General features: G+C 50.7%; 2 protein-coding genes and 1 long non-coding RNA gene across 4 annotated transcripts in view; 2 read left to right on the top strand and 1 right to left on the bottom strand.

The window, feature by feature from the left end:
• The window catches only part of MEOX1 (mesenchyme homeobox 1), a 21,671-nt gene extending 9,212 nt beyond the window's left edge, over window positions 1-12,459 (bottom strand). For both annotated transcript variants that reach the window (XM_005584368.4, XM_065531627.2), the window contains exon 1: window positions 11,598-12,459. In XM_005584368.4, the coding sequence (XP_005584425.2) occupies window positions 11,598-12,066 (469 nt within the window). In that variant the 5' untranslated portion in view covers window positions 12,067-12,459. The remainder of the gene's footprint in view (window positions 1-11,597) is intronic.
• Window positions 12,460-29,910: 17,451 nt separating this feature from the next.
• Window positions 29,911-58,009, top strand: LOC135967880 (uncharacterized). Its single transcript, XR_010582185.1, has 3 exons — window positions 29,911-30,284; window positions 31,155-31,268; window positions 56,671-58,009. It is a non-coding gene; the product is annotated as an uncharacterized lncRNA (long non-coding RNA).
• A 10,934-nt stretch (window positions 58,010-68,943) lies between these two features.
• Window positions 68,944-69,347, top strand: LOC102130413 (large ribosomal subunit protein eL42-like). The gene has a single exon (XM_005584370.5). It carries the CDS (start codon window positions 68,981-68,983, stop codon window positions 69,299-69,301), a length of 321 nt encoding a protein of 106 aa, XP_005584427.1. The 5' UTR covers window positions 68,944-68,980; the 3' UTR covers window positions 69,302-69,347.
• The last annotated feature ends 772 nt before the right edge of the window (window positions 69,348-70,119 follow it).

Raw genomic sequence — 70,119 nt, forward strand, 5'->3', positions numbered from 1 at the left:
ACGAGAACCATCAGAAGGAGTTCTACTGGAGATTATATCTGAGATGACTCATGGGCAGAGTTAGAGCACTATGCTCCTTAAGGCACCACATCTCCAGACCTGTGTGAAAGGGTTATCTTTTAAATGTCTGGCCTTTCAGCTGCTGCTGCTTCTTCTTCCTTCTTTTCTTTTCTTCTTCCTTCTTCTTCTTCTTCTTTTCTTTTCTTCTTCCTTCTTCTTCTTTCTTCTTTCTTCTTTCGCTGAGTCTCACTCTGGTCACCCAGGCTGGAGTACAATGGCCTGATCTCGGCTCACCACCACAACTTCTACCTCTTGGGTTCAAGCGATTCTCCTGCCTCAGCCTCCAGAGTAGCTGGGATTATGGGCGCCTGCCACCATGCCAGGGTAATTTTTGTATTTTTAGTAGAGATGGAGTTTCGCCATGTTGGCCAGGCTGGTCTTGAACTCTTGACCTCAGGTGATCCACCCGCCTCAGCCTCCCAGAGTGCTGAGATGACAGGCATGAGCCACTGCACCCAGCCTAGGCCACTATTGCTGCAGCCTTCGGAGTCCCATGATTCCAGGCACAACACCTAGATGTGTCACATGGCAATTCACATCACTCCTCCCGCACTGCTTCTCTCTTGGGGGCCACAGCTGCCTCTTCCAGGATTACGGAGGGAGGATGCTGGCCCTCAGTGGGCTGCCTCTGTGGTTAGGGAGGAATTGCCCTGCCCCAGCCCCTGCATGACCCTCACCCTCTGCTGGAGCAGGGCTGTGAGGGAACAGTCAACTGCCCAGAGAAATGCAAACAGCGTATGTGTGATTGAGGTTTCCACCATGAGCTTCCACACCATCCAGGGCAAATTATTTCATACGTAGCTGCCACATTTGGCAGGCCTTCCTAAAGTGAGCAGACAGCTTTATCAGAGCTACGGGGAGGTTCAGACAGACCCAGTGGAACATGCCTTTCTGGAGTTCTGTACTCTACAGTCCAACTCTGAGGGCACCAATTTACATAAATTCATATCCAAACCAGACAGGAGGCCAAATGCCTCATATTCAAATAGCACTGTGCAGTTGACAAGGGATTTCTTTCCTCCAAAGAGAACTTCTTTTAGGCTTTCACAGATACTACAGAATCATAGAAAGTAGAGGTGGGAGGGACTTAGAGATGATCAATGTCACCTTTTCATTTTATAGGTGAGCCTAGAGAAGGTAAGGAACTCATGTAAGGATACACAGCAAGTTAGGGGCAGAATTGGGCCTAGAACTCAGATTTTCTTGATAGGAAGCTGTTTCCACCCTATTGGGCTGTCTCCTATCGTATCCTCTTAATTATTCCATTAGGTAGGTAAGGTACACATTAGCCCATTGAACATACGAGCAATTAAGACTCAGAGACTAAATGACTTGCCCAAGGCCCCTGAGACCAGTCTAGGGCTATAGCCTCGTGTCACACTGCCCTCGGGAGAGGATGAGTATGGAAGCTGTGCCTATCCTAGGGGCATTGTCTGGGTCTGGGTTCAGATCTGTCTCCCTGGGACTCCCCAGAGAGGGAAGAAGAAGGGAATATTTGAAGCATGACATCAGTAGGTGAAACCTTGGCAAATCCTCTGAAAATGGTGTCTGTAGCTTCCTGCACTGTCACAGCATGGACACTTTGATGTCCTCGTAAGCTCTCCTACTTTCAACCTCAGAAGGAGCAGTCAAAGCCCATGGAAATAGACAAGACTTGGATGGAGCCAGCCCAAGACTGGTTGGATGTTCACATCCAGGATCTCCCTGGCTTCCTGGGGTTGGCCTGACTCTCTCACTGAGCCCTGCCCCACCCCCGTGTCCAGGCCCTTTTCCTCTCCTGTAGGTGCCTAAAGAGACATGGGCAGGGCTCCCAGCCTCTCTGAGGAGCCCAGGAGTGGGGCCAGGGAATTCAGGGGATGTTTCATGGGAGAAAGGCAGGTTCTTCTGGAATGAAAATGCCTAATGCTGGCTGGGTGCGGTGGCTCACGCCTGTAATCCCAGCACTTCGGGAGGCTGAGGCGGATGGATTATGAAGTCAGGAGTCGAGACCATCCTGGCTAATATGGTGAAACCCTGTCTCCACAAAAAATACAAAAAATTCGCCGGGCATGGTGGTGGGCGCCTGTAGTCCCAGCTACTTGGGAGGGTGAGGTAGGAGAATGGCATGAACCCAGGAGGCAGAGCTTGTAGTGAGCCAAGATCGCGCCACTGCACTCCAGCCTGGGTGACAGAGCGAGACTCCGTCAAAAAAAGGAAAAAAAAAGCAAAAAAACCCTGGTGCTATAGTCTTTGCTGAGAGTCCCAGGTGGGGTGGGTTGGTGAGGGTTTCAAGAGGGGATGGGGAGGTTTCAAGAGGGGATGGGGAGAGGCATCGGTAGTTCTGGGTTTTGTTTATGTTTATAAGTTCCATATGTCACCCTCAGCTGTCACCAAAGGAAGTGTGGGCTTGAGACCCAGGCCCACTGCTCACACTGTTCCTCTACCTTTGCATGCAAAAAAAAAAAAAAAAACCTGAAAAGGATGGGGGTGGCTCCTGGCCAGAGGCCAGCGAACCAAACTGGGTGAGAAGCCCAAGTTATGGGCAGAGAGGGAGTTGGGGAAAAGGTCCAGTTCTGGAGGTCTGCAGGGGCTGTGAGTCCTGCCTCTCAGGCAGAAAGGATTCTGAATTATCCCCCCTCCCTGGGCCCAAGTGCCGCTGATTTATTCAAGCCAGAGAAATAGGTGAGTGGGCAGGACTCCTGAGTCCCTAGCATGGGAGAGTGGCGGAGCAGAGCTGAGGCAATTCCTGGGCTGACCTTCTTACAGCTCACGGGCTCACTGGACCTTTCCCTCTTCGATGTTGGTCAGGATTCTGCTGCCTCAACAGAAATGGACTTTCTCCAGAGCTTCCGACTGTACCTGATCAGGGGCCTGAGCAAGCCCAGGCATGGGATTTGTGCTGGAGCCTCTGAGTTCAGATGGTGGCCAAGGCCTGAGTCCTGCTTTGGGCTCTGAGCTTTCTTTGCTTGTCAGAAGAGGAGGTTAGGGGAGCTCTAACCAGGAGGCCGGGGATGCCTAGAGGGATACTGGCCGAGTGTGGAATTGCTGTCTCCCCTCCCACGCTGGCCACTCTGGACCATAAGACTTCTTCCTCACTGGGGGTTCTGGATATGGACTCGGGACAAGAGGGGCTGCTGCAGCTGTGCACCCCTCAAACCACACCCCACCCAGCACTGCCACAACCCTAGGCCAGTAGCATCATCAGTATCAGGCAGGACCGGCTGATGGCAGGGGGCAAAGACTCCAGCAGAGCTCAGGACACTCTGGCCTGTCTTTGAACGTGGGAAACCTGGTGTAGCCAGCTAGCATCAGGGGAGGACTTTAAAGAGAGAGGAGTGCTCATTTGCAGGTTTGGGAAAACTGGACCTAGGGGTTACCAAGTGTTGGCTGTGGACTCTGTATCTCTGATGTCATTTAGTCCCACAGCCACCTACCTTATGAAGTAGGTACTGCTATCCTCATTCCTCAGAGGAGACTGGGACTCAGGGAGGGTTAGGATTTACCCACGTCCACACAGCCAGGAAGTTGTGGATCAGGAACCTGAACCAGGGCTACCTGGTTAATGCACTTGACCTTAGTCTCTGACCACCCTTCCTCCTATTACTGTGCTGTGTGGCCCAGCAAGGGGGTGAGCGTGGGCATGAGGTCACTTGTATGGGACTTGGCATCACTCTGGTGACCCAGGTGACACTTATTGGGGTTGTTCATTTATTTCATTCTCATCTCTACCATTGCATTCTTTTCTTTTCTTTTCTTTTCTTTTTTTTTTTTGAGACAGAGTCTCACTCTGTCGCCCAGGCTGGAGTGCAGAAGTGTGATCTCGGCTCACTGCAAGCTCCGCCTCCCAGGTTTACTCCATTCTCCTGCCTCAGCCTCCTGAGTAGCTGGGACTACAGGTGTGAGCCACCATGCCCGGCTAATTTTTGTATTTTCAGTAGAGACAGGGTTTCACCATGTTGGCCAGGCAGGTCTCAAACTCCTGAACCTCAAGTGATCCACCCACCTCAGCCTCCCAAAGAGCCGGGATTACAGGCGTGAGCCACCACACCCGGCCCCATTTGCCTCTTTTCTCCCTTGCTCTGTCAAACAGCCCCCTTCTTTAGAGATTCACTCCTAAAACTGCCTCCAAGTTTTTTTTCTTTTTTCTTTTTTTTTTTTTTGAGACGGAGTCTCGCTCTGTAGCCCAGGCTGGAGTGCAGTGGCCGGATCTCAGCTCACTGCAAGCTCCGCCTCCCGGGTTCACGCCATTCTCCGGCCTCAGCCTCCCGAGTAGCTGGGACTACAGGCGCCCGCCATCCTGCCCGGCTAGTTTTTTGTATTTCTTAGTAGAGACGGGGTTTCACCGTGTTAGCCAGGATGGTCTCGATCTCCTGACCTCGTGATCCACCCGTCTCGGCCTCCCAAAGTGCTGGGATTACAGGCTTGCAAGTTTTTTTTCTTTTTTGAGATGGAGTCTGGCTCTGTCACCCAGGCTGGAGTGCAATGGCGCGATCCCGGCTCACTGCAACCTCCACCTCCCAGGTTCAAGTGATTCTCCTGCCTCAGCCTCCCAAGTAGCTGGGACTACAGGCACATGCCACCACGACCAGCTAATTTTTGTATTTTTAGTAGAGACAGGGTTTCACCATTTTGGCCAGGATGGTTTTGATCTCTTGAGCTCGTGATCCTTCCACCTCGGCCTCCCAAAGTGCTGGGATTACAGGTGTGAGCCACCGTGCCTGGCCAACTGCCTCCACTTTTTATGTCTGTTCTTGGTGTAAGATAGGAATTCAGGGATCTGCTTGTGGCTAGAAACAACTTCCTGTCTCAGTGGAAAATCTCTACCAGCCGACAGGACCCTGAGCTAGGAAAGCTCTGGGGTTGGGCACACATCTGAGGTACTGCTTTCACTAAGGGGGTTTTCAACTGAAAGGTCTGTGCCACAGCTTGAACCTTGTCCCTTGTTCCTGTCCCCATACAGTCCCTGTATGGACTGAATTGTGCTTCCCTCCCCAATTCCTATGTTGAAGCCCTAACCCCAGTACCTTAGAGTGTGTCTGTATTTGGACATAGGGCCTTTAAAGAGGGGATTAAGTTAAAATGAAGCTGTTGGGGTGGGTCCCAATCCAATCTGCCTGATGTCCTTATAAGAAGAGGAGATTAGGGGCCCATACCTGTAATCCCAGCACTTTGGGAGGCCAAGGTGGGCAGATCTCCTGAGGTCAGGAGTTTGAGACCAGCCTGGCCAACATGGTAAAACCCCTCTCTACTAAAAATACAAAAATTAGCCAGGCATGGTGGTGCACGCCTGTAATCCCAGCTGCTTGGGAGGCTGTGGCAAGAGAATCACTTGAACCCAGGAGGCAGACGTTGCAGTGAGCCGTGATTGTGCGCCATTGCACTCTAGCTGGAGCGACAGCAAGACTCCGTCTCAAAAAAAAGAAAGGCCGGGCGCAGTGGCTCACGCCTGTAATCCCAGCACTTTGGGAGGCTGAGGTCAGTGGATCATGAGGTCAGGAGATTAAGACCATCCTGGGTAACACGGTGAAACCTCGTCTCTACTAAAAATACAAAAAATTAGCCAGACGTGGTGGCAGGCGCCTATAGTCCCAGCTACCCAGGAGGCTGAGGCAGGAGAATCACTTGAACACGGGAGGCGGAGGTTGCAGTGAGCTGAGATCACGCCACTGCACTCCAGCCTGGGCAATAGCGTGAGACTCGGTCTCAAAAAAAGAAAGAGAAAGAAAGTACACTCTCCAGGAGGTATTTGCACACTCATGTTCATTGCAGCATTATTCACAATTGCCAAGAGGTGGAAGCAGCCTAAATGTTCATCAACAGATGAATGGATAAAGAAATTATCCATTTGAAACAGAGTGAGACTCCGTTTCAAAAAGAAGAAAGAAAGAAAGAAGGAAAGAAGGAAGAAATTTGGTATATCCATACAATGGAATGTTATTGTCTTCAGAAAGGAGGAGGTCAGGCGTGGTGGCTCACACCTATAATTCCAACACTTTGGGAGGCCATGGTGGGAGGATTGCTAGAAGCCCAGAGTTGATCACCTGCCTGGGCAGCATAGCAAGGCCCCATCTTTCTAAAAAAAAAAGAAGAAGAAGAAGAAAATCCTGTCACTTGCTACAACCTGGATGAAACTTGAGGACATTATGCCAAGTGAAATCAGCCAGTCACAAAAATGACAAATATTGCATGATTTCACTTATATAAGGTATCTGAAATAGTCAAATGCTTAGAAACAGAAAGTAGAATGGTGATTGCTAGGGGGTGGGGGAAGGGAAAAGGGGCGTTGTTTAATGGATATAGAGTTTCAGTTTTACAAGATTAAAAGTTCTAGAAATTGATTGCACAACTACTGTACTGTGTCACTTAAAAACTGTTAAGACGGTAACTTTTATGTTATGTATATTTGACCACGATTTTTTAAAAAGGAGATTTCAGGCCGGGCGCGGTGGCTCAAGCCTGTAATCCCAGCACTTTGGGAGGCCGAGGCGGGCGGATCACAAGGTCAGGAGATCGAGACCACAGTGAAACCCCGTCTCTACTAAAAATACAAAAAATTAGCCGGGCGCGGTGGCGGGCGCCTGTAGTCCCAGCTACTCAGGAGGCTGAAGCAGGAGAATGGCGGGAACACGGGAGGCGGAGCTTGCAGTGAGCCGAGATCGCGCCACTGCACTCCAGCCTGGGAGACAGCGTGAGACTCCGTCTCAAAAAAAAAAAAAAAAAAAAAAAAAAAGGAGATTTCAAATATAAGATGTCCCCGGTAAGAAACCTCAGAAGAGTTGCTTTATGAAACAACTGCAAGCTAAAGTGAGAAAATCAACACAGACTGTAGCAGATACTAGACTTTGAAACTTCTTAACTGTAGCTTTCTTTGATACCATGTTATATACAAGTGTGGCTATAAATATTTGAAAAAGAAGGATAAAAATATTATTGTAAGGGGTTGTTTTTGAGCTGGTGATTTTTAAGTAGGATTTCAACAGGCAGAAGTATGGGGAAGGGGAGGGTACTCTAAGCAAGGAGAAACCACCAGAGCACAGTCAGAGACAGGGAAGAAAATGCAGGATGTGTTTGCAAGGTCAGTCCCCTGGTGTGGCTTCGTGGCAGGGGTAGTGGAGGGGAACTGGGGTGGGGAGGTGGCCTGTAAAGCGGCATCAGGAGGGAAGAGGAGAGAGAGGCCTATTTGTGGAGTTTTATACCTTAGGCAAATTTGTGGTTGGGCAGGGGCAGGCAGAGAGCAGGTCTTGCAAAGAGAAATTGGGGCAGGACAGCTCTGGGAACACACGTGTTGGAGCTGAAGAAGGATGAGACAAATCACGTCTGATTAAAGGCACGTCTCAGCAGAGTGAGGACATGAGAGCAAGAGGGAGCAGTGCTGAGTTCTAGCACCACAGCTTTCCCAGGCGGGCGATCGGATTCACCTGCAGCCACTCTAATCACATGCAACCTTCCCTTGAACCCCATCAGGAAACCACCGCAAAATCCCTCATTCCCATAAATTAAAGACAACCACAGTAGCAAGGACAGTTTGGGGGAAAACAACAGTGGCCTCACAGCTGTCCCTGCCAGCAGGGGTCTTTAACCCCCATTGGCCTAGGGCTGGGAGTGGTTTGGGTAAGATAACACCATGCTTGTCTCCAGGGTGGGGAAGTGCCAAGGGCCAGGGACCCTGCTTTCTTTCTTTCTTTTTTTTTTTTGAGATGGAGTCCCGCTCTGTCACCCAAGCTGAATGAAGTGCAGTGGCATGATCTCTGCTCATTGCAACCTCCACCTCCTGAGTTCAAGCTATTCTCCTGCCTCAGCCTCCCAAGTAGCTGGGATTACAGGTGCCTGCCACCACGCCTGGCTAATTTTTTCTTTTCTTTTTTTTTTTTTTTGTATTTTTAGTAGGAACGGGGTTTCACCATGTTGGCCAGGCCGGTCTTGAACTCCTGGCCTCAGGTGATCCGCCCAGCTCAGCCTCCCAAAGTGCTGGGATTTAAGGCGTGAGCCGCTGTGCCGGGCCAACCCTTGCTTTCTTGATAATTTCTTTGAGTAGATCAGCTCCAGATTCCACTGGGAGTGAGCAGGGAGCAGTTGAAGGAGATGGCAGAGGAGGAAGGAAGAGCAGAGAACATTCCTTTTGCAACAAACTTTCCATTTCTGGGGGCTTCTCAGCCTCTCAATACGGGGTGCATTTGCCAGGCCCAACTCACCCCACAACCTCTCCAGCAGGTCTCTGAGCTCCTGATGACAACTGGACCAAAATGATTGCCAGAAGTTCCCTAGACTCAGGAATTTCTGAGACAGCACAATTGAAATATTCAATTCCACCATCCCCATAAATATAGAAATATTTGTCAGACCTTATCTTCTGAAGGCTGGTTCAGGAAATATGGGCCTAATACCATTCATAGCTGCTATTTATTGAACTCTCACTATGTGCCAGGCACAGAGTTAATCTCATGGATCACTGCATCTAACCTTCACAGAGAGACTCTCTATGGAAGGTGCCACTGCTATATTCCCATTTTACAGCTAGGGAAACAAAGGCTGGAAGAAGTTAAGAACTTTTCCAAAGTCATGCAGCCAAAAGTTGCCGTGATGACACTGTAGCCTGTCTGTCTGGCCAGGAGGAACTATGGAAAACACGTTTCTGATCAATGATAGTTAACCTTCCAGGGACCACTCAGCCTGGACTTGGGGAGGCCCAAATGCAAGGGCACTCCCAAACCCTCTGTAATCAAGAACAATAATATTTTAAGGCAGGCTGGGCTCGGTAGCTCATGCCTGTAATCCCAGCACTTTAAGAGGCTGAGGCGGGCTGATCACGAGGTCAGGAGTTGAAGACCATCCTGATCAACATGGTGAAACCCCGACTCTACTAAAAATGCAAAAATTAGCCGGGAGTGGTGGCACACGCCTGTAATCCCAGCTACTCAGGAGGCTGAGGCAGGAGAATCGCTTGAACCCAGGAGGCAGAGGTTGCAATGAGCTGAGATTATACCACTACACTCCAGCCTGGGAGTTAGATGGAGACTCCATCTCAACAACAACAACAAAATGTATTTTAAGGCAATATTTGTAAAAATCAAAATTAATGCCAAAAATTGATAATGAACAAAATATCACAATTTTAGAGATAGGATCCGATTACAGACTCAGGATTGGTAGGGTTGGGTGGGGAGCTCTCTGTGGGTTTGCCTTTTCTGAGCTAAATTCCAAATTCCTGGAGTAGGTTGTGAGCCTTGGGTCGCTTTCCCCCTTCTTTGGGCTCTTATGAAGCTGATATTTCTTGCCTCCTTCCTCCCCTTCAGTTAAATTCCAAAGGAGGACTCAAGCATCTGAGCAATAAAGATTTCCATGCTGAACAGCGAGTTTGTCTGGAATCACAGAGGGATGAGTGAGAGTCAGCTTTCTGGGCCCTGCCTCACCTGCTACTGGTGCTCCCGAGGGGACCCTTAGGGAAGCCCAGGGCCTCTGCGGATGGGAACCTCCCTCCACCAAAGTCTGACTCTGAAGTGTGCAGGCCGTTCAGCAGAGGGTGTCCCTGTACTCCTGGGTGGCCAGCTGCTTAGCGTGAATGCTCTCTCTGCATTGCAGGGCCATCGGTCACTTGCCAAAAAGAGAGCTGGTGCATTTGGGTTTTGCTGAGACTCGGAATGCTGGAAGATTCTGCCTGAGCCCAGCAGGCTCTTGGCTTTGCTATCCCTTTTCAATGCCCTTGGCTCTCAGTTCCCTGGAAAGTGGCAGAGAGGAAGGAGCCACGGTGCCGGGTGCCGCCACCAAGGGGAAAGCTCTTCAACCCAGCTCAGAGTCAAGTCGCTGAGAGTCCCTTCTCATCCTTAGCACATTTCCTACCTGGGGTAGGATGAGTTAGTTTGCGGGATGGGGATCTAACTGGCTGGAGGTTTAAAGGGCCCTTCTATTTAGCAGCCGCAAGGGCTGCTAGGGTTCCTATTACTCATTGTGAGCTCACTGAGGGGCTTCTTCAAGCAGGGAAACCAAACATCATTTCAAAATGAGGATTGCGTTGGAAATCTACTGAAGGGTGTGACATCGGGGGCCTGAAGCCTGGGGTTTGAGCTCACTTCTAGAGTGACCAATTCTCCTGTTTGCCTGGGACCATGGGGTTTCCCAGGACACAGGATTTTCAGTGCTAAAACTGGAAAAGTCCTGGGCAAATGGAGATGAGCTGCTCACTCTATTTTGACCCCATTCTTTCTGTGTTCTCACAAACTTTCAGTCTTTCATTTTGCAGATTGAGAGAATCGAGATACTAATAAAACCTGCTGTCCCTATCTCCCAAACCCGTGGGACTCAAAAGAGCTGACGTCGGTATCCCATGGCACCGTAAGCCTCTCCATCAGGGCACATCCCACTGCTGACACACCTCTGCCGGCCTCTTCTTCCTCTCAGCTTGAGCTTTTCTGGGTAAGACCCCTTTACTCACCCAGAGCATTCCTGGGCTTGGCTAAGAGCAGAAACTCGGGAAAGCTGTGCTGATAAAGCAAAGCACAAAGCATTCCCACCTGTTCATTGGTGCCCTTCTTTTCTGGCCTGTCCTTCTTAGCCCCATGGGAAGGTCGTCTACAGGCTCCGACAGACAGGCGTGCCCCTGAGGGCAGCTGTCAGGAGGAAAACAGGGCAGTGCGGGCAGGAGGCTTGGGCACTGCCCTGTTCCGAACAAGGCCGGGACGAGGAACCAGACAAAAGATGAACAGGCAGTGTGAGAAACCAGGGAGGGCCTGGTGGGGAGGTGAGGAAACAGCAGGTCCCCACCCTGGGGAAGAGAAGGGTTTCAGCTGGAATCTTAACAAATAGGCCAACCTCATCCTCCAGCCTCTGGGACTCCAGCACGGACTCCCTTGGCTGCCTGACTCTCCTGGAGGCTGCCCATCCCTCACAGTTCCTTGCGGGGCTGCCTTCCCAGGGGCTCAGCCAGATCTCAGCATGCTAAGTTGTCCCCTTGGCCTGGACATGGCCCAGCTCCACAGGGTGATACCCCAAACCTCAGTCCTCCATCTCCCCCTCACCCCTGGACTCTCCTATCCAGCTGCAGGCCTGCTTCTCTGCCTCTAGGCTCCTGGACACATAGGGTCTTGGCTGTGGGTGGCCACCCAGGGTCCCAGCTTCAGTCTTAGCTCTCAGAGCCTTAATCTCAGCTGACTTCCCTGGTAAACGAGCCCTGTGGCTCTAGCACCACTTGGGGCTGGCCAAAGCATGGTGGGGAGGAGCATGACTCAATGGCAGCCTGATGCAGGAAAGCCTCTCACCAGCCCTCGCCAGTCTGCACCCAGAGGATCCATTTCACGTGTCCAAATCCTTGCGGATCCTGTTTCATTCTCTCGCTGGGACACCCTTCCTGGGGCCCAGGAGTGCTGGGACACAGACACGGTCCCCATCACCAGAGAATCCTAGAACTCTCAGTGGAAGAAACCCCAAAGGTAACTGGTCCAGTCTCCTGCATTTGGATAGGCTAGACAGAAATTCATGGACAGAGCACCTAGGCACAGAGAGGGTGAGTAACTTCCCCAAGGTCACACAGTAAAGGAATGATCAGCTGCTCCTGAGCCACCTACCTGAACTCTCCTTTCTCCGCCTGGATGATTTCTTCTCTGTCTCATTGGCAGTGCTCCCAAACACCCCGTAGTCCTCGCCTGGGCCTCCTGTGGTGTCCACCAGGCCCAGGCTGCTGGTCCCCATTTCCTTGGAACCCCCTGCCAGGCCTGAGTTGGGCCTGCGCCGGGCCTCTGAGACAGGGAAGTGCCAGTTGGGGGACTGTGGGAAAGCAGGGTGCTGCTCAGTGAAGATGCGCTCCTCCTGAGGCAGGCTGTGTGGGGTGGCCGCCAGGCAGGAGGCTGAGAAGTCGGGGTACGCTGCCGTCGCTGTCGCCGGGAAGTCTGGTTTCTGGTGGAAGGAGAACGGGGTGGGCGGGTAGTGGGGTAGCCCTGAGGCCCCATTGCCTTCTGAGTGGGGGTTTCGAAGGCAGCCCCAGACAGGGGCTGGGGGCTGGAGGCTCCTCATGCAGCTGCTGGCCGGGGGATCCATCTGCTGTCCGCTGCACGCCTCAGTCCTTTCAAAGATTTGATTCTTTATACTTTTTATGTTCAAATTTTTAAAAATGCAAAAGAAAAAAAATTAAATAGGAGGGAAAAATATTCAACAGAAAATTTACCCCAGGAACCAAAAAAAAAAAAAACAAAACAAAAAAACTAAAGTCTCTCCTTAAAGTACACACACATGTGGCCAGCTACTCCTATGTGTGTGCACACACCTATATTGGGCTTGCTCCTGCCCCTCCAATGCACCAGCCTGCCTACTGGGGTCCCCTGTACGTGTATTTGTCGCCAGTGACACTAAACATTTTCACTGTCCCAACCCAGAAGCACCAGCTGAGGAGGAGCTCGTCCTGGAGCCCAGAGCAAATGCCTGCAGAGGGCTGGACCAGGGCTGCTGGGACACACTTTAAATCCTGCGGTGGGGAGAGAGTGACAAATTTCTGAAGTGAAATGTGAGAGAGGAGAGGGAGGGGTTAACCCGCACACACAAGATCCCCTCCAACCAAAACCCTAGCAGGCAACTATTAATCATCAGAAACCTTATATGCACATCTAATGGGATTTGCAGATGGAGACTTTTAAAGAAACATTGTCTGTATTTTTTTTTTATTTTAAAGAAAGCAGCACTCACGCGCGCGCGCGCGCGCGCACACACACACACACACACACACACACACCGTCTTTAATGTGCCTCCTGTAACACTATGAAGTTATTTTTATTGCACTGTTAACAAAATTCCCCAAGTCTTGGATTTAGAAAAAGCCTTAAGTCAGATCCAGAATCCGTCAAATGCCAAATTCCAGGGAGTGAAGTGAGGAATAAAAGCAAGAGACAAGCTTGGTGATTGCATTTGATTTAAAGGCCCTTCTACTGCTGCCTGTGAAAAAGGAAGGTGGATTAAAAGAAATCTTTTTTGCAAGTCTCAGCGGCCCACTATGGTCTGTAGTATAAAGAAAGGCACACTCTAGAAAAAAAGAATTTCTCTCTGCCCAGAGTGACATTCTCACTTTCTCAGTAACTTAAAAAAACAATCAGATTCTTCCTTCCGCTCTTTAACCTCCAACTTACATGCCAATTAGCCACAGTCTTCTCTAGAGAGGTTTCAAGTCATTTTTCTTCACAGCAATGGCAAGGCTCTTAAATAAGGTCCTTGAAGTTTCTTCGGGTCTCCTCCCACCTGCTCCCTGCCCCCTTCACCTCCACCCACCTGCTTCCCTTTCTCAACCCTTAGAGGCGGAGGCTTCCGAGGAATTTGGGGCAGGGAAATAGGAATCAGGGGCTCCTCATTCCCCAGAGGAGCCTCTTTGGCAAGCAGGCACGTGGGTCTCCGGGCTGGTGCACATCACAGGGCAGCCAGCCCAAGTGCCATCTCGATGCCCAATCAGTCTTCCTCATGGCTGCGCCCTGCTGGTCTCTCAGAGGGTTAATGCAATTTCTTGGAGGACAACATTCCTAACACCCAGGGGCCAGAACTCCTTCCCCACTGGTTATTGCCACAACCCAGGGCAGCAGGATTGGAGCAGAAACAGGCATGGGCCTTAACAGCAGCGTCTCTGCTGGCTGCTTCCGAAGACGGCCAGGGTTCCCTGAGGAGGGGCCCCTGGGTCTTAGCTCTGCAGCCTGGAGGTGGGGCCCTGGGGGGTGGGTGCAGGAGATGCTCCTAGGAAGAGTGGAAGGGCACCCAGGGATGTGGAATGAAGCCACGACTTGCCTTTAATATAGAAACTCCAGTCAGATACACATCCCGGGAGCAGGAACAGCTGTAAAAGATGGGGAGGGGTGTGCATATGAAAAGATGTGCCATCTTCTGAAACAAGTGATCAGGTTGTTGTAGTCCAGTAAAGGGGATGGGGTCATAGCTGCCAACCAGACTCATCTCTCTGCTTTGCCCAGGGCTTAGCTGTGGCACACACAATTCTCTGAGCCTTACAACTTTCCTAGGATGGGTAAGATCCATTTGGCAGATGACAAAACTGAGTTTCAGATGGATGACTGGGCTGCCCAGACTCTCACAGCTAAGAAATGGTGGAATCAGCATTTGGCCTCAGGTGTCCTGCTGTTCAGTCTGGAGCAGGCCAGATGCAGAGGAAGAGACATGGGGTTTGAGGTGAGACAGGTCTGAGTTCAAACCCCAGGTCTGCCACTTCCTGGCTGTGTGCCCTGGAACAAGTCACCTTAGCTCTCTGGTTTGTTTTTTTTTTTTGAGACGGAGTCTCACTCTGTCGCCCAGGCTAGAGTGCAGGGGCATGATCTGGGCTCACTGCAAGCTCCGCCTCCCGGGTTTACGCCATTCTCCTGCCTCAGCCTCCCGAGTAACTGGGACTACAGGCGCCCGCCACCACGCCCGGCTAATTTTTTGTATTTTTAAGTAGAGACGGGGTTTCACCGTGTTAGCCAGGATAGTCTCAATCTCCTGACCTCGTGATCCACCTGCCCTGGCCTCCCAAAGTGCTGGGATTCCAAGAGTGAGCCACTGCACCCGGCCATCTCTCTGAATTTCTGTTTCCTCATCTGAGATGACAGTCAGAGTGGGATCTGTGTAAAGCACTTTGCACCTTACACATTTTTACCCCCATGGATTCCCACAAAAGCCTTCTGAGGCAAGAGTCATTCTCATCAGTTCGGTTTTTCAGAAGACTCCAGTGCACAGAGAGACTGTGTAACCTGCCCAAGGTCACACAGCAGGGAAGCAGAGGACCCAGGATTCAAATCCAGGCAGCCCAGCCCACAGACATTTGTTAATTTTCAATGAAATCCTTTTTTTTTTTTTTTTTTTTTTTTTTTTTGAGACGGAGTCTCTCTCTGTCGCCCAGGCTGGAGTGCAGTGGCCGGATCTCAGCTCACTGCAAGCTCCGCCTCCCGGGTTCACGCCATTCTCCTGCCTCAGCCTCCCGAGTAGCTGGGACTACAGGCGCCCACCACCGCGCCCGGCTAGTTTTTTGTATTTTTTAGTAGAGACAGGGTTTCACCGTGTTAGCCAGGATGGTCTCGATCTCCTGACCTCGTGATCCGCCCGTCTCGGCCTCCCAAAGTGGTGGGATTACAGGCGTGAGCCACCGCGCCCGGCAATGAAATCTTTTATGTAGGCCAGGTGCAGTGGCTCAGGCCTTTAACCCCAGCACTTTGGGAGGCTGAGGCGGCCAGATCGTTTGAGGTCAGGAGTTCAAGACCAGCCTGGCCAACGTAGTGAAACCCTGTCTCTAATAGAAATACAAAAATTAGTCGGGTGTGGTGGCACACGCCTGTAATCCCAGCTACCCGGGAGGCTGAGGGCAGGAGAATTGCTTGAGCCTGGGAAGCGGAGGTTGTGGTAAGCCGAGATTGCACAACTGCACTCCAGCCTGGGCGACAGAGTGAGATGCTGTCTCAAAAAAAAAAAGAAAAAGAAAAGAAAAAAAGAAAGAAATCCTTTATGCAAAAGGCAGAGTAAGTAATGGACAAATGTGGCTCCCTTCCTGGCACATCTATTTCTGGTTAACCTCCATGATCCCAAAGGGTGAACCTGGGAATGGGGAGTTCTAAGGAAATTCTACAGAAACAGCCTTGTGAGGTCCTTGGGTGGGGGGGCACTCTGTGCTGTGGGGGTTCTGGAAGGAATCCGTGGGAGGCTGGGAGGAAGATCTGGCTTGTCAGCTTCCCTAGGAAAACCTTCCCCTGGGCCGGCCGCAGGCTGTAACCGGATTCCTGCTCCGCCTCTGCATCTGGCCCAGGGACCTCATGGCAAGGAGGCCCAGTGCCTGGCCCTTTGCCCCGGATGGGGTGGGCCCTGGGTCATGGCGGGGTGGGCGGGGTGGGCGGGGAGGTCAGGAGGGCCATGGGGAGGGGACGCGGTGGGGTGCTTTGCCCTGAGAACATAGGCCCCTGGCACCCCGGAGCCCCCGGCAGCTGCTGGCGTCTGTCAGCCACCTCGAGGGCGCGGCCGGGGGCCTGCTGGCCGCTACATCTTCCTGACAGGCCCCTCTTCTGAGGCCAGGAAAAAACAACAACAGTTCCTCCCCCTCACGGCAACCCATTTGTTAGATGAAGGCCGGGCACCAGCACCTTTAACCTCCTCAAAGTCAGCATTTCCCTGTCAAGGCCCCGCAGGGCCAGAGACAGAGATGGATGGAAGGAGCTGTGTGTGGAAAAAGCCCTGTGGCCTCGCGAGGAGAGCCCTGTTTTCAGGAAGGGAGGGGACCCCGGTTTCTGATTGTTGTGGGGGAGAATAAGGGGAGGAAGAGGAAAGGTGTGAGTCACGAGGAGGTCCCCCAGGAGCGTGGGGGCGCCCAGGAGGGCTTTCAGCCTGGCCACACCTGAGCCATCACTCGGAACTTGTGGAATGTCCCCCATTGTGTGTGGCAGGCAGGCGTGTACTTGGAGGGACAGGGCTGCTTCTGTTCGTGGCCACCCCACCCACCTGTGCTTGGAGAGGCAGGGGGTCCGGGAAGGGCCCTGGACCTGGAGGCAGAAGACATGGGTTCAAGGTGTGACCTTGGCCGGGCGCGGTGGCTCAAGCCTGTAATCCCAGCACTTTGGGAGGCCGAGACGGGTGGATCACGAGGTCAGGAGATCGAGACCATCCTGGCTAACACGATGAAACCCCGTATCTACTAAAAAATACAAAAAACTAGCCGGGTGAGGTGGTGGGCGCCTGTAGTCCCAGCTACTTGGGAGGCTGAGGCAGGAGAATGGCGTAAACTCGGGAGGCGGAGCTTGCAGTGAGCTGAGATCCGGCCACTGCACTCCAGCCTGGGCGACAGAGCGACACTCCGTCTCAAAAAAAAAAAAAAAAAGGTGTGACCTTGCCTGATACCGGCTGTGTGTGGTCTCAGGCAAATCACACCCCTTCTCTGAGCCTCATTTTTCTCACTGGCGAAATGGAGTTGACAGTTCTGGCCTCACCTGGTGGTTAGGAGGATAAATGAACTACATCTGAGAACAGAGCTGGCTGACTATAAAGGGTGATGCACGTGAGAAATAGCTGCTGCTGTCCTTAACTATGCTGAACCACTGGGCAGGACACACTGCAATGTAGGTGAAGATGGCTCATCCCAGCCCCCAGATACCTTCTTCTATGGCAACATAACACAGGGGTCCAAATCATGGCCTTGGGAATTAGGGGCCTGTGGGTTCGAATCTCAGCTCTGTTTTTTTGTTTTTTGTGTTCAGATGGAGTCTCACTCTGTTGCCCAGGCTGGAGTGCAGTGGTGTGATCTCAGCTCACTGCAACCTCTGCCTCCCAGGTTCAAGCGATTCTCCTGCCTCAGCGTCCCAAGTAGCTGGGACTACAGGTGCCTGGCACCATGCCTAGCTAATTTTTGTATTTTTAGTAGAGATGAGGTCTTGCCATGTTGGCCAGACTGGTTTCCAACTTCCCACCTCAGGTGATCTGCCCGCCTTGGTCTCTCAAATTACTGGGATTACGGGCATGAGCCACTGTGCCTGACCTCAGCTCTGTTATTAATAAGCTAAATGGCTTCAAGCGACTTACTTTATCACTTGAGCCTTAGTTTCCTCATCTGTAAAATGGGGATAAACTTCTTCCTTCCGCATGGGGATGCTGAGGGACGTGAGTGAGGTGGTCTATGAAAGCTCTTGTCATAGCATGGCATGCAGGGGTAACATCTGGATGATGAGAGTGATGATACCTGAGATTTTTGCCTTACAGATAACTCCAGAAGAGCCCTGTGAAATATTCATATGCCACCGGACAGGGAACAAGATGAAGCCATTAGCCTGCGCTTACATAATAGAATGTGTGAATCAGATGAGATGCCTGGTCTCTAGCAAGACCTTAAGGGATAGAAAAAAGACAGGCAGATTTTGGATACGGTGTACATGGCTGTGGGCTAGCGTGTTTACTGCTGGGCCTGGGATTTATTTGGAATGTACACGTGTGTCCTTTGCTTCTCAGAAGACTTTGAGGCAGCAGAGTTACTACTGCCTGCCAGCCTGCCTGACAGGGTTTCTTTTTTCTTTGTTTTTGAGATGGAGTTTCACTCTTGTTGCCCAGGCTAGAGTGTAATGGTGTGATCTTGGCTCATCACAACCTCCATCCCCCAGGTTCAAGCGATTCTCCTGCCTCAGCCACCCGAGTAGCTGGGATTACAGGTGCATGCCACTATGCCCGGCTAATATTTTTTATTTTTATTTTTATTTATTTTTTTGAGATGGAGTCTCGCTCTGTCACCAGGCTGGAGTGCAGTGGCGCAATCTCGGCTCACTGCAACCTCCGCCTCCCGAGTTCAAGCGATTCTCTTGCCTCAGCCTCCCAAGTAGCCGGGACTATAGGCACGCACCACCATGCCCAGCCAATTTTTAATATTTTTAATAGAGACGAGGTTTCACCATATTGGCCAGGCTGGTCTTGAACTCCTGACCTCAGGTGATCTGCCCGCCTTAACCTCCCAAAGTGCTGGGATTACAGGCATGAGCCACCACGCCCGGCCCTGACAGGGCTTTTGTAATGCTCAAATAATATGATCCAAGGGTCAGAGTTGAGTAAACTACAGAACACAGTCCTTGCATTCCACCCCAGGGGCCCAATAACGAGGTCTTTCTCTAAATCTCAGAAAACACTAAGCTAAGGGAGGTAAGTTCTGCAGATGGGTTTTCTCTTGTGTGTGTGTGTGTGTGTGTGTGTGTGTGTGTGTGTGTATACACACATATATATATATATTTAAACCTTTGGTGCTCTACTTGTCTGCTACCAAGATTGTAGGCAGATGACTGAAAAATGTAATACACAGAATGACCTGCATAGAAACCTGGCTTTTGGAGGTCACATGACTCAGTTTCCTCAACTGTAAAGTGGTGGCTCACTGTACAGACACTCAGTAAGCACCCAGCAAATGAACACCTTCCAGGGGTTCTGGATTGGAGTCAGCTGTATAGAATGAAGACAAATGACAAAAGGGGAAACACAGAGTTTATTATTCTCTCCCATAAAAAAGGCCGGAGGTGACAGTCCAAGCTGCGATGGCCTCTCCTCCAGGCACTGTCTCTCTACTTTGCCCCCCTGCGGCACCTTGTTCAACTGGCATGTCAGCATTCCAAGTAGCATGAAGGAGGAAGGACAAATGGACTCTCCCCATCTCCCTGCCCCCCACCCCCCCCACCACCGTTTAAAAAATAGACATATAGGCCAGGCACGGTGGCTCACGCCTGTAATCCTAGCACTTTGGGAGGCCAAGACAGGCAGATCACGAGGTCAGGAGTTTGAGGCCAGCCTGGCCAGCGTGGTAAAACTCCGTCTCTCCTAAAAATATAAAAATTAGCTGGGCATGGTGGCGCGCGGCTGTAGTCCCAGCTACTCAGGAGGCTGAGGCAGGAGAATCACTTGAACCCGGGAGGCGGAGGCTGCAGTGAGTCGAGATCATACCACTGCACTCCAGCTTGAGTGACAGAGTGAGACTCCGTCTCAAAAAAAAAAAAAAGAAAAAAGATATGGGGTCTTGCTATGTTGCCCAGGCTGGCCTCAAACTCCTTTCCTTGAGCGATCCTCCCACCTTGGCTTCCCAAAGTGCTGGGATTTATAGGAGTGAAACACAGTGCCCAGCCTCTCTACGTTTTTTTATTTGTTTGTTTGTTTGTTTGTTTTTTGAGACAGAATCTCACTCAGTCCCTCAGGCTGAAGTGCAGTGGCGTGATCTCAGCTCACTGCAATCTCCACCTCCCAGGTTCAATTGATTCTGCCTCAGCCTCCCAAGTAGCTGGGACTATAGGTGCATGTCACCCGCCTGTCTAATTTTTGAATTTTTAGTAGAGACAAGGTTTCGTCATGTTGGCCAGGCTGGTCTCAAACTCCTGACCTCAAATGATCCACCCGCCTCAGCCTCCTAAAGTGCTGGCATTACAGGTATGAGCCATTGTGCCCAACCCTCCCTGCCCTGTTTTAAGGAGGGTCCTGTTCAACAATTACTCTATAGACCAATTGCCCAGAACTATATACTTGGCAGTGAGAAACTGCTGGGGAGGCTGGGAGATTCAGGCTATAGGCACCTTGGTGGCCCTGATAACTCTTTTATCTTCTTCTTCCCCATTGGAACCTGTTCTCATGGAAAAGAGCTAAGGTAGGGCTGCCAGATAAAATGCAGGGTGCCCAGGTAAGTCTGTTCCAGGAAATATTTGGGACATAGACTAAAATGTTGTTTGTTTATCTGAAACTCAAATTTAACTGAGTGTCTTTTTTCCCCCTAAATCTGGCAATCCTAATCCAAGGCTAAACTCATTTTCAGGACACAGAAGGCTCTGGCCTTACCTTTTGAGTCAGGACGTTGCACTTTGACAGAAGGCTCTGGAAGGAAACTTTAAAGGGAGACTTCCAGAGGGAAATGTGGTGTTGGGTAGGTCTGCCTTTGGTTATGGGCTTTCTGGCTGCTAGAGGAGCCCAGGGTCCCTCAGGAAAGCCTTCTGTGGAGGTCTTTTGAGAGAGACAAAGCAGAGGGGTGGAGGAAGGGCGGCCCAGGTGGAAGGAGTGAGGACAAAGGTGAGTGCCCCTGGGCAGGAAGTGCTGAAAGAGAGAAGGAGGGAGGCTACCAGGCCTGGGCCTGGAGCCAGCCTGGGAGACTCCCAGCCGCCCACTTCTCGGGGCCTCCCTTTTCCAGCCCCTTGCTTTCGAGGCAGCAGTGCCATTATTTGGGGAAACCAGCTAACCAGATAGGACAGCAAACCGGGGATTTATGTGGTGTGGGAACAGCTCAGGTTTCCCTCGCTGTTTACCCAGCAGTATTTTTTAAAACAGAAATCAGCGTGCGGGTAACCGCAGCTGTGAGTTACTAGCTCTGGCTGGGAGGGCTGAGGTGGGGGGAGTCTCTTCAGAGCCTTCTGCCCACTGACCTGGGAGCTGCTGAAGGAATGTGCCTTTCCCCAACCCAAGCCAGGTGGAGAAGGTGGCCCTGGGGAAGGTCCCAGATCACTGCCCACCTTGCCCTTCCCCTCGCAATGAAGGCCAGCATCTCTGGGGCAGGTGTGATGATGGTTCAAGGTCTAAAGCTTTAGAGATCAGTCGGTTTAGGGGTCAGAACCCATGGAGCCAGGCAAGTAAACACAGGTTCCCCAAGCCAGCTGGGAGGGAGACACCTGGGTGCCTTTGATGGGAGAAAGAGGGGGCCGACAGCTACTTGGCACTGACCGATTTTCCCTTGCATGAACATGGGCCCAGTGTAACCAACCATATCTGTCCATTTGTCAAAAAAAGCCATATTTCCAGATTTTTTATAGGCAACCTGTCAACTTTTACATGTTGGCAATGAATTTAAAACACTGCCGTTCCATTAAAAGCAGCCCAGAACCAGCCCAGTGGCACGACTGGTTCTTGGAATGCCAATCTGCAATCTCTGATGTTGTCCAACTCTCTCTGCTCCCCATTTTACAGATCAGGAAGCTGAGGCCCAGAGAGGCCTCGGGACTTAGCCATGGCTGCGTCAGTTGTTACTGGGAATGCCATGAGGCCAGGATGCCTGCTATGTGTTCTTTGCCCAGCCTAGCAGTTTGGCTGGCTTGGCTATGCCAGGGGTCTCACCAAGCAGTTCTCAAGTGCTTCCTGAGCGTCTCTCATTTGCATAGACATGACATTTACAAACACATCCATCATCTACTTGATTCTGGCAATGACCCTGAGGGAGCAGAACTGGCATTAATCCATTTTTTTAAACTGGTGAGAACACTGAGGTTTGGAGAGGCTGGTGACCTGCCAAAGTCACAGTCCTAGAAAGGGCTGGAGCCAGGGCCTCCAATTACAGATCAAGGGTTTTTCCACCCCCAAACTCAGTCATCTCATAAAAATGTCAGGCTCCTTGGGGAATACAGCTTGAGATGGATAATCAACTCCTCCTAAAAGGGAACCATAAATGGATGAGATACTTGGGTAAACTGAATATTCTTTGTAACTTAAAGTTAATTGAAAATCCATAGGTTATCAATTTTCCAAGCAGGAGAATAAAATAGAAGGTATTTCAAAGAGCAATTATAGTAGGCATGGCTTAATCTTTCTTTGATGATTCTGAAGGCATTTCAGGGGAATGTAATGCCTTAGGGCATCATTATGAACACCAATAATTACTGTGTAGGGCTGTGACGCAAATTCTCATCAATCCCCTCCTGGCTGTCGGGGTGTTTTGAGAGAGGATCACACAGGGAGTGTGAGCGTGTGCCTGTCTGTGTTCCTCGCTGCTCTCTCTGCCTTTGTCTATTTCAGGGTGCTGTTGTGGAAAATGCAGTGTCCCTGGAAGGGGGAGGTCGCTTGACCTTAATGAGCTTCTGCTTCTTTAATAAAATGGGGATAATGCCGACTCCTATACTCACTGTCAAGGTTTTGTGGGGCTCAGATGTCAGTGTCAGAGCAGGAAGAAATTTTAGATCACTATGTGCATCAGCTTCAGTCTGCCATGGAAAAATCTGAGGCCCAGAGAGGTTAGGGGCCTCGTCCAAGGTCACCCAGTGAGGGAGGGGGTGCTAGAACCTGGGTTTTCTGCTTCCTAACCTCTTTCCTGAATACAGCACTGGGGAAGAAAAAGATCTGGAGGAACGGAAAGATGAACACATGATTACACATGCAAACAATACTGGGGTCTCTCCGGTCAGAGAAGAAAAGGTCTGATCTTCCAGCCTTGGGAGAGGGGCCATCCAAGTCCTGGAGGAGGTGAACCCCTTAGTTCAGGGCTGGGAGGAGCCTGGGGGCAGCAGAGACCCCACTGTGAGGTTTATAGTTTCATGAATGTCAGAGCTTTTTAAAATGTGGTAATTTTAAGTGTGCAGCCTCCCAGGGTCTTTCTTCTTTTAATTGAAGAAATAAACCATCTCCCCTAAGGCATGCTTGGCCAAGGAGAAAGGCAGGTGCAGGGCCCACAGAGGAGAGCAGCAGCCTAGAAGGGCTCTGTGTCATGGAGAAGTAAAACATCCCAGAAACAGAGAGCAGAAGGCCTTGGCTGAGTCCCAGGAGAGGCAGGACACCAGGGATGCACACCCATAAACACACACGTACACATACGTATGTCTCCTCCCTGGAGGCTGAGAGTCCCTAAATACAGCAGGTGCCTGTGGGCCACACATCACACAAAATTGAATACAGGCAGGCTCAGAGCACCAGCACACACGTATGTCCTTGACAGATGCCCTTAGAGATGCTACTAAGCATGTGTGTACCTTCTCACCCATATGGCAGAGCCCCTGGATCTGGGCAGAAATGCCAAAGCAGGGGCAGGCACGCACACACACACACACGCACACACACACTAGCACAGCCACAAAAGCTCAGTCCACATCCAGCATTCCTAACACACACACACAGCTAGACACACTAGGAGACACATCAGGACAATGTTTCCACTCCCGCTCCTATACACATATGCATGTCCACATTCAACAGTGGGGCAGAGTCTCATCAGTCCAGACTCGCAGACAGCTGGACACAGAGGTGATCTCTGAAACCCAATGTCTACACACTCTGGTCTTTGTTACACACACACACACATTGAACTGATGTCCTCAGCCTTTGGTTATTTTTGGTTTCTTCTGAGCTGGAGTTTCACTCTTGTTGCCTAGCTAGAGTGCAGTGGCATGATCTCAGCTCACTGCAACCTCCACCTCCTGCGTTCAAGTGATTGTCCTGCTTCAGCCTCCCAAGTGGTTAGGACTACAGGCGCCCACCACCATACCCTACTAATTTTTGCATTTTTAGTGGAGACGGGGTTTCACCATGTTGGTCAGGCTGGCCTTGAACTCCTGACCTCAGATGATCCTCCCGCCTTGGCCTCCCAAAGTGCTGGGATTACAAGCGTGAGCCACCGCACCAGGCCAAGCCTTTGGTTATTTTGAAAGCTGAATGTGTGGTTACATTTTCTTTTTTTTTTCTTTTTCCTTTTCTTTTTTTTTTGAGACGGAGTCTCTCTCTGTTGCCAGGCTGGAGTGCAGTGGTACGATCCTGGCTCACTGCAACCTCTGACTCCCCAGTTCAAGTGATTCTCCTGCCTCAGCCACCTGAGTAGCTAGGATTACAGGCATGCGCCACCACGTCCAGCTGATTTTTGTATTTTTAGTAGAGTCGGAGTTTCACCATGTTGGCCAGGATGGTCTCGATCTCCTTAAATCGTGATTGGTCCGCCTCGGCCTCCCAAAGTGCTGGGATTACAGGTGTGAGCCACCGCGCCCGGCCTACATTTTCAAACAGCAATAGCATTCGCCTCCTCTGTCAGTTTAACCCACATCACAACTCCCACTTTTGGCACCTAAACAGTTAATTTCCCAGTTTATGGGCCTTCAAAGTCCTGCTCTAGTCTCTGGAGGAACTTTCGCCTACAGAGGAAGGTGTAAGGGAAACTAGTTCATGGATTTAGGTAGAAACATTTGCGGTGTAGCTTTCACATAAAGAGGAATGAGAAAAAAAAACTGATTCATGGATTTAGATTGAAACATTTGTAGTATGAACCCGACAGAGGGTCTAGCACCGCCATCTGGTGGTGAGAATTAGAACTGCAGCACTTTCTGCAATGTGCCCTGGCCAGAAAGCTCTACCTTCCCATAGGACCCACTTCTAACCCTAGAATGGGAGAACTGATGGAGGTGTCAAGCCACTGTGGTCCCACAGCTGCATGCAGGCACAGGGGATAGGAAGAGAGCTACCTACAGGTTACTAAACCATTCCCTTGTAAAACAGCACCAGGTTTATCTCTACTCTGTGCTATCATTTTCTAGGTTTTAAGTAGAAGATACTGAGTACCCAGTGGGCTGTCCAGGCTGTCTCTGCTACAAGTCTGTGATGTCTCCGTCCAGTGGCAGAGCTGGAAGGCAGATGCTGTCGGGGCTGCATCTGCTTTGTTCACCAGCATAGGCCTAAAACCATGGAGGAGGTGCTTCGGCTTAGATCCGCACTTGGCCTGTGTGTGCAAGAGGCTCTCAGGCACCTTTGGTTGGTTTCCAACCAAACCTCCTGATGATTCTTTCAGGTTCTCCGATCCAGGTAGATTCACTTCTGTAGATTTATTTATTTACTTATTTATTTTTGAGACAGGGTCTGGCTCTGTCTCCCAGGCTGGAGTACAGTGATGAAATCTCGGCTCACTGCAGCCTTGACCTCAACTTCAAGTGATTCTCCAACCTCAGCCTCCCAGTATCAGGGACCACAGGTGTGCACCATCACACCTGGCTAATTTTTGTACTTTTTGTAGAGACGGGGTCTCACCATGTTATCCAGCTGGTCTCAAACTCCTAGGCTCAAGCAATCCACCAACTTTGGCCTCTGAAGTGCTGGGATTCCAGGTGTGAACCACCACGCCCAGACCCTGACTTCTGTAGAAGTTTGTATTGTTTACATCTACTGTATGCAATGTACAAGATGCAGTCAGGTGTCTGGATGCACCGGGGGTTCTGGCATCTTATAGACTTGGGTTTGAACCCCAACTGAGCCATTGACTGGCTGGGTGACTTTGGGTGAGTTCCTAGACCTCTCTGATCCTTAAGGTGGCAACAGTATCACCAGTGAAGTTGGTGCACACAGCAGGGCCCACACTGACATCTCACAGCACCCAGCAGGTCACTGTGGGCATGATACGATGATGGTTCACTGTGCCAGCCCTGAAGGAGTTCCAGTCCAGAGAGGAGAAGGTGGTGGGCCCAGACAGAGATTCTGAGTCGCTACTGAGACTGGGTGAGGGTAGTGGGTGCATGGGAGGACATATCGCCTGGCAGCCCAGGGCTGGAGTCCACACTCAGGATGGGGCAGCCTGGTCTGCCTCTCCTGCAGGAGGCTTCCAGGCAGGCTTGTCCCTCAAGAATGCACGAATCAAGTCCTCTCAGGACCAATCTCATTTTCCTTGTGCTGCGGGAGCAGGCTACTCCCAGAAGATGTCGTTGCAAATGTAAGAATCACATGTCAATCCACAAACCAGCATTGAGCGGCTACCTAGTAGATCAAAGAAACTCTTACCTCGGGAGCTCCTGCCAGGGCTCTTTGGGAGGTCTGGCCAGCTCTGGAGGAAGAGAATGAACTTGGGGAGGACGTGGAACAGATGAGGACGCAGGCACTGCGGTTCAGAGAGGAGACCCTGTCCGGTCTCCGGACAGGGCTGGCCTGGGCAGGCCCAGGGAGGGTGGGGCTGGAGCAGGGACTTGAAAAAGGGAGAGGGCTCAGGAGACCCAGAGGAGGAGAAAAGTGTGTGAGCAGTAGGCAGCGTGTCTCTGTCTGTGCGTGTGTGTGTGTTTGAGTGTGTGCATGCATGCCTGTGTAGGGCTGGGAAAGAACAAAGCAAGAGAGTACCCAAGGCATCCTGAAGCCAGGGCAATGCAGAACAGGAACAAAGCAGTTTGGCTCAAGGGGAGAGTTCTGATGGAAAGCAAGGAGAGAGAATGTTAGAAGGGCTGAGAGCCAGAATGCCCGGTATGGGGTACAGAGGGCAACAGAGGGGCTGATGTTGGTGGCGGGGTGGGGAGGAGTGTTTCATGGGGAACTGGGCAGCTCCAAGGATGGGCTGGAGGAGGGAAGGTCCTAGAGGGGGTGGTGGGAGACAGGCAGTTAGGGATGGGGGCCGGGGTGGGGGGAAAGAAATGCTCTGAGGGGGGCTGCTGCAGGCGGGGAGGGGCAGGCAGCAGGAGGCAGAGGGTTGAGCCTGCAGAAGCCTGGAGCAGTCTGTAGCTTTCTAATGCTTCCTAGCGAATTCTGCTGCTAAGTAGCCATGGGTTCAACAGGTCTCTAAGATTTGCCTTGAAATACTGCCCTGAGGCCCCCGAGGTCTGGGGTCTCATAAATTCAGTGGGGAAGGCACACCTGTGTCTGAGTCCGAGCAGCCCAGAGCCCCCAGTATTGTCACTGAACAGCTCACTGAACTTACAAAGCAATCAAATCCCAGGGCAGAAGAAAGAGCAGGAGGCCAGGGTGGCCCCCAGCTTCCTCCCATCCCGGGGCTGGGGAGAGACACCTCTGGCCTGAAACTCCTCGTGGCCTCTAACAAGTCTTGCTCTCTCTCTCTCTCTCTTTTAATTACTGTCTCCCTCCTTCCTTCCTTCCTTCTTTCTTGGGAATCAGAAAAGAAACCTCAATGCCTGGCTTTGCCCCTCCCTGGCTGTGGTCAAACCATGTGACATTTAGACATTTCAGAGCCTGCTGACTCCTGAGGCTGGAGACAGCATGAAGCCAAATGGGCTTGGCAATCAGAAGAGAGGGGCAGTTAACATTCTCTGCAATGCTCTCTTACTTCCCCTGTTTGAACACCCCTCCTACTCGGACACACACCCCCAACCCCTGTGCCATTGCGCTCACTCCCACCTTGGAGGGGTCAGGCTGTGGTGAAAGGTCAAGGTGAAAGGTCATGATGATCCTATTGCTGCCACCTCCCTGGGGTGAGCAAGATTCTGTGGTGGCTCCAGCTCTCATGGGAGACCCCATGGCAGTCCACACAGAGGCTGTTCCAGGTTCCAGAGAGGTCACTTGGTGTGACCTGGGAATCTGCATCTTTTCTCTGCCAAAGCAGGGCATTGTAGCAACTGCACCTGGGTCCCAGTCCTCAACAAAGTCCCTCCAGTTCCTGCCGCTGTCTGCAAGGTTTGGTCATCTGTCCCTGCACTGGGGAAGAGTTTGCATTGTGAATCTTGCCTCCACCAGGGAAGGCTGCCCTGGGGGCCCTCCTTGCTCCAGAGTGCATCTGGGGGCCAGACCTGTGGACCCTCACCCTTGAGCCTCATTTTGTTCCTCTTAGAACAAAGCCATTTCTGGTAAATAGGTTTGATGGGTTTGGCAGCAGGGAAGGCACAGAACCTCTCAGGATTAGCAGGCTCATGACAATTTCTCTTTAGGCAAGAGAGAAAGTTGAGGAGGAAAGACTGGCAGGGCTTGGAGAGCTGGAAAGGAAGAAAGGCCCTACAGGCCTGGGGATCCCATATCTGACCACCGACCCCAGCCCCCAACTCTCAGGGACTCTGATTTGATATTCTTATTACCAAAGAAGCTGCATGTATTTGTGTATCAATTCCCTTTCCCATATCGACACGCAGGGAGGCTTCCTTAGTTTTGGATCAACCGGAGATCACCAGTGTCTGCAGGGTGCTCAACCCCTGGTACCTTGGTCACTCTAGGCAGCCTCCTAGATGTGCCCCTTAGGATAGGTTTTCTGAAATGGCAGATGACGACGCCCCCGCCCCCCACCATGCACTCAGGAGTCTGGGGCACACAAATCCTGCGATTTCACAGATGGGGAAACAGAGGCACGGAGAAAGTCTCAGCTTTCCCATGGCCCACTGGGGCCAGAACCCAGGTCGCAGGACAGGGACAACCACCTCCTTTTTCTCTCCTGGCAACCAGCCTGAGCTCGTTCAGCGGGTGTGGGCTGCTGCTATCCAGAGCACCCTGTTTCTGGATGCAAAAGAAAGGCCCAGGCAGTGTTTGGCCCTCATCTGCCCACAGACTTTGGCTCCAGGGCAGCCTCCGAGAGAGAAGCCTTAGGTCCCAATGGTCTGAGCTCTGCGTGCTGAAAGTCTAGAGACTGCAGTCTCTAAGCCAAAACCAGCCCAGGCCACACAGCCAGCCGCCTTCCAGTCGGTCTCTCACTGCCTTGGCGGGGCGCTGGCGCTCTCTGCTGGCCAAGTCTCGCTCTACGTGCAAACGCCCGAGAAATCAGCCGGAAGCTCCCTGGGACCCCACAGGAGTGAGGACCTACCAGGATTCACTTTGTCATTTTTTAGCTGCATGACCTTGAGAAAGCTAATGAACCTCAGAGCCCTACCTGTGAAGTGGAAATAATAGCGCCTACATTTCAGGGTCGGTGTAAGGATTGCATAGAATACCACATAGAAAACACCCAGCGCATTGTAGGTATTTTTAATGGTAGCGATTTATTTTTATTATTATTATTTTTTTGAGACGGAGTCTCGCTCTGTCGCCCAGGCTGGAGTGCAGTGGCGCGATCTCGGCTCACTGCAAGCTCCAACTCCCGGGTTCAAGCCATTCTCCTGCCTCAGCCTCCCCAGTAGCTGGGACTACAGACACCTGCCACCACACCTGGCTAATTTTTTGCATTTTCAGTAGAGACAGGTTTCACCGTGTTAGCCAGGATGGTCTCGATCTCCTGATCTCGTGATCTGCCCGCTTCGGCCTTCCAAAGTGCTGGGATTACAGGCATAAGCCACCGCGCCCGGCCGGTAGCCATTATTAATAATGCCCAACTCACATGGTGAGATGAGATCTGAGAAGCCTCCTTATAAAGGTAAATGATAACCAAGTCTTGTTGCAAGACAGCTGGTGTGTTACTAATACATCCCAAGGTGGTAGGCCCTCTGGGGACTGTCAGGAGACAGCCTCTGTTTTATTAGGAAATAAAACAGAATCTGGTGTGCTTCCGTTTTCTTCCTTTTATTTACTGCATTAGAAAACTTTCATTTTATTTATTGCCTATTCTGGGGGTTGAGGGTGAGGGGAAGGCATGACTCCAGCCAGGTAGGATACAAAAGTATCTCACCTCCCAGGAAGGGTTTGAGGACCTGCCTTCTGGCTTTTAGAGAAGGGCAGCTGGCTTCTGTTGCTAATGATTTGGATTTGGCTTTTAACAGAACATCCAGGTGAAAGTGAAAGGAGCTTTTCACTCTTTGGAGAGTCAAGAGGGTGTGGGGTGGGACCTCTGGGAGAATGAGGAGTGAGCGAGGCTGCTGGTGGGATCCCAGACCTAGGAATCAGATCTGGGGAAGGGGTCTGCAGGGCCCCTCCATGAGTCAAGAAAAGCCGGTGGGTGGACAGTGAGAAGGACCAGTGAAGACACTGTTTGCTGGAGTTGTCCCAGCCAGTGGCTATGACTTAGACTGTCCCATGGCGTGTTCCCAGGGTCCTGCCATTGGATGATGGGACTTTTTTTTTTTTTTTTTTTTTTTTTGAGACAGAGTTTTACTCTGTCATCCAGCACTGGAGTGCAGTGGCACAATTTCAACTCACTGCAGCCTCCACCTCCTGGGTTCAAGCAATTATCCTGCCTCAGCCTTCCAAGTAGCCGGGATTACAGGCGTGGGCTATCACACCTGGCTAATTTTTGTATTTTTAGTAGAAACGGAGTTTCTACTCCATCGGGCTGATTTCCAACTTCTGGCCTCAAGTGATCCGCTGCCTCAGCCTCCTAAAGTGCTGGGATTACAGACGTGAGTCACTGTGCCTGTCTGGATGGAACATTCTGCTCTTTCTGCATCCACTGCCTACCCATGATGTCTTGGGACTCCTAGAGCCCTAAAGGAAGACCCTGGATACGCCGGAAGGTGTGGAGAGGAGTTCTCACACTTGCACTTGGGAGGAGAGCTCAGAAGAAACAGAGGCTGGCAACACCCCTCACGCACTGGTCCTCTGGAGGGTCTTATTCAAGGACTGAGTCCACAGAGAGGAAAGGGTCCTGTCTTCATCTGAACTGCCCAGCAAGCAGTCCCACCCCAGGGGGGGTCCTGTGAGGTAAGGGAGGGGCAGCTAGCTAGGGGAGGGGCTGAGAGAGTGGGGAGGGGGTAGAGGGAAGAAGAGAGCGAGAGGGAGAGGGAGGGACTGAGCCGATTCTCAGCTCCTTGACCGGTTGCTGAGCTCTGTCTGAGTGGACGGATGGTCCCAAGTCAGGCCACACCAGAGTGGCCTTTCTGCTCCCCCACACCCTGCATTCCTCAACATCGCTGGCCCCAGAGAGACTTTCCTTCAGAGAAGCAAACGGCTGGCGAATGGTGAAAGACGCTGCGGAGAAAAGAGAGCACAGCTCGCTGCCCTGGGAATTAACATGATTTAGGAGACCTGCAGGTCACCCCCTCATGACTAAAAGCCATCCTGGAATGAAGGTCTGTGGCTATTTCTAGGCAAAACTGTCTGATAAGATGAAATAGCTCAAGTCCTGACCATTAAGTCATGAAGGCCATGGCCATCGTAAATCTCATCTTTCCAGCCCTCTGGCCTGCATGCAGTGCAGCCCAGCCAGTCGGTGGCAGCCACCTTGGTAGGAAGGGCCCTCATCCTCCTGGCTGTGCCCCAAGGACTGGGCAGGCTTCAGTGCCAAGGGTAGTGTGAACACTTGAAAGCCGCCCTGTATGTTTATTGTTTTCCCTCACGCCTGTGATCCCAGCACTTTGGGAGGCTGCTGAGGCAGGCTGATCATGAGGTCAAGAGTTAGAGATCAGCTTGGCCAGCTCCCGATCTCTACCAGCTCAAATCCTCCTCAACTTGCATCAGACAAGATGGCCCTGGCACATACCTGTCAGATCACTTTGGGCAGGTAAGTTCATTTTCCTGAATCTTTATTTCTACACCTTAAAATGTGAGCAATACTATCTCCCTGGCAAGATTGTTTGTGAGGGTAAAATGAAACTTCAGTAATCACGGGTGCATCCTGGAGCTCTTTCTTACAAGGCATGCCCCCAAATCTGTCCCCTCTTCCTGAGGATGCCCTTCCCCTATTGTGTCCCTGGCCATTTCCTACCCATCCTCAAGGGCCATGTCCTCAGGGGGTTCTCCTGACTCACTCAGGCACATTGGATCTCCTGCTTACCGATATGACTGCACACAGGTGCAGGAAATGGCTGTTTGCTTTGCGTTTGAGGAAATCGGAAAAGGAGATGTGGTAGGGAAAGTAGTGGTTAGGGGCACTTTCAGACTGAAATATGTGGATTGGGGAATATGGGATTATTGGAGTTGATGACGCAGCTTCTCTCCTCTCTAGCAAATGGGAAAAAGACCCTTCTGGACACTAAGCCTGCAATTCCACTGGTGGCCACCAGGTGTCCGTCGTGTCCTGGGGCAGTTGTAATGAGCGCCAGAGCCCGTGAAACCAAAAGGATTGCTTTTTAAAATTCAGCACTCTTCAATCACTATTAATAAGGTTAGCAGCACAGTTCTTGCATCTCCTGTCCTACCTCACCTTGTAATGATATTCATTGGCATTCCTTTCTTCCAAGAAACCACCTAGGAGGCCTTGCAGGACATATCTCTGGTGTTGGCTGTTCCTGCAGTCTGAAAAGCCAGTTAAGATACAAACATGTGAGAGGAGGACACTGCTTGAATCTGCTTTCATTTTTAAAAAAGTTTAATTATTCACAGACTTTGCTTCTTTCTAACTAGTAATGTGACACCTGTGACGCAGTGCAAGATTTTGTGTGGTGACCTTGTAGTTGAGAAGCACTGAGCTAGCCATGCCAAGAAGGTTGCCCTCCTGGGACTAGCAAAAATTCCAGCCAGGAGGCCATCTCTGTCAGGCTTCTCCTGACTATCTTTTTGGAGAAGCAGCAGAGTGGAGTGGTTAAAAGCATGATTCTGGAGCCCAGCTACCTGGGAGCAAAGCTCGTCTTTACCACTTACCAGCTCTGAGAGCTTAGGCAAGTGACCTATTCTCTCTGTGCCTCTGAGTTTTCATCTGTGAAATGGGAGTAACAATAGTCCTGTCTCATAGGGTTGCTGGGAGGCTTGAATGAGTTAATATCCGTGGGGTGCTGAATCAGTGCCTGGCATACAGTGAAGTCCATGTGAGCAGTAAATCTTATTATTATTAGAAAAGGTTGGCTGGGCATGGTGGCTCACGCCTGTGATCCCAGCACTTTGGGAGGCTGCTGAGGCAGGCTGATCATGAGGTCAAGAGTTAGAGATCAGCTTGGCCAATGTGGTGAAACCCCATTTCTTTAGTAGAGATGGGTTTTCACTGTGTTAGCCAGGATGGTCTCGATCTCCTGACCTCGTGATCTGCACGCCTCGGCCTCCCAAAGTGCTGGGATTATAGGCGTAAGCAACCGCGCCTGGCTGATATTCTTAATTTATGAAGGAAGGGCCCCAAATTTTCATTCTACACGGGGCCCACAAATAACATAGCAGGTCCCACAAACAAATTCATCTAGATTCAGAGGGCCCCTTGCCTTCCTCCTTTGCTCACATTGGTTCCCTTCTCCCATCACAGGCAGGTACCCTACCTTGGGGGATTTGCCCTAGACTAAGCCTTTTTTACCTTTCCAACATTTTAATGAAAAATTTCAAGTGTATAGCAATGTAGAAAGGATTTTACAGTGAGTATCCATACACCTGTCACCCAAAGTCTACCATTAATGTCTTCTGGACTTACTTTTGCCGTCTTATTCATACTCTCCCTGGACTCTGTCCTCAGCTACGGGAATCACATCTCTTGCCAACAGCTCTGAGGCTTCCAGTCCTGCTGTCTGGACCAAGAAAGGCTTCCTGGGCTCTGACTGTCAAATGACGGCCTTCAAGGAAGGGGAATGGTGGAAAAGGCTGCGGGGGGTCTTGGAGAAACAGCTAGGGAAACACTGGCACTAAAGTTCTACCAGCCCAGGCGATGGGGGTGCAAAACCGATAAGATGAGTTCTAGAAAAGCAAGGAAGGTTTCGTTCTGGAGTTTCTGGACTGAGGTTTCCATTTGTGACCAGGATTCTCATTGGTTCCTTATGTAGTTTCTTACACCCTGCATGGTCTTCTTAGCATTTCTCACAGACGTGGTCTGGGGGCAAACCCCGGCAGCCCTGTGAGGTGGCCAAAGAGGAGATTCTTCTCCCCGCTTCACATCTTATGAAACTGAGTCTCAGAGGTTCCTTCCCTGGCCTGCCCACAACTCCAGGGCTAAAAGAGGCAGACCAAGCCCAGGGCCTTGAACCCCAACAATGGGCCTCTTTCTTTTGATCCCATGACAGGGGTGTAAAAGCGTTGCATTCCCCTGGGTAATTTGAAGAAAAAAACCAAAAAACTCCAGCTTTATCTCCAGGAAAAAGAGGGTGTCTGGGCTGTGATTTGCCTCTGAGGGTATGGTTGCGCTGAGCGTGACCACATTTCAAAGGATTACATCTCATTTCTCTCCCTTTCTAGTTTGGGCCTAGGGCTCAGAAATGTGTAGATTCCCCCACAGCCCCTCCCAGCATCCCTGCCCCCTCCCAACTGCCTTGGGCAGGTGACACCTGTATTATTGCTAAGGGTTAAAAAGCTGCTGAATCAATAAAACCCATTAATGAGTGTTGGTACCTCGAAGGCTACAGATAAATCCCTTCTACTCAGTGAGTTCAATCCCATAAAACAGCTCTCCCCTTTCAATCCTAGCATTCATTTGATAGAAAATGTGGAGAAATTTTAAAAAGGTGACTTACTAATTGCCTGTAAAATAAAAGGCAGATGGAAGCTTTATTACAGTTGAAGGAAGTCGGGAATATTAAGGTAAAATGTCAAATAACAATTGATTTTCCTTAGACATAAAGGGGCGATTTATGGCTTCCTAGTTACTACAAACGAGAAATTATTTGAAGTTCTAAAAAGTATGAGGAGAAATAAAGATTAAATAGAAGATGAAATCATAGGGATTTCTCTGGGAGGTGACTTCAATGCCCCTGGGGGCTAGAATTCATGTGGCCAGCAGCCTAGCCAGCTGGGGCTTGGCAGTTTCAAGATTTAGAGGCAAGGTGTCTCTGAGGAGTGGGGAAGCGGCTGTTTGCTTTGTGTCTGAGGAACTAGGAAAGAAAGATGAAGATAGGGAAAGTTGTGGTTAGGGCCAATTTCAGACTGAGGGATGTGGGATTAGGGGATTCTCGTGGATGGGCCTATAGCTCTGCTCCCTGACTAGCAGATATTGGGGATCTGGGGAAGGGAAGGGTGAGCTGCCTTCCCTGGTACTTTGATGGCATCCTTACAGTCAGGGGACACTGTCCTTGCTGGGTCCTGGACATCAGTGTCTACATACATACCCCTGCAAGCCACAGCACTACCCAGGCCCTGTGGTGGCTTTGCTTGGTCTGGGCCAACCTGGTCTCCACACTGACAGCCAAAGAGGAGAGGAAAAAACTCATTGCCAGATGTGGTGGCTCCTGCCTGTAATTCCAGCACTTTGAGAGGCCGAGGCAGGCAGATCCCTTGAGCCCAGGAGTTTGGGACAAGCCTGGGCAACATGGCGAAATCTCCTTCTCTACAAAAACTAAGGAAAAATTACCCAGGAATGGTGGTACACACCTATAGTCCCAGCTACTCTGGAGGCTGAGGTGGAAGGATGGCTTGAGCTCAGGAGGTTGAGGCTACAGTGAGCTGTGATTGTGCCACCGCACTCTAGCACGGGCAACAGAGTGAGATATTGTCTCCAAAAAAAAAAAGAGGCTCATTTCCAGGCTGCCAGGCTCATGTTAGCCTGAGGTCCTGCAGGAGCTGACCTGAGACAAGTACTCGAGGGCAAGTTGTTTGTCTGAGGGATGCTCACAGGAAGCTCCAGGAGGAGGGTAGGGAGGTGACCCAGGGAAGGAAGGCAGCTTATAGGGGTGTGTTGTCAGGAAGGGCACCCCAGTAGGTGACGGGAGCTTAATTTTGCCAGGAAACTCGGGAGCCAGCGTGGAACCCACACCTCAGAGTTATCCCACCGGAAGGATGAGGGAGTGGGTATTTATACACCAACTCCATCCCATCCTTGGTTAAGGCTACTGGATGGAGTGGATGGGACACTCATTCTTCAGCACTCCCGGGGACCCTCAGGCAGTCAGAAGTTAGGTCCATTGGGCTCCAGGATGAGGGGACCCCCGGAAGATGCAGGAGGGCGTCCGCAGCATCTGCCTCTATGTTTTCCCTGTTTTTTTTTTTTTTTTTTTTTGAGACGGAGTCTTGCTCTGTCGCCCAGGCTGGAGTGCAGTGGCCTGATCTCAGCTCACTGCAAGCTCCGCCTCCCGGGTTCACACCATTCTCCTGCCTCAGCCTCCCAAGTAGCTGGGACCACAGGTGCCCGCCACCTCGCCCGGCTAGTTTTTTGTATTTTTTAGTAGAGACGGGGTTTCACTGTATTAGCCAGGATGGTCTCAATCTCCTGACCTCATGATCCGCCCGTCTCGGCCTCCCAAAGTACTGGGATTACAGGCTTGAGCCACCGCGCCCAGCCGTGTTTTCCCTGTTTATGCGAATCCTCGTATTTCCCGCCACATGCAGATCAGAGCTCCCAGCTTTATGGAAAAGAACACACGCTTGTTGAAGATAAAGAGCGGCGTTCCCACAACTAGGAGGGGAAAGCTAGGAATTCTGCCCAGAGCTCCCTGACTTCAAAGCCCATGCTCTTTCTACTTCCTGATTTTTTTATTTTTATTTTTTTGAGACAGAGTTTCACTCTGTTGTCTAGGCTGGAGTGCAGTGGCACAATCTCGGCTCACTGCAGTCTCTGCCTCCTGGGTTCAAGCAATTCTCCTGCCTCAGCCTCTTGAGGAGCTGGGACTACAGGCGCCCGCCACCATGCCTGGCTAATTTTTTGTATTTTTAGTAGAGATGAGGTTTCACCGTGTTGGCCAGGCTGGTCTCAAACTCCTGACCTCAAGTGATCCGCCCGCCTTGGTTTCCCAAAGTGCTGGGATTACAAGCCTGAGCCACTGCGCTTGGCCTACTTCCTGATTTGTGTGTGAGACACATCCCAGGAACGTGGTAGACTGCAGACTCCTGGGCCCACCCTCAGAGATTCTGCTCTGGCAAGGACGTGTTTATCAGTGAGAGGGGTGTCCAGGAATACGTGCCTTTTTTTTTTTTTTTTCTAGAGACAGGGTCTCATTGTTGTCCAAGCTGGAGTGCAGTGGTGCAATCACAGCTCACTGTAGTGTCAAACTTCTGGGTTCAAGCAATCCTCCTATCTCAGCCTCCTAAGTAGCTGGGACTACAGGTGCATGCCACCATGTCTGGCTAATTTTTAAATTTTTTCTGGAGTTGGGGTCTTGTGATGTTGCCCAGGCTGATCTTTAACTTCAGGTCTCAAGAGATCCTCCCACCTTGGCCTCCTGAATTTTTGTGATTACAGCCGTGAGCCACTATGCCCAACTAGAATACTTACTTTTTTTTTTTTTTTTTTGAGACGGAGTTTCGCTCTTGTTGCCCAGGCTGGAGTGCAATGGTGGGATCTCAGCTCACCACAACCTACCCCTCCTGGGTTCAAGTGATTCTTCTGCCTTAGCCTCCTGAGTAGCTGGGATTACAGGCGGGCGCCACCACGCCTGGTTGATTTTGTATTTTTAGTAGAGATGGGGTTTCTCCATGTTGGTCAGGCTGGTCTTGAACTCCTGACCTCAGGTGATCTGCCTGCTTTAGCCTCCTGAAGTGCTGGGATTACAGGCATGAGCCACCGAGCCTGACTTTTTTATTTATTTATTTTTTTTAGACAGGATCTTGCTTGGTCGCCCAGGCTGGAGTGCAGTGGCCTGATTACAGCTCACTGCAGCCTCAACCTCCTGGACTCAAGCAATCCTCTCACCTCAGCCTCTTGAATAGCTGGGACCACAGGTGTGTGCTATCACACCCAGATAATTTTTGTGCTTTTTGTAGAGACAGGGTTCTGACATGTTGCCCAGGCTCAAATTCCTGGGCTCAAGTGATCCTCCTGCCTCAGCCTCCCGAAGTGCTGGGATTACAGGTATGTGCCATCGTCACCAGCCAGAATATGCATTTTTTTTTTTTTCAGATAGGGTCTCACTCTGTTGCCCAGGCTGGAGTGCAGCGGTGTGACCTTGACTCACTGCAACCTCCGCCTCCTGAGTTCAAGCAATTCTCCTGCCTCAGCCTCCCAAGCAGCTAGGATTACTGGTGTCTGCCATGACACCTGGCTAATTTTTGCATTTTTAGTAGAGATGGGGTTTCACCGTGTTGGTCAGGCTGATCACAAACTCCTGACCTCAAGTGATCCACTCACCTCGGCCTCCCAAAGTGTTAGGATTACAGGCATGAGCCATTGCACCTGGCCAAATATACACTTTTAATAAGCCATCAGCCAGGCTAGGCAGGCTGGGGACCAGGCTCAAGAACATTTGCACCACAGCCACTGGCTACCTGCCCGTTTTTCCACAAGCTTCCACCACTGTCTCTTCCCTCCATCTGGGTCTGTTCTTCAAGTGCTTCCCTGGGAGCCCTCTGAGCCACATAACTGTCCCCAGGTGCTGAGAGATGGAGAGAGGAATCACCAGACTGGAGCAGGCCCCCAGAGCAGAGATGGGAAGGGAGGCCGGTGGTGTTCTGAGACTCCCGAGGCAGTAAGAGGTGACCGAAGACAGTGGCTGAGAACTAAGGAGGGGCTGCAGGGAAAAGCCCTGGGCACAGGTCGCTCTTTCCTTAGTGTCTTTGAGAGGAGGGATGGGGAAAGGTGAGGTACTAGGGAAAACCATTTGGAAGGGGGTCAGGCTGCAGAAAAGCTGCAGGAGTCTGGGGGACCAAGAAAACAGTGGAAGACCCCACTGCAGCCCAGCATGTGAGGGTGAGAATGTCATGAACGAGGGAAGAGCAGGCAGGAAGTGGTGGCCTTGTGGCCTCTGGAGAGGAGGAGCTGCATGACTCTGGGGTGATCTGCGGTGACCCTCAGGGTAGGGGTCCCTCCCTAGCACTGCATACAGAGGGAAGCCCACACTGCCAGGTGCAGTTTCCCTGAAAATGCTTCTCCCTCTAACACTATGTGAGTTTCCTATCGCTGCTGTAACAAATTGCCACAAACCAAGTGGCTTCAGAGAACACAGACTGTGACAGTCGTGGAGGGAGGACGTTTGAAAAGTGGGTGCCGGCAAGCTGCAGCCCTTCTGCAGGCTCCAGGGAGAATCTGGCCCTTGCCTCTTCCAGCCTCTAGAGGCTGCCGCACTCCTTGGCTCATGGCCCCATGTCATTGTAGCCTCTGCTTCTGCTGTCACATCTCTTCCTCCGCCTCTCCTGCCTCCCTCTGTCCTTTATAAGAACGCTTTTGATTATATTGGACCCATCTGCGTAGTCCAGGATAAATCCCTCCATCCTCATATCCTTCATTTAATCACACCTGGAAGGTTCCTTTTGCCACATAAAGTAACATATTCACATGGGGACCGTTAGGGGATTAGGATGTGGACATCTTCTGAGGTGGGAAGAAGGACCTGGGGTTCTTTTAAAATTTTTTTTGAGACAGGGTCTCTGTCACCCAGGCTGGAATGCATTGGTGCGATCGAGACTTACTGCGGCAGCCTCAACCTCCTGGGCTCAAGTGATCCTCCCACCTCAGCTTCCTGAGTAGCTGGGACTGCAGGTATGCACCACCATGCCCAGCTGATGTTTGCATTATTTTAATATTTTGCACACATGGAGGTCTTGTAATGCTGCCCAGGCTGAACTCAAACTCCTGGGCTCAAGCAATACTCCTGTCTTAGCCTGGCAAAATGCTGGGATTACAGGTATGTGCCACCACACCCAGTCTGGACCTGGGGTTCTTGTCTCATGTCAGCCTTAGCAATCCGGGTGACTCTGGGCATGTCCTGTCCCCTCTCTGGGCCTTGGTTTCTCCACCTGTGCAATGAGGCTGGCCCCTCTGGCTCCTTCACTCTGAGTTTTTCAGTTGGGAGAATATCTTGGCAGGGAGCAGAGGTGGGGGTGGTCATCATTCCATTTCAGAGCCTCTCAGAGTTCCGCCGTGGTATGCGCTGTGCGTGTGTTTAATTTTCTACATTTGGATGTGATCCTAATCCAATAAATGCTTAGGAGATTTCTATAGAATAGATTAATTTTTACTAGAAAAAAATATAATTGGCTGATGTTAAGGCTACTGCCCTGACAAATCTGCCTTGGCCATATATCTGAGAAAGTAAAAGACCCGCTACGCTTGCACATAAATATGCCATCTTCCCCACAGGCCCCGGAGAAGCACCCTGGGGAGGTTTCCCTCAGTGATTTATTCTTCATTAATAAGCTCTATGCTATATTAGGATCAGATTTATGAGTCTGCCTTTCTAATATTTCTGACATTTCATCTGAAAAGAATTACAAATGAAATCTTGAAACTTTGCCTCTTCTCCCTGCTGGTGCTCTGGCACTCTGTGTCCAAGGGGAGCTGGTGGGCTGGGGAGACACCAAGAAGCTGGGACAGAGGCGCGTTTCTCAGGGAAAGGAGCAATCAGCTTGACTTTGGGAGGGCTTTATTCGGTTTGCAAGCAGCTTGGGGGAGGTGAGCGGTTCAGGCGAGAAGTCTGCAGACCACAACCCCAGCAGCAGCAGTGATGCCTGTAACATGTATTAGATGGTGCCAGGCACATTCGTTCACTCAACAACTATTTGTTAAGCGCTTACTATGTGCCAAACACTGTGTTGCTTGGGATACAGGAAGGAATAACAGTGAAGCAATGACGAAGATCTTGGCCTTCATGCACGTAGTGTTCTAGGAGAGGTAGGGGAGTGTCAAGCACTAAAGCATGAAAATCCTGAATAGGTAAAATATATCATACGTTCACACATGGTAAGGGCTATGGCAAGACAGAAGCAAACCCCTCACACAGGGAAAAGGGAAACAAGAGTGCTGGGTGGTCAAGTTGCAATGTTAATTAAGAAAGCACTTCAACTATCCACTCAGGGAACCGTATTATCCCCATTTTACAGATGAGGACAGAGGCTCGGGGTGGATTAGGAGCTACACAAAGAAATGAAGGGACCTTTGCACAACTTGTAAGTTTGCAAAGTGCCGTCTGAGCCATTAGTCTCCCTTCTCCCCACTGACTGCACTGCCACAATCACATGGGGACCACAAAAATACTGTCGCCTGGGTCCTGCTCCTCAGAGGGTTGCATTCAATCGGTTTGGATGCAGCCTGGGACTTGGCATGTGACTCTTGTGGTGCCAGGACTAAGAATCTTGTGGGAACTCCCAGCACAGCCTCTAAGGCCTCTGTTTTCTCACCTGCAAGATGTGGGTAAAAATATTCACCCTGCACTGCAAGAGGATGGCAGGAGTGAAGGCAGAAACACGGCACCAGCCCTCCAGGACCGCCAACCCCTCTCCCACCCCAGTCCTTTACCCCTGTTGTACCTTCTGACCCCAAAGTGGCTCTGATTATTTCATTCCCACAGGCCACTGGCTCAGAGGTACAGAGCTCACACGTGGCAGAGACATGCAGATCTGAGGCTTCTGATGCTGCCACACGCAGTGGCGTCCCTCAAATTCCAGGCTCCTGGATGACATCTGGACTGTTCCTGCAGCATCAGAGCACAGTAGAGCCAGCCACCAGTCCCAGCCCTGCCTGCATCCCATCCATGCCTGGGTGCCTAATTCCGAGGATCCACTGACAGTATAATGTGGACCTGTCTTGGAGCGGTTACAGTTTACCCAGGGATATGCTGGCCACGGGGAGGAGCTGGAAACGAACCTTTGTGTCACTGTTTAGTGACAAGTGCCTTTGGAAGGCACAAGAGCCGGTGGTGATTTCTACCACTGCCCCCAGCACCCAAGGTGGCAGAGGGGCCCTGTCAGTCACCCCCATTCTCTTCATGGTCTCATGGTGGGCTCCACATGGGGGTGGCCGCCCTCTCCCCCACCCCACCCCATTCGGCAGATAGGGCAATACAAATACAAATAACACCAAAAGATTGAGGTGCTGGGCAGAAAAAGGACCAAAGGCCAGTGTGTGTGTGAGGGGTGGGGGCAGGGCAGGAGAGGAGCAGCAAGAGACTGTGACCGCCTGGCTGAGCACTGGATGCTTACTGAAGGGCAGGGAGGCTTCCTGGAGAAGGAGGCCTGGCAGGGGCTGAGGGAGTGAGGCCAGGCATGGGGGTTTGGAGGGACCCCAGGCAGGGGTATGCCTCCATTCCTCCCCGTGTTACCCACTCTCTCTAGGGGGTGCTCTGTAGGGAAACAACTTGCATCCAAGCAGGGAGGAAGGGAGGATGAGAGGCAGAGAGGAGCCCAGCTGGGTTGGTGGAAAGGCTGGGAAATGTAGGAAATCCAGGAGGGGGAGAATGGTTCCAAGCTGTGGCCTGTGATGGGCCTTGAAGCCAGGTGTAGGCACTTGGACCTGATCGCTGGGGAGCCAGAGCCGCTTCCTGAGCAGCAGAAGGGCGGCAGGATGCGAATCAGACTGGGGCAGTGGGAGGAACTGAGAGGCCTCAGGTCACAGGAGAAAATGCACAGGGCCGGGAGGCAGAGACGCTCCTGTTAACTTGCTCTGGGGCTCAGGACGGTCAGTCACCCTGAGCCTCAGTCTCAGCTCACTCATTTTGCAGAGATCCTGACAGCGACACTTCAGGATGATCGGGAAGAGTCAATGAGGTAAAATATGTGAAATGTGCCTTGAAAACTACAAACTACAACACGTTCTGTTGTTGCTTCTGCTTGACAGACTCACTAAGCTGGTGGGGACAAGAGTTAGAGAAGCCCATGAGGAGGCCAGGGGGCGCCAAACAGACCCACTGAGGACCAGTGGGGACTGAGAGAAAGGATGAGTCAGAGAGAAATGACAGGAGCAGGAGGCAGGCCTTGTATGGAGGATGCAGGTGAAGATCATACACCATTAAGCTTGAGAAAGAGGCGGGAGGAGCTGCCATTTCTTGAGTCTACTGGATGCCAGCAGTAGTGCTGGGCAAGGGCTTAACAGGTGGGGAAATCAAGGCACACAGAGGTTAAGTAGCTTGCCTAAGATCACCCAGTTAGTAAGTAGCAGAGCCTGGCAGCTTAACTCCAAAGTATTTGTACTAAAGCCAGATTTTCCAAATTTGCCCAACTGTAAGAATCACCTGGGCCTGTAATCCCAGCACTTTGGGAGGCCGAGGCGGGTAGATCACCTGAGGTCAGGAGTTTGAGACCAGCCTGGCCAACATGGTGAAACCCTGTCTCTACTAAAAATACAAACTATTAGCCAGGCATGGTGGTGGGTACCTGTAATCCCAGCTACTTGGGAGGCTGAGGCAGGAGAATAGCTTGAACCCCAAAGGTGGAGGTTGCAGTGAGCCGAGATTGTGCCATTGCACTCCAGCCTGGGTAACAAGAGAGAAACTCCATCTCAAAAAAAAAAAAAAAAAGCCCAGGAGTTTATTACAGATGCATATTCCCAGGCCCCTCCCACGGAGGTTTTGAGTTAGTGAGTCCGAGGCCTTCTGCCTCTACCCAATGTATTCATTATGCACCATCATTACTCTTGTTTAGATACAATGTGAGTGATAGCTTGTGCAGCAGCCACACCCAACCAATCCAGACCTCAGTCATGAGGGCACCAATCAGAGCTAACTTTTTTTTTTTTTTTTTTGAGATGGGGTCTTGCTCTGTCGCCCAGGCTGGAATGCAGCGGCGCGATCTTGGTTCACTGTAGCCTCTACCTCCCGGGTTCAAGCGATTCTCCTGCCTCAGCCTCCCGAGTAGCTGGGATTACAGGTGCCCACCACCATGCCCAGCTAATTTTTGTATTTTTTAGTAGAGATGGGGATTTCACCATGTTGGCCAGGCTGGTCTTGAACTCCTGACCTTGTGATCCACCTGCCTCGGCTTCCCAAAGTGCTGGGATTACAGGTGTGAGCCACTGTGCCTGGCCCACATAGCTAACATTTAATCAGCACATACAGGGCCATGCTCAGCAGTTTTTGTGCACAATGTCATTTAACCTTCACAACAGCCTGTGAGAAGGTGTGTTAGCCTCATTTTACAGAGGAAGAAACTAAGGCCCAGAGAAGTTATGCAACTTGCCCAAGGACACACAGCTTGAAGGAGCTGAGGTTTAACCCATTTCTACGGGGTCTGAATCCTCCTTACTACCCCTTTCTCCCCTGACTCCCAGGTTGTGTTTGGTGTACTTGGGTAGTGTCCAACCGACAAATGAGATTTTTTAGTTTCAGACAGTTTATGCCATGTAGAGATGCACCCAGGACTGTGCATATTAGGGAGATTTGCAAATGTGTCCGCATTCGATAATTTTTCTCAAAATGCCCCTCACTGCACTTCTGTCAAGCAGTGTGTACTGAGCTCCTGCCTCTTGCCAGGTCCTGGTAGAGAGGACGAAGAGGGCAGAGTCCCCACCCTCAGGGGACCTGAAAAATGGGAGTCCTTTGGAAGCAGGGCCTTGGGGCCTCAGCACTATGGACATTTGGGGCTGGGTAATTCTTTGTTGTGGGGGGCTGTCCTGTAGACTGTAGGATACTCTGCTGCATCCCTGGCCCCCGCCCTCTAGATGCCAGTAGCACCCTCCAGTTGTGACAGCCATAAAATGTCTCCAGACATTGCTCCCAGTTGAGAGCCACTTCATTAAAGAAAGAAAAAAAAAAACCAAACTTCTGTATCCTCTACACATGGACTGAATTTCACTGACATTTCTCTAAAATAACTGAATCTATTTCTATACTCATTTTTTTTTTTTACCAGCTGCCATTTTATTTATTTTTCTTTCTTTTTTTAAGAAACAGGGTCTCACTCTGTCACCCAGGCTGGAGTGCAGTGACGCAATTATGGCTCACTGCAGCCTCAACCTCCTGGGATCAAGCAATCCTCCCACCTCAGCCTCCCCAGTAGCTGGGACTACAGGTGCACACCACCGTGCCCGGCTATTAATTTTTTTTTTTTTCGTGGAGACAGGGTCTCCCAATGTTGTTCAGGCTAGTCTCAAACTCCTGGGTTCAAGCAGTCCTTCTGCCTTCATTTCCCAGAGTGTTAGGATCACAGGCACGAGCCACTGCACCCAGCCATTTTATTTCTTAATAAAGCACAAATAAAAGGTACGGTGCAGTTAGATTTTCCTTTATAAATAATGTCTAATGGATTTCTTTCTGTCAGCTGCCTAGAACGTTCTGGTATCCCAGACAGAAGTGCAACACCAGGTGGAGGTGTTGCAGCTGAGAAGTTCTGACCAGCACACCAGCACCCCCTTAAAAGCTGTCTACACTTGTGGTTCTCAGCTAGGCTGCCACAGAATCGCCCAAGTCTTAAAAAGACAGATCTCTGTCCTACTGCTGGAGATGCTGGTTCTCTAGGTCGGAGGCTCTGGCACCTGTGTGTTTTTAAAACTTAACAAATAATTTAAAAGAACCTTCAAGTCCGTAACAACAGAATATTTCCCTCCACTCCTCATTGTCCTGGAGTTCTCCCACAGTGCAGTTCTAAAAATGGACACGAGATGTCGCTTTCCAGCCACAGTTCTCACTAAGAGGCCCCACAGGGCGGCAGGTGCCTTCTGCAAAGAGAGATGGCCTTGGCTGGTGGGCCAAGACCGGGCATCCTGGCTCCTCCTCTGCACAGACTCTTCACAGATGTGAACTCTCCCTACTCCCTATCTTCTCCTGCCCCCAAATGAAGCCTCTCAGCTGCCAAGAGCTGAGAGCTACCAAGCAAACCATTGCTAGTTTCCATTGTGTTTGGAACCACAAAAGGCAGAATTACTAAGGCTGTAAAGGACCTCAGAGCATCTGGTGCGGTGAGTTTCCAACTTGTAAAAATATGGTGTGATCTTGGACAAGTCACTTAACCCCCTGCCTCAATTTCTTCATCTGTAAAATAGGATAGGAATATATCTTGCCTGTCTGATTGTTATGAAGACAAAGAGAACAAATGCACATAAAGCCCGTGACCATGTGCTTTGTGAATGGAAGCTTTTATTTATTTATTTATTTATATTTATTTTTGAGACATAGTCTCGCTCTGTCGCCCAGGCTGGAGTGCAATGGCGCGATCTCAGCTCACTGCAACCTCTACCTCCCGGGTTCAAACGATTCTCCTGCCTCAGCCTTCTAAGTAGCTGAGATTACAGGTGCCTGCCACCATGGCCAGCTAGTTTTTGTATTTTTAGTAGAGACGGGGTTTCACCATATTGGCCAGGGTGGTCTCGAACCCCTGACCTCATGATCTGCCCGCTTTGGCCTCCCAAAGGAAGCTTCTATTTTTATTATAGTTTTACATAAGGATAAATTCAGGCTTAGTGGAGGGAAGTGACTTGCCCAAGATTATACAGTGAGACTGCTGGATCTGCGGCTCTGCCTTGGCATTTTTTTTTGAGACAGAATTTCACTCTGTTGCCCAGGCTGGAGTGCAATGGCACAGTCTCGGCTCACTGCACCCCCACCTCCTGGGTTCAAACGATTCTCCTGGCTCAGCATCCCTGATAGCTGGGACTACAGGCTCCCACCACCATGCCTGGCTAATTTTTATATTTTGAGTAGAGACGGAGTTTCACCATGTTGGCCAGGCTGGTCTCAAACTGCTGACCTCAGGTGATCCACCTGCCTCGGCCTCCCAAGAGTGCTGAGATTACAGGTGTGAGCCACCATGCCAGGCCCTCAGAATTCTTAAGACCCAGTCTACTGCCATTGTCCATGATTTTTCCTACAGGGAAAATCACAATCCCAGAAGATAAGACAAAGAACAATAAAAGGTGGCTTTTGAGGCAGTGAGTTCTACCCGAAAGTGGGAAAAGCCCAGAGTGTCTGGGGACAGAGTGTTGAATTCTACTCAAGCCTTCCTCTGGCTTTGTGGGTAAGGATGAGTTTCCACCCTGAAGCTCAGCCTGTTCAGCCATAAAATCAGGATAATGGTGGCTGTGCCTCCTTGGAGTGGAATGAGAATCAGAGCAGAACAGGAGAAAGCTGCAGGGACTTGTCAGGTGTCCACCTTCAGCATGATGGGAGAGCCATGGGACCCTTCTCCTATCCCTAAGAGAGCCGGCCCTCACAGCAGGCCTGGGATCCAATGCCCAGCACCCAACTGGGAGCCCAGGGACCTTGGCCAAAATCTGGTTCTGCTTCAACTTGGTGCTCGGCCTTTGTCAAATCACTTCCTCATTTGCAAACTGGGAGAGTTTGGATGAAACTATTGAATGAAATTATTTTGGGGGTTTCCTTCTGGCTGTCACAGTCCTCGCATGCTCACCATGTCCTCTTCAATTTCATTAGCACAGCCCAATAAAGGGTTAAGCAGTGGCAGTTCCTCTTGTTCTTTGGTTAGGACAGGAAGGTCAGGGGTGAGGCCAATACAAGAGGTAGCCGCGCAGCTGATGCTGGAAATGACAATATTTCCTTCCTAGACTCACGTTTGTCCCCCCTCCCTGAAGCTTTGCCTGCAGTGCCCTCGTAAAGAAGTTGGCAAGAGGCAGGAGAGAGGCTCAGCCTTTCTCTGAAATGGATACGCCGGTTGCTCCCCCTCATGGCTGGTCTCATTTGCCTTCTTCATTTTTAGACACATTCCAAACTTTTCAGCAAATTATAGTGTTTGCCAACTGGCCGTCTGGGGCCCAGGAGAGATGCTATTTATAGCGGTGCTGGGACGCTGCCATCCCAGAGCAGCCTGGTAAGAAATGGGGCCAGAGTGCCTGGGAGTGGCGTCCTGCACCCTGGGGAGAGGCCAGGGCCCTGGAGCAGGGTGGCAAAGCTGGTGGCCCGTGGCAAGGACCACCGGCACATCCCCTGCCTGCCTGGGCCCTGGGGTCTGTGCCTGTACTCCACACAGGGAGCTGCCTCCGTGCTCCTTGAAGAGACGGTGGTGCTGCGGGGCCACCGAGCACAGTCAAGGCTAAGACCCACCATAGATCAGACCTTGCTCATGCTGACTGTTGCCCCATTTCACTGCATTCTCTCACTCGCTCATTCCTCAGAATCTGCGTCCTGGTTTTGTCACTACCTGGAGGTGTCAAGATACCACCAAGCTCACCTTGTGGTGTGAGCCTTGATTTTCCCCATCTGTGTAAAGGGTGGATCTGAGCTCCAAAGTTCCTTCTAGTCATATGCAGAGTGCATAATAAATGTGTTCGTATTCCCACTGCGCTCAGTGGTGGGCACTGGGGCACGCAGAAGAGAAATTGGAATAAAGGTGGCCCTTGTCCTCCAGAGGCTCAGTACCAGACCGGAACCAGGACCCAGATGAGGGGCTTACCCAGGGAGAGCAACAGGCTCTCCCGTTTGTGTCAGGCGTTACCGTTTACAAAGGGCTTTAGGCTTTGAAGGTCCCCACAACACTGTGAGGAGGTGAAGTGTAGCAATGCCCGTTCACTCGGGAAAATACTGCATCTTAGAGACACCAGGGACTCGCTCAAGGTCACACAGATACAGCCAGTAAGTAGGGAAAGAGCTGGGGCCTCCGGGCTCCTTTTCCAGGGCTCTGGCCTCGGTTTTAAGCTGTTCTCCTAGACCTCTCAGTTTCTGGTCCTCCCCTCCGTGTCCCCCACCCCCACTTACCATCAAGAACTCAATTATCTTAAGTTCTATGTTCCCTTTTCCCCACCCCTAGAAATCTCTGCCTGCTTCCAGAAAAGGCTTTGATTCCGTCATTTTTGGCATTTCCCACCCAGGAATCAAGGCTGCCTCCTCTGCGAGGAAGGCGTGTGGAAGGCGGGCAGCTGAGGACACCTCTTTTTAAGAGAAGCTTCTCTATGTTCTCAGCCAGGTTATATAACTTCTTTTGCTCCTTTCTTTTCCACATTCTCCATATTTTTCACAATGAGGATGTGTCACTTCTATAGTTAAAAATGGAAATCTTCATTTAAAAGAACAATCAGACACAAGGCAAGGTATGCTTACCTGCCCAATGACCAAGGAGCAGGGAGACATTGGTCATGGAGGCCATAGGTGACCAGCCTTGAGGGAAGGGAAGGAAGGGGAGGTGCAGGGAGGTGCAGCAGAGGCACCCGAGTGTGCTCTATGAATGTAAGTCTGACAGCTGCCCCTCTGTGCCCAGCATCCTGGAAAGCGCCCGCACACAGTAGGCCCTCAGCGAGCTCGCACTGAGCAAAAGGCCCTGTGAGTAAGGACCTAGAAGCAGAGTGTGCTTGAGGCATGGGGTGGGAGGGCATCCAGCTTGGCTGGCGGTGGGAGCTGGTGCAAAGGTGAGCTGAGACCAGATGGTAGAAGACCCTCAGTGCTAGGCCGAGGAGGGTTCCTTCATCCCATAGAGAAGAGCTGCCATCCAAGACAGGAGGCTGGGGAGTGACATGTTGAAATCAGTATCTTAGGAAAATAAAGCCACTGGCTGGGCCACTGGCTCCCCTTTGTCTCTACAAAGACCTCGGGGTCTATGAAGCTCCCGAGGTTTCAGATAGTCCCTGAGAGCCCTTCCCCTGGTGATGGACTTCGTTTGTGGCATGTCCAATGTGAAAGGAACACAGACAACCTGGGGGACAGGACCAAGCAGAGAGCTAGTGACAGAATGCCCAGGGCTCCAGAACAGGGCTGGAGAGGTGGGAGTGGTCCCCACCTTGAGGACCAAAGGGGCTGAGGGCTGAGGGTTGAGGGCTGAGAACCAGGAAGGTCCAGGGGAGCAAGAGGGGGAGCAGAGGAGGAGCTGGAGGTGTTGGGGCAGTGGGTAGAGAGCCAAGATAGGGAGGGGACAAGAGAGGGGAGAATCTCAAGGAAAAACAGGAGCATGAGACTGAGAGAAGGGCCCTGGAACACTGGCTTGAATGTGGCCGACATTGGCACTGCCAGTACTAATCCCAAACCAGGGAGCTCAGCCAGCGCCCTTTCTGCATGTCCGCTCTTTCATCAGACAGCTAGGAACAAGTTATACGAGATGATGTAGATACATGTCCAAGTCCTTCCCACTGGATCTGGCCCCAACCTCCTCTCTGAACCATTTCCTAACACCCCACGCTACCCCCGCTGGGTCCTTCTGCTCCAGCCACACAGGCTTGCTCTGGGGCTCAGCTTGTGCCTGCCTGCGGAGCTTCGCGCTTGCTGTTTCCTCCTCGAGAAATTCCTGCCTGGATAACTCCTTCCCCCACTTCCTTCAGATCTCTGCTCCCTTATCAGGGGCCTTCCCCTGGCTGCCCTATCTATAACAGCACTCACCACACTTTTCCTCTTCTCCTGCTTTCTTTGTCTTGCTGTTCTTATCACTACCTGACATCACACATGTCTTAGTTGGCTTGTTTATATTCTGTCTCCACCCGTCTTAGTCAGCCACTGCTGAAATGATGCTGTGTAACAAACCACCCCGATACTCAGAGGCTCCAAATGAGTGCTCATCTTTCTTATTTGTGAGTCTGTGTGTCAGCCCAAGCAGGGCAGCTCCAGGCTGTGGCTTGGGTTTGGGTGGACTCCATGTCTCTCTCCATTCTCCTTGGACAGGCAGCTCCCTGGGGCACATGCTTCTCTTGGAGAATGGCAGGAACTTAAAAGCCAAGCCAAACCTCACAACACAGTTAAGGGCGATCATGACACACCGCTAACATTCTAGTGGCCAAAGAAGTCTCATGGCCAAGTGTAATAGTGGAGTGGGCAAGTTTACTCTCTTACACCTGTTGTGAAGGGGAGCAGGAGTGGGTGGGGAATGACTGTTTTCACAACAATGCAAACTATCTCATCTCCCAATAGAACATAAACATCTTAAGGCTGGGACTGGGTCTGTATCCCCAGCACTTAAAATAGTTCTTGGCATACAGTAAGGGAGCAATAGACATTTGTTAAATAAATAGACTAACCAATTAGCATAATACAGATGACAAAGCTGTCTCTCTTCTGCCAGCTTCTGTGCCTGAAATGTTGATGATCTCCTCCCTATCTTCCTAACATCCCTCCTGTCCTCACCTGTCCATGCCCAGGGTTTGGCTGCTGCGACAGAAGTGTGAGAGCCTCCTGTCGCCCTTGGGCTCCCAGTAAGAGCTTCCGTGCCTCTCTCCCTGCTCACCTGGGCTCCCATCCCTGGGAACAGCTTCCAGGCCTCCCAGAGCTTACTTAGCAGATTCTACATCTGGCTCCAGCTGTTATCCTAAGCTTGGCCTTGTTTTCTGACCTCACCACAGCTTCATCACTCCTACCTGACTGCGGGATTCTAGCCTCCAGTGGGACCAAGGGTGACAATTACCTGGGACCTTGACTATTGAAAGGCTAATTAGGCTTGATTGAGAAAAAAGAGTTGCTAAAAAGGATAGTATTGGATAATTGGTGAGATTTGAACATGGACTTTATATTAGTATTGTGTTATTACATTTTCTGATGTTAGTCATTTTTTTTTTTTTCTTTTTTTTCTTTTTTTTTTTTTAGACAGAGACTTGCTCTGTCACCAGGCTGGAGTGCAATGGCGTGATCTCAGCTCACTGCAACCTCTGCCACCCAGGTTCAAGCGATTCCTCTGCTTCAGCCTCCTGAGTAGCTGGGACTACAGGCGTGCGCCACTACACCCAGCTAATTTTTGTACTTTTAGTAGAGACTGGGATTCAACATATTGGCCAGGATGGTCTCAATCTCTTGACCTCGTGATCTGCCTGCCTCAGCCTCCCAAAGTGCTGGGATTACAGGCATGAGCCACCACGCCTGGCCGTGAGTCATTCTTCTAGGTATGTAAGAAAATGTCCTTGACGTATTTAGCAGGGAAGGTCATGATCTCTGCAGCTTACTCACAAATGGTTCAACAGAATGGGACTAAGAAGACTAAGAATAGACTAATAAGAAAAGACTGAAGAATATAATTGTTAGGCCAGGTGCAGTGACTCACACCTGTAAATCCCAACATTTTGGGAAGCTGAGACAGGAGGATGACTTGAGGCCAGGAGTTCAAGACCAGCCTGGGCAACATAGTGAGACCCCCATCTCTAAAAAAAAAAAAAAAGGTAAAAATTAGGTGGGCGTGGTGGTGCGCACCTGTAGTTCCAGCTTCTTGGGAGGCTGAAGTGGGATGATCAGAGGACCTCAGGAGTTCGAGGCTGCGGTGAGCTACGATTGAGGCACTGCCCTCCAGCTAGGGAGACAGACTGAGGACCGGTCTCTGAAAAAAAAAAAAAGAATCCATGTGAGTCTATATATTCTTGCAACTTTTCTATAGGATTGAAACTCTTTAAAATAAGTTTAATAATAAAAACAAAAGCTGGCCGGGCGCGGTGGCTCAAGCCTGTAATCCCAGCACTTTGGGAGGCCGAGACGGGCGGATCACGAGGTCGGGAGATCGAGACCATCCTGGCTAACATGGTGAAACCCCGTCTCTACTAAAAAATACAAAAAACTAGCCGGGCGAGGTGGCGGGCGCCTGTAGTCCCAGCTACTGGGGAGGCTGAGGCAGGAGAATGGCGTAAACCCGGGAGGCGGAGCTTGCAGTGAGCTGAGATCCGGCCACTGCCCTCCAGCCTGGGCGGCAGAGCGAGACTCCGTCTCAAAAAAAAAAAAAAAAAAAAGCTGGTGGGTGAGACCTTTCATGTACTCTCCAGGGCAGTTGGGCGCCACCACATTCCTGTCCTCTTTTTTTTTTTTTTTTTTTGAGACGGAGTCTCGCTCTGTCGCCCAGGCTGGAGTGCAGTGGCCGGATCTCAGCTCACTGCAAGCTCCGCCTCCCGGGTTCACGCCATTCTCCTGGCTCAGCCTCCCGAGTAGCTGGGACTACAGGCGCCCGCCACCACGCCCGGCTAGTTTTTTTGTATTTTTTTGTTTTGTTTTTAGTAGAGACGGGGTTTCACCATGTTAGCCAGGATGGTCTCGATCTCCTGAGCTCGTGATCCGCCCGTCTCGGCCTCCCAAAGTGCTAGGATTACAGGCTTGAGACACCGCGCCCGGCCTATTCCTGTCCTCTTGTTTACTCTCAAGCACCCCCTCCCCCACCCAAGGACCAGGGCTTTGTTTACTGAGCATCTCAGCGATGAGCTCTCACCCCCTGATTTCATCAATTATAAATGTGCTCGCTACTCACCACACGGCAATTTGTGACGGACTGTGGTTTGCGGTGAGAGTAGCACCATCCAAGTTCACCGCAGCCTCAAGTAGAGATGAGAGTTGGGGCCAGACACAGGGCTGTGGGGGCGGCAGGGGCACGCAGGCAGCCCTGCCACCTTCCTGTTTGTCAGCCAAGTGAGGCTTCCGAGGGCAGCAGGCAAGCAGGTCACTACTCAGGGCCAGCTACTGCGGCCAGGCCAGGTTAGTCAGGTCTGTGCAGCCAGAGCCAGAGACTCCACCAGGACGTGAGGTCTCCCAGCTCCTGGGAACTGAAGCAAACACTCTGACTACCCCTTCTTGAAGTGCCTTACAGTGTATAAATTCATTTAATCTGCACAACAAACCTAGGACCAGTTATTGTTACTGTCCCCATTTTGCAGATGAGGAAACGGAGGCAAAGAGAAGTTAAGTAACTCCTTCAAAGTCTGGTGACAGAACCAGATTTTACCCTCTTACTCACTGCCCATATTGCCAAGTAACTTACATTAATAGATACTATGCATTTTTTTTTAGAGATGGGGGTCTCATTCTTTTTTTCTTTCTTTTTTTTTTTTGAGATGGAGTCTGGCTCTGTCTCCCAGGCTGGAGTGCAGGGGCGCAATCTCGGCTCACTGCAAGCTCTGCCTCCATAGTTCACGCCATTCTCCTGCCTCAGCCTCCCGAGTAGCTGGGACTACAGGCGCCCGCCAAACCGCCTGGCTATTTTTTGTATATTTAGTAGAGTCGGGGTTTCACCGTGTTAGCCAGTATGGCCTCGATCTCCTGACCTCATGATCCATCTGCCTCGGCTTCCCAAAGTGCTGGGATTACAGGCGTAAGCCACCGCGCCCGGCCGTCATTCTTTCACTGAGACTGGAGTGCTGTGGTGCAATCTCGGCTCACTGCTGCCTCAACCTCGGGGCTCAAGCAGTCCTCCCACCTCGGCCTCCCGAGGAGTTGGGACCACAGGCGGAGCCACCACACCCAGCTAATTTTTGCATTTTTTGTAGAGACCGGCTTTTGCCATGTTGCCCAGGCTGGTCTCCAACTCCTGAGCTCAGACAATCCACTTGCCTCAGCCTCCAAAAGTGCTGGGATTAGAGCACCATGACCAGCCGATACTATGCATGTTTAATTGACACCAAATGATTAGGCAGCAACAATTTCTTGGCAGCCTGATTCACCTTCCTGAACCCCAACATTGAAAATGTCTTTCCCCATGTGAAAGCATTTGTGGGCTCCTACTGCTAATCTATAAAGTAGAAATACTTCTGTGGTACAAAGCCCTCTTTCTTATCTAATTTCCCATTTCCCCTTTCTCCTTCCCCCTTTTGCTAAGAACTCTTCCCTACCCACATTATAAGTAGAGCGGGGGAGCTAACCCCACCTTGCTTACTCCAAATCAACCACGTGACCCAGGTGTGGCCAATCAGGTTCCAAATCCTCTAGCTATAATGATTGGTTTAGGGAGGGACATGTGACCCACCTGAGCCAATGAGGATCTGTTCTGGGACTTCTGTCTGAACACTTGGGAGAATAAACTCCGAATGTTGGGTGGCTGAGAGGATGAATGTGAGCTGGGAGCTGCCGACAGGCATCATGCTATTCCCTTCAGCTTTCAAGTAGTGTTTTCACTGCTGCTAACAATTCCAAATCTTAAGTGTTCCTTCCATCTTCCTTTCACCAAAAATATCACAGCACTGGAGGGCTTACATGGTGTCTTAAATGTCTGGAGTTTAAATCTGCCTTGCAGCTTCCCTGGCCACAGTGAGTGTCTGAGCCCTGGCCGCTTTCTGCTGATCCTGGGGAGAATTTAGCCTGCCTGCCCTTCCTCCCTGGTTCGTTCTCATGTACTCAGATCCCTGCCTTACTCTTCTCTCACACGGACTACAAAAGAGAGTCAGATTGTGGTCTTAAAGGCACAGGACTCTGAAGTTAGGACCAGAAGACCTTGGTTAGAGTCTAAACCTTGTCAGTTACCAAATATCATTAGGCACATTAGTTAATCTCTCTGAGGCTCATCTCCCCATCAGTAAAGTGGATACTGCTGAAGATGTGGTCTTTAGAAGCGTTCTCTAGACTGTAAGCCCTGTGCTTCCTGGTTATTGCCTAAACAGAGATAACATTGAGTTTCTCGTCACCTGAGTGTCATTGAGCTTCTGGTCATTGTGAGATGGGTGACCGAGCCAAGGGCATCAAACATCCCAACGAGGCTCAGTTTTCTGCATCTCCAGGGCTATCCCAGCGTTAACTACATATGGACCTTTAATCAGAGTTTGCAGAATAAGAGAGAATTGTGTCAGAGTACGAATGTAGATATTATCTTGTTTTAGTCATTGTTACTCTAAGGGACCATTCTTGCTACAGGAAAATTGCACAAAACCCAGAAATTCATTGACAATTTCTCCTAACCAAGGCCTAAAGAGCTGGTGTTAGACATTATGTCAAGGCCAGCCAGAGGCCCAAAGCCTGTTTCCCAGGGTAGGACTGTCCTGGCCTCCCCCTCCTTCTCCCCAGGCTCCACCCCAGGGAGCTGAAGACCAGACTGGGTATAGCACTGCCGAGAAACTGAGGAAAAACCCACTGGGCTTCTCTCCCACTGCAGGCTGCCCACCCGGGAGGGGGAAAGCTTGTCACTAAATCAGGTTCAGTTTTGGTCACTCTCTTGGACTGGACATTCCAGCATCAGAATTGAGATGTTTCTTGTGACTTAAAGTGACTTCAGGACTCTATTCTACCTAGGATTGGGCAGAAAAGTTACGGGCCTGTGGGAGTTCCAATTCAGAAACAAGGGAGATCACTCTCTCACTGAAGAAAGTCTAAAGGAAGGTAGGAGACAAAAATAAAGTTGTGTTTCGATGATCCTAGGAGCTCTGCTTGTTTGACATGCCAGTTATACCTGCTGTCACCGTAGTTATGCGTTAGGGGACCCAGATGTCTGAAGTGATATCCAGAAGGCTTCTGAGGGGGGTCCCTTGGCTAAAAGTGTGAACTAAACCCTAAGAGCCTGCCCAGGCTATCAGTCCCAGTTTCTTTTTCTTTTTTTTTTTTTTTTTTTTTTGAGACGGAGTCTCGCTCTGTCGCCCAGCCCAGGCTGGAGTGCAGTGGCGCGATCTCGGCTCACTGCAAGCTCCGCCTCCCGGGTTCACGCCATTCTCCTGCCTCAGCCTCCCGAGTAGCTGGGACTACAGGCGCCCACAACCACGCCCGGCTAATTTTTTGTATTTTTAGTAGAGACGGGGTTTCACCGTGGTCTCGATCTCCTGACCTTGTGATCCGCCCGCCTCGGCCTCCCAAAGTGCTGGGATTACAGGCGTGAGCCACCGCGCCCGGCCCTGTCAGTCCCAGTTTCTAGGTCCACTGTCCCTGAATCTCATTGCTTCTTCCTTAGGCTGCTGGGAGTCTGAACACTTCCCCTCGCTGACACCCCTCCCCCATGCCTCAACCGTGGGAAGGGGGGGCCCTGAAGCAGTAGGGCCAAGCCCTGTTCAGCCTGGAACCAAGTTCCCATCAACAAGGTGGTCTGGGCAGTGGCCAGCCAGAAAGCAGTAATTACTGTTGAGGTGCAGGGACCCCAGGTGGGGCCCCCACCTCCCACCTCTGTGTGGACAGTGAATGGGCCTGCCCCTGGGTAAGACGGTGTCAGCAGGCGCCTGCCCACCCCTTGCTGGGTTCCCAGGCCCCTAGAGCCCTCTCGTAATAGGAGCCATTTGCCCTGTAACCAGTGGGTGACCAGATTTTTAATCTTGGAGACCCCTTGGATCCCAGGCGGGAAGTGGGATTTGTCAAATGGGGAGGGGAGGGGCTGTCTGGGAATGCCAGAGGGGGTTGTGCTGGGGAAATATATCTCCTTTCCATACAGTCCCCCTCCCATACCTCCAGCCTCCCCCTACCCCCCAAGTCAGCTCTGTAGCTCCTAGGAGGTGTCTCCAACATGCTTAGCTGTTGAAAGTAAATGAATGCCCGAAGTTGAAATCTGAATGGCTTGTTTGGCACTAACTCAGGTGCATGCCAAATAGGGGTGTCTCTTTGCTTGATCCTAATCCTTCCTCCTCTGAAATCCTTTCTGGCCTGCTGCCTGTCAGCAATTGCCCTGCAAAGACCCTCTAGCTGGCCGCGGGAGATGCTGTGTTCTTGGCTGTCAGGGGTGAGAACACTGCACGTTGCCTACTCTCTGCCACAACTCACTGTGTGATCTTGGACAAGTCACTTCCCTTCTTTCAGCCTCAGTTTCAGGAGACTTGGCACTTGCTGGGTGCCCAATGTGTGCCATGTTCTTGACATGTATGGTCCCACACAACCTTGCCAATGACCCTGTGACCTATGTCTTCTCGTTCCCAGTTTACAGGAGAGAAGATGCGGCCTGGGAGAGATGTAGCAGGTGCCTGAGGCCGCACAGCAAGTCACCCAGGGCCAGGATCTGAAGCTCGGTCTCTCCAGTTCCACTGCGTGGGTGCTTTCTCCTCCACGGTGACCTTCAGGTCATCATGAGGAGCCTTTCAGACTAAAGCCAGAGAGCTGGGATTCCAACAGTTCAACAACCCATGCCTTCTCCTGAGCAGCCGCTGCCTGACCACCTAGCGCCTTTCACTAAGGTCGCTCCTTCCCTCTCCTGAAGATTATCCTCCTGCCCCTCTCTCCCAAACATCTGTGGTGTGCGCCTGCTGCCCAGAGTTGAACTTTTTTTTTTGTTAGAGACAAGGTCTCACTGCGTCATCCAGGCTGGAGTGCACTGGTGTGTTCATAGCTCACTGCAGCCTCCAATTCCTGGGCCCAAGTGACCCTCTCACCTCAGCTTTCTGAGTAGCTGGGACTACAGGCATGCACCACCATGCCTGGCTAATTTTTAAATTTTTTGCAGAGACAGGGTCTAGCTATGTTGCCCAGGCTGGTCTTGAAATCCTGGGCTCAAGCAATCTGTCTACCTTGGTCTCCCAGTGCACTGGGATTATAGGCATGAACCACCATGCCCGGTCCTCCAAAGTTGAACTTTTGAGACTCAGTTTCCTTCTTGGTAAATTCAGGCTCCTAGGGTTGATAAGCTCAGGTGCCACCTGCTCAAAGACATCCTCCTTGGCCACATCACGTGACCTTTCCCAGGGGCCAGATTCTTTAACATATGCATTTGTCTTTTATCATGTTTCCCCGCTAGAAGTTCCATAAAGGCAGGGGCTTCCTCTGTTTTGTTTGCCGTCATATCCTTAGCACCCAAAATTGTGCCTGGCACATATAGTACTCAGTATGTATTTGCTGGGTCAATGAGTGAGTGAATTTATACTAATAACAGCAGCTGCCATTTCTAGAGTGTTTACCACATGTTGAGCACTGTGTCAGTCTTAACCCACAGGGGAAGATCAATTATTACACCCATTGTACAGATCAGGAAACCGAGTCAGGTTAAGTAACTTGCCCTAAATCCTATAGTCTCACTTGGAACTTCTGACTCCAGTGCTCATCAGAATGCATTGGCAACCCGAAGGTCATTTCCAGCTCAGGTGGCTTCTATCGACAGAGCTCATCCTGGCCTTTCCAAGAGCCAGAACTCCGACATTGGTGGAGACCTGTGTGTAGCTGGCCTCTCCTGGGTGTCTTGTCCCAAGTACAGAGACCTGGATCCTTTCCCGCTCATGGGCAACAGCCCAAAATTAAAAACAAAAGCCATATTAAAAAACAAAACCAACTTTCTGCCTTAAAATATTGTGAGCCAGGGGGCAATTAGCAATTATGCTGTAGTTTATTATGAGAAGATAGAATTCTAATTGGACTGATTTGAATTCCACACACCTCCACAGATTGTTTTGGGAATTAAGGTATCAGTTGTATCGGTAATTATGGTTTACCATTCAATTACCCCCCCACAGAAAACTGTTAAATTGTCTGTGACGGGGTTTAAATTTAGCTCAGACCTATGTCCTATGAAGACTGCGCGAGTCAATACAAGCCATCCGGAAACCACCGGGTACCCTGTGCCAGGCGGTAATTAGGGGTTGAGGTTTCCAAAGTTTTACCTGAGACAGCAGGGACAAGTGCCTGGGCTGGGAGTGCTCACGTGGGGGGCTTGGACACTCCCTCAGCACAGTGCTCTTGGCTCCTGCCCTGCGTTGCTGGCGCAATAGCTGATCATCTGGAAGACAATGTGGTTTCAGCCGCAAGTGACATTTGGTGAGGTGCACCAGCATAGAAGCCCTGGGGCAGTGAGGAACCATGTAAAACTCAGGGACATTGTAATCAGACACATCTGGGATTAAATTCCCGCTCTTCCACTTAGGGAGTGAACTTGAAAGGGCCACTTAATATCTTTGAGCCTCTGTTTCCCCACCTGTCAAATGGGTACACCTCCTGCCTCACGCACAGGTTATTGTGAAGATGGGTGGAGAATAATAATGGTGACAACAATCATCTCTGGTGACCTTGTAATGTGCTGGTCTTTCATTTGTATTTAATTGCTACGACAAGCCTATGAATTGGGGAGGAGATCTGTATTGGGAGGATTGTTTGATTGGAACCCGTAGACCCTGACTCCCACCTGGGAGTTTACTGGAAGGGTAAGGAGGTGCTCATAGAATGGAAGGGGAGGCTGGAGAAGGGGCTCAATACAAACAGGCTCCAGTGAGTACATGCAGGCCCCAGGAGCTTGACCATCATGTTCTCCCAGACACCCCCAATGAGACAAACGTGCTCTGAGAGTCTCTCCCATCCCCCGACCTCTCCACTCACAACCCTGGTTATATTACAGGCCTGCCCCTTGGCTCTACGATGGGGGTGGCAAAAGGAAGTTGTGTCCAAAGAAGAGGGACTTGGATTTTCTATTCTTCAAGACACTATGAACAGTGGCAAGAGGAAATTGGGGTGCTAGAGAATGGATACTGAGCATAATTTTTATTATACCCATCTATAAGGCCAGGAAATCAAGGGTCAGAGCTGGTAAGCCATTTGCCAGCAAGTGGCAGAGATGGGATTGAAATCCACACTTCGGGCTGGGCGTGGTGGCTCACGCCTGTAATCCCAGCACGTTGGAAGACTGAGGTGGGCGGATCACGAGGTCAGGAGTTCAAGACCAGCCTGGTCAACATGGTGGAACCCCGTTTCTACTAAAAATACAAAAAGTTAGCTGGGCGTGGTGGCAGGCGCCTGTAATCCCAGCTACTCGGGAGGCTGAGGCAGGAGAATCGCTTGGACCTGGGAGGTGGAGGTTGCAGTGAGCCAAGATCGCACCATTGCACTCCAGCCTGGGCGACAAAAGCAAAACTCTGCCTCCAAAAAGAAATTCACACTTATAGAAATTATCTTCCTTTCAGCCCCAATCTGGGCTTTTCCGGGTCAGAACAGAGGTTGTATTCTGGGGTCTCACACAGATGCCTGGCTCCAGGGCACCCAGACAGGGTGGAAGAGCCTCAGGATGGAGAAGCAGCTACCCTCACCCAGCTCCAAGAATGAGCCAAACAACGTAGGAACATCTCTGACCTTACTGTGTGCGAAATGCAGCTGTCAGAATGAGATGGCAGGGAAGGCTTGTTGCCATGACATTGAAGAGTTGTCGAAGTTGTCAGATGTTTGGGGCTGGTTCTGAGGCTGTGAAAGGGTTTCCCCCTTTCTTACATCCACACCTTGGCTTCTGCTGTTTCTTCCACCTGCAATGAGGTCTCCCTTATCAAGGTTTTTCAACTCTACACATTCTTGAAAGCTGGAATCAAAGTCCACTTTATCTAAGAAGCTTTCCTGAGTCCTGACCAGGGCAGGCATCTTCCTTCCTCTGGCCTTACATGGTTTGCTCTCCTGACCCTGGCTGCCTTCTGCATGGCTGGGAGCTTATTTTCCCACCTGCCACCACAGCACAATGCTGGGTCCAGACATCTGTATTAATACAGGTCCTGTGTTAAATGGAACAAAACCCCCACCCCAAGAAATTGCATTTTTCTTTTTTCTTTTTCTTTTCTTTTTTGAGATGGAGTCTTGCTTTGTCACCCAGACTGGAGTGCAATGGCATGATCTCAGCTCACTGCAACCTCTGCCTCCCAGGTTCAAGCGATTCTCCCGCCTCAGCCTCCCCAGTAGCTGGAATTACAGGTACCCACCATCATGCCCGGCTAATTTTTGTATTTTTGTAGAGAGAGGGTTTCACCATGTTGGCCAGGCTGGTCTCGAACTCCTGACCTCAAGCAATCTGCCCACCTCAGCCTCCTAAAGTGCTAGGGTTATAGGCGTGAGCCACTGCGCCTGACCCAAATTGCATTTTTTTTTTTTTTTTTTAGTGTTCACTACATGCCAGATACCTTACAAGCATCTTCTCTAAACCTCCTAAGCCCTATGGGGCGGGCACTGTGGTTATTCTCTGTTTTATAGATGGGAAAACTGAGTCCCAGAGAGGTTAAATAACATGCCGAAAGTCCCATGACTATGAAATGGGGCAGCTGGGATCCAAACCCAGGTGACCTAGGGCCAAACCCTAAGCATGAAGCTGCTCTGCTGGGTGCCCTCTGCACCTGTCCCTCTAAATGGAAATGCCTAGAAATGACCCAGCCAAAAGCAGGAGACTGTGTTTTATCATTTCAACAATGCTCTCTGTCCATAAAAAGTTCTATGCAGCTTGGCCAGTTCCTTTTTCCTGAATACAAAACTACAAAACTAAAAATACAAAAATTAGCCAGGTGTGGTGGCTGTAATACCAGCTACTCGGGTGGCTGAGGCAGGAGAATCACTTGAACTCAGGGGGCGGAGGTTGCAGTGAGCCGAGATCATGCCACTGCACTCCAGCCTGGGCGACAGAGTGAGACTCCGTCTCAAAACAAAACAAAACAAAACAAAAACAAACAAACAATAAAAAACAAATTAGATGAACGTGGTCGTGCACAGGTGTAGTCCCAGCTACTCAGGAGGCTGAGGTGAAGGGATCACTTGACCCAGGAGATCGAGGCTGTAGTAAGCTGTGATCACCCCACTGCACTCCAGCCTGGGTGACAAGAGTGAGATCTTGTCTCAAAAAAAACAAACAAACTATTTTTTTAAAGGATCAGGGTAGGGACAGGGACTCCTCCTGTTCCTTCTGGCACCATCAGTGGTTGAACACACAAGCTTTGGTTCAAATCCAGACTCTTCCAATTTGCTAGCTATGTGACCTTGAACAAGTTACTTAACCCCTCTTATTCTTAGTTTCCTCAACTTCAAAATAAAAATAGTGCTTGCCTGATGGGGGGAGACGATGGATATAAAGGGCCTCATAGAGGGCTTGACATTTACCAAGTGTTTGAGAAATATTGGCTGTTTTTATTCAAAGCCTGCTCATTGCTAGCATGAGCTACCTGCAACAGCCACCTCTAGGCCTCTTTTGCTCCCTATATTCCAGCCACACCAAGAAACCATGATGGCCTGAACCCTCTCTGACTTTGTCGGGCCTCCATGCCTTTATCATGCTGTTCCTTCTGCCCGCAAGGCCTTTCTCTTTTTTCAACCTCCTTGAGTCCATGTTAGTCCCTGCTAGATGGTTACTTCTCTGTGATGCCGCTCTAACTCCTTAGCAGCCATGCTGCTCTCTTGACCATTCACTAGAGCCTTTAATTCAGCCCTAGCCACAGTAAGGATTAAATGGGATGATGTCTGAGAAAGCCCATGGGCAAGAACCTGGCATGGGGTGGTGCCCCATAAGTGATGAATGGAGCTGGGGTTGCTTTCTCAGCCAGCTGCTTGGCAGGGGCCTGGCTTCCTCATCTTCACACGTCAGTGCCTAGGGTAACACCTGGCATACAGTGAACACACTCTCAGTAGCTGTTAGACATTTGTCTTTTGAGGGGCTGCTCAGCCTCCCACACTGAGTGTGGGATTTTTTTTTTTCTTTTTGAGACAGAGTTTCACTCTTGTTGCCCAGGCTGGAGTGCAATGGCGCGATCTCGGCTCACTGCAACCTCCGCCTCCCGGGTTCAAGTGATTCTCCTGCCTCAGCTTCCTGAGTAGCTGGGATTACAGGTGCCTGCCACCACGCCTGGCTAATGTTTTGTATTTTTAGTAGAGATGGGGTTTCACCATGTTGGCCAGGCTGATCTTGAACTCCTGACCTCAGGTGATGCACCTGCCTCGGCTTCCCAAAGTGCTGAGATTACAGGCATGAGCCACCATGCCCGGCCTAGGGGTGTGGGGTCTTTTACTGAGTAGGCCTGGTGGGGGAAGTCAGGGACCCCACCACAAAAGCTGGAGAGGCCACATCCTCCTACCTCCATCTGGGGTTAGACATGTGACCCAGGCTTGGCCAATCGGATGTTCCTCCAACTTGCCCAGAATTCACACTGAGCAATGGTCTTCATGAGGGGTGGTAGTGATGGCCAGCAGGAGCCAGGCTGGGCAGTCTCCCTAACCCACCTTCATGAGACTTGAAACTGGTTGGTGTCCTGTCCCCTGACCTCCCTTGCCCATTCCCATCCTGGTGCTCCAGCCTCCCTATGGACATCTTTTGCTCATAAATATCCTTCCAATTAATTGCTTTGCTGCTTCTTAGCTAGTGTTGGTTTCTGTCACTTGCAACCAAGAGCCTATTCAGGTGCAGGAAGGGTGGAATTAACAATGGAAATGGATCAGCACATGTTTCTGAGCATGTGCTGAGAGGCAGGCCCTGGGCTGGGTACCATGGCGTTCAAATGATGTGTAAGATGTGGGCAGTGCCCTGGGGGGATCCATGGGGAGACAGACCATGCATGACATCATGAACAAGACCACATTGTGAAGTGAGGCTTAGCTGGACCTTGCAGACACTCAGAGAAGATGACTTTGAGCCCTTATTGGATGGTGCCATTGCAAAGTACAAAATGAATTGGGTTGTAGGAACTGGAGGCACTGGGACAATATTCCAGATTAGGGATTGAGCTGAAGGGGTTGGAAATGGCTGAGTGAGGTGGTGGAAAGGAACGCCTGCTAGTAGTCAGTTGTCTTAGTCTGCTCTGTGCTGCTGTAACAGATTACCAGACTGGGTAATTTATAACAAACAGAAATTTATTTGGTTCATTGTTCTGAAGGATAGGAAATCCAAAATCAGGGAGCCGGCATCTGGTAAGGGCCTTCTTGTTGCATCCTAACATGCGAGAGGGTGTCACATGGTGGAAGGGCAAAGAGAGGGAGAAAGGGAAAGAGAGGGAGTAGGAAAGGGCAAACCCACTCCCGTGATAATGAGCTCACTCATATCATGCGGCATTCGTCCATCATGAGGGCAGGGTCCACCTCCCAATACCATCACAATGGCAACTAAACCTCAACATGACTTTTGGAGAGGACAAACATTCAAACCATGGCAGCAGCATTTGTGGGAAAACATAAGCCAAAGCAAGAAAAGACCAACCTAAGAGTGACTGGCTTGGCCCCTCATTCTACATTCATTTTCATCCAATGGGGCCCAAGGGCACATACCCATTACCCATCTGGGCAGTTCTCTTGAATGTGAATGTGGGCTTCTGTCTGCACGTGGAGCTAAGGAATTTCAGGGAAGAAACCATGAAGGACCTCTTGAGGCTGAGGGCTGGCACCAGCACCGAGATCTCCCGGCAGCTGGAACAGTGATGACTCCTCTGTCCTTGTAGGCAGGGCACCCAACAGGGTATGACTGTCACCTGAGGGGAGAAAGCCAGAGGCACAGGCCCAATGCTGGGCCTGAGGTTGGCGGTTTGGGTAGAGAGGTGATTTTGAGTGTGACACCCTCCAGTGATAAAGCAGGGGGCTTCCCAGCAGCCCCTGGGGAAGCAGGCTGCATCTCTGGAGACAGGAGATGTGTGGAGGCCTGAGGGGCAGTGGAAAGCCCTGTGTGTCTGGGTCAGGGCTCTCCTTGGCAGGTAATGGTTTGTCCCAGTAGTTTTCAGACTCCCCATCCTGCTCTGTCCTTCTCTTGTCTGATGCTCAAACCTGTCACTCCCAGGTCAGCCCCCACCTTACTGTCTACCCCTCAGAGTCCCTCCTGCCAAGGGCACCTTCTGTCCCACATCTCCATGGTGCAGCCGTGGGAGGAGGACTTAGGAGCATAAGAAACTTCACCAAGTTGGGGCCAGGCGTGGTGGCTCACGCCTGTAATTCCAGCACTTTGGGAGTCCGAGGCGGGTGGATCACAAGGTCAGCAGTTTGAGACCAGCCTGGCCAACATAGTGAAATCCCATCTCTACTAAAAATACAAAAAATTAGCTGGGCATGGTGGCAGGTGCCTGTAATCCCAGCTACTCAGGAGGCTGAGGCAGGAGAATCGCTTGAACCGAGAGGCGGAGGATGCAGTGAGCCAAGATCCCACCATTGCACTCCAGCCTGGGCGACAGTGAAAGACTCGGTCTCAAAAAAAACGAAAAACAAAAAACAAACAAACAAAAAACTCCACCAAGGGCTTTTGGGTCCTAGGGACAGCAATGATGTGGCTGCTCTAGCCAGAACCTCAACTTGTCAGTAAAGTTGGAATCCATCTTCCCTAAGAGGTTTGTCCCAAGAACACACGAGTTGCTACAGCAGAGGAGAAATCAAGTGTGTTTTCCCTCTGGTCAATTGTCCCCTGAACGTGCTTTCTTCCTACAGTGTTGTCAGAAAAGTGAAAAAAAAAAAAAAAATGTCCACGATGTCAGCTGGGGTGATACCAAAACAATTGTGGGAGGAACAACATCCGCAAATTGAATAGTGTGAAGAGTGTGGACAGAAGATGTTTTGTCTTTGGCCTCATCTCCCAGACTTGATCTTTGTAAATAAAGAAGGTTCCACCAGAGCCGAACCTGGCAATGACTTGAGGAGCAGCTGCAAGGAAGACAGCCTCTCCCGGGGTATCACCTGGGGGCACACACCAGCTTCCCTTCCTGAGCCTCATCGAGGGGTTAGTGCTGCCTCTCGGGAAAACACAAAGATGACAAGAAGCCAAAGGTGCCAACAGTTCCCATTCAGTATGAAAGCTGGCTCAGCAAATCACGCTATTTCTGGGCCTAGGGTGGGCCAGTTCCCAGGCAGCCCTGGCAGGAAGGACTCTGAGAGGCGGACAGTAAGGTGGGGGCTTGGGAGTGATAGGTCTAAACATCCGATGGAAGCAAAAGAGAGGACAAGGGAGGAAGTCAAAAAGCCCAGGAAGCCTATCCTTCCAGAAAGTACCAACACCAGGGTGAGGTGGATCCCAGCACCCACACCTCTGAATGCCCTTTCCCTTGCACCCTTATCCAGCCACCACTCAGAGCTGCCCCAAGCACCTGTTCCTCTGGGCCCCAAGGTGACGCCCTTTGTGTGTGTATAGGAAAGTACAGTGTACACATTGGGTTAGTTCCTTCTTTTACACCCATAAATTATCAGAGACAACCCTTTTGGAAAGCAATTTGGCAATAATATCAAGTGACATAAAGATGTTCATAGCCTTTGGCCCAATAATCTTCCTCCTGGGAATTAATCCTAAGAAAATAATTCACAAGGAAGAAAGGACCATTTTGTATCTACAAAGACATTTATTGGGGTGTTATTTATGATAGGGAAAAACTGGAGACACCCGCCCCAGCCAACATAGAGGGATGGTCCTATAAATTATGATACATCCATCCAATGAAATGTTACCCTGCCAGTAAAAATGGTAAATTGAAAATTGTGTAGCAACAGGAAGGAGTGTTTAGAAAATAAAAGCGTGTGAAAAAAAGGAGCACAGGATTGTCTATATGCTGTGATCATGGCAATGCTGACAAATCCATGTATGTGTAGATAGTTGTAATGTTACCTGTACGGCACGGGAAGGCGGATGTAACCGTGCTTCAAATGTTCTTTTCCATGGCTGTGGAGTCCTTCTACCATGAAATCATTTTTGTAAAATTGCAATTTGTTACCAGGGGTTTTGACTTTCCTTATTGCCTTGAGGGAGGTGGCAGAGGCAGCACATCTCAGACCGAGCCTCGGTTCCTCCCCCTACCACCCACCGCTGCCCCTAAAGGAAGATGCTGCAGCCTCCCCAGTCCCCATGCCAGCGTCTCCCACTTTTCTCTGAGCTTTCGGTGGCAGACAGCGCCTTGGGCACTTTTTCATGCTCATAATTCAAATTACCTGTTTAAGTCGGTCAAATGAAAAAATAGCAGCTCCGCCCCCACGCGGGCTGGCCGGGGCGCCTGGAGCGCCAGGGCGGCTGCAGCGCGCTCTCCGCGGCCGTCGGCCCTGAGCTCATTTCCTGGGGCGCGCGCGCCGGGCTATTTCAGCCTGGCGCTGTGCAAACAGGACAATTTACTGCGGCCAAAAGGGGCCCAAATTACAATCGTATCACAGACAAATATCCGCCACGCCAGGTCTCCAGGGGCCAGGAGGGGCCTCTCTCCCAGCGCGGGGAGCGGGCGCGGGGTCAGGCGGGTCCGCGGGGCTGGGCTCGGCCTCGCAGTGCCCTGATCGGCGTTTGCCAGCGAGCTGTGCCTGCTCCCTGCAACAGGAAGGGGCCCAGCTCCCCCGGGTGACCGTTCCTATCTGGGTTCTCGTGCAGAAAAACCTCATCTCTTCCTGGGGATTTTCTCTTGATTTGGGGTCCCCTTTTATTTGGTTGCTTTTCTGCACTTGGGATGAAAACACTCCTTCAACCACTTCAGGGCACAAAGTCATATCTCCTCGTTCAGAAACCTCATTGCCTGTCCATCACTCTTTGGGAAAAGTCAGAATCCTTAGTCTGATGGTCAAAGACCCGTCTTGGTCCAGTCCACCTGTCCAGAGCCAGCCCCTGTACCCAGATGCTCCAACCACGGAAAGCACATCAGACTTTCACAATTTTATCCTTGACAGTTGCCTTTTAATCCTGCCTGAGTGTTCCCTTGTTTTTTTCTGTCTAGTGAGCTCTTATTCCTTCTTCAAGACCCAGATACATATCACCTCTCCATGAAGCTTTCCCTGACTTCCCCTTTCCCTGCCTGACATCTGCCTTCCAAGCAAAGTCAGCCCCTTTCCCTTCCTAGCACCGTGCAGAGGTAGATGGTACTTCTCACATCCTGTAATTATTTGCTTGCATGCCTATGGTACATCGTACCATTGCTCACAAATATTTCCTCTTCCTCTCTGGAGAAGGATTCCACTTCCCTGACCCATTGGCCTCACTCAGGCTTGGCCACTTGACTGGTGCTGGCCATTGAAGTGGGACATGTGAGTTACTGGGGAGCAGAAACTTTCAAAGCCAAGCATGGCTCACCTTGTTCTCTTCCCTCTGCTGCAAGGATGGCACCGCCCCAGCCAGAAACCATGCTGCCAGCCTGGTATAGGAGTGGAGCAGGACACACATAAGTGTGAGAGAGAAATGAACTTGACCTCAGTGCTCCAGGCCCCTGGGACCATGGACTCATTTGTTACTGCAGCATAAACTAGCTGATCTTGACTTCAGCTTCTGCCTCTCTTTCCTGCCTTTACCTTCACAAAATCAAGAATGTGATCTTACTGATAGTATATAGCTGGTCTTCAGCCATGCTCTTTTGCTCTTTTTTTTTTTTTTTTTGAGACAGAGTTTCGCTCTTGTAGCCCAGGCTGGAGTGCAATGGTGCGATCCGGGCTTACTGAAACCTGTGTCTCCCTGGCTCAGGCGATTCTCCTGCCTCAGCCTCCCGAATGGCTGGGATTACAGGTGTCTGCCACCACGCCTGGCTAATTTTTGTATTTTTAGTAGAGACGGGATTTCACCATGTTGGCCAGGCTGTCTTGAACTCCTGACCTCAGGAGATCTGCCTGCTTCAGCCTCCCAAAGTGCTGGGATTACAGGCAGGAGCCACTGCGCCCGGCCCCGAAGACAGATCTTAATCATCTGATTTCCCATCCATTAATTCAGTCTTTCACCAAGGATGTATTGCGTGCCAATCATGTGCCAGGCACCATCTGATGTGCTGGGGACAGAGAAATAAAACAGATAAAAATCCCTGCTGTTAATTCTAGCCTATGGTGACAAGAGGCAGATCCGTGGCTGCCTGGGGTGGGTGTGGGGGTGGGGAAATGGGAGAAATGGGGATGACTACTACTTTGGGGGTAGTGGAAAATGTTCAGTATCATGGTAGTGGTGGTGGCTGTACAGGTATATATATATCTGTATACATCCCACAGTTCAGAATTGTACACTTTCAATGGTAAATGGATACAGTTTATTATATGTAAATGATCCCTCAATTAAGTTGATTTAAAAGAACCTGGCCGGGCCCAGTGGCTCGTGCCTGTACTCCCAGCACTTTGGGAGGCCGAGGTGGGAGGATCACTAGGTCAGGAGATAGAGACCATCCTGGTTAACATGGTGAAACACCGTCTCTACTAAAAATACAAAAACAAAAAATTAGCCGGGCGTGGTGGTGGGCGCCTGTAGTCCCAGGTACTCGAGAGGCTGAGGCAGGAGAATGGCCTGAACCTGGGGGGTGGAGCTGGCAGTGAGCCGAGATTGCACCACTGCACTCCAGCCTGGGCAACAGAGCGAGACTCCGTCTCAAAAATAAAAAAAACAAAAACAAAAAAAACCTGCCCTTGTGGAGAAGCATTCTACTGGGGAAAACAGACAATAAACACATAGATAAATAAAACATATGTCAGAAAGGGGTAAGTGGTGCTCAGAAAAATAGGACAAAGGATCAAAAGTGCTGGTCGTTGCAATTTAAAATAATGGGGTCTGGAACCTCCTATATACTTCCGTTTGCGGCGCGGCTTCTTTCTTTCTTCCCGTGCCGACATCGCTCTCGCAAGCATGGTTAACGTCCCTAAAACCCGCCGGACTTTCTGTAAGAAGTGTGGCAAGCACCAACCCCACAAAGTGACACAGTACAAGAGGGGCAAGGATTCTCTGTATGCCCAGGGAAAGCAGCGTTATGATAGGAAGCAGAGTGGCTATGGTGGGCAAACTAAGCCGATTTTCCGGAAAAAGGCTAAAACTACAAAGAAGATTGTGCTAAGGCTTGAGTGCGTTGAGCCCAACTGCAGATCTAAGAGAATGCTAGCTATTAAAAGATGTAAGCATTTTGAACTGGGAGGAGATAAGAAGAGAAAGGGCCAAGTGATCCAGTTCTAAGTGTCATCTTTTATTATGAAGAGAATAAAATCTTGAGTTTATGTTCTAATAATAATAATAATAATAATGGAGTCTGGAAAACCACCCTGAGAAGGGCCAGTGGAGCTCTGCCCAGCCTGTGGTATCCTTCCTCAGGCAGGGGACTATACCCCCATCTTACAAGCCTTTTCAAGGCACCTTCAGGGTTTGAGCCCAAAATGCACTGCACATTAAGTGTTATTGATGGGTTTGTGGAAATCTGCTCCGTCAGGCTCTGATGAAACTTTTCTAACAGGAGACTGAACTCAGGACTGGGCATGGCTCCCTGCACATAGCAAGTCACAGCAAATGTGTGTGGGGTGAATACTGTCTTCTTTATCCTCCCTTTTTCTACTCCAGTCCAGGTAGACTGTGTATCTACCCACCCAATTTTGCTGTTTCTGGCACCCTTAGTGGGTCTTGCCTGCTCCTCCTGCTTGAAATCATTACCCAGAGGTCTGTGTGTCAGCTCCAGAGAGATGTGCCTGGTGCTCCTTTATCTCAATACAATTCCCCCACCCCCAGGCTCCAGGGGAAATACCGAGCTAACTTTGGTCTTTCCTAAACTCCACACTTCCCTTTGGGCACCTCTTTCCCCATCCTCTTTCCCCATTGCGGGGCTCTCTTTCAGAATTTGCTTTTTGTTGTTGTTTTTTGGCAGATGTGCACTAATCATGCTTTATTTAAAAACAAAAAAATTGGCCGGGGGCGGTGGCTCATGCCTGTAATCCCAGCCCTTTGGGAGGCCAAAGTGGGCCGATCACGAGGTCAGGAGTTCGAGACCAGCCTGACCAACACGG

The sequence above is a fragment of the Macaca fascicularis genome, chromosome 16 (genome assembly GCF_037993035.2).
Source record: "Macaca fascicularis isolate 582-1 chromosome 16, T2T-MFA8v1.1".
In the NCBI taxonomy this organism is placed as follows: Eukaryota; Metazoa; Chordata; class Mammalia; order Primates; family Cercopithecidae; genus Macaca; species Macaca fascicularis.

What these genes read in the sequence shown, in the direction of transcription:
- LOC102130413 (XM_005584370.5), top strand. Translation starts at nt 68,981, where the DNA reads ATGGTTAACGTCCCTAAAACCCGCCGGACTTTCTGTAAGAAGTGTGGC.